This window comes from Cervus canadensis, chromosome 29, assembly GCF_019320065.1.
Source record: "Cervus canadensis isolate Bull #8, Minnesota chromosome 29, ASM1932006v1, whole genome shotgun sequence".
NCBI lineage: Eukaryota > Metazoa > Chordata > Mammalia > Artiodactyla > Cervidae > Cervus > Cervus canadensis.
Genome location: NC_057414.1, coordinates 12669226 through 12741314, shown reverse-complemented (window position 1 = coordinate 12741314; position 72089 = coordinate 12669226). Strand labels below are relative to the sequence as shown.

Sequence of the window (72089 nt, the reverse complement as noted above, 5' to 3'; positions counted from 1 at the left end):
TTTGTGTAACAAAATGCATTCCCTCCAGATATTACTTCTGCTTTACTGACACTAAAATCTATCAAAAGGTCTCTAGAGTCCAATTTTTATATCTCCAGTAGGATTGCTAGATTTTGATCCTTAAAATATCAAGCTAACAGAGTTTTGTTATACCAAATATTTATTTAATTTCAATATAAAAGCTTTTAATATTATTATTAAAGTCTCCTTTATATATATGAGATGGATGACAAACCCTAAGAGTCATAGAGGTGGAAGATGTGTGTTTCAGGTGACAAAATTAACCCTATGTATTCTTTTTTATTTTAAAGATTTTTTTAATGTGTTGTTGTTCAGTCACTCAGTTTTGTCTGACTCTTTGGGACCCCATGGACTGCAGCATTCCAGGCTTCCCTGTCTTTCATTGTCTCCCAGAGTTTGCTCAAACTTATGTCCATTGAGTTGATGATGTCATCCAATCATCCCATCCTCTGTTGCCCCTTTCTCCTCCCGCCCTCAATCTTTCCAAGAGTCTGGGTCTTTTCCAATGAATTGACTCTTTGCATCAGGTGGCCAAAGTATTGGAGCTTCAGCTGCAGTGTCAGTCCTTCCAATGAATTTTCATGCTTTATATTCTTTAGGATTGTTTGGTTTGATCTCCTTGCTGTCCAAGGGACTCTCAAGAGTCTTCTCCAACACCACAGTTCAAAAGAGTCAACTCTTCAGCAACAATATCTACAGACAGTGCTTTCTTTTTTTTTTTTCATTTATTTTTATTAGTTGGAGACTAATTACTTTACAATATTGTAGTGGGTTTTGTCATACATTGACATGAATCAGCCATGGATTTACATGTATTCCCCATCCCGATCCCCACTCCCACCTCCCTCTCTACCCGATCCCTCTGGGTCTTCCCAGTGCACCAGGTCTGAGCACTTGTCTCATGCATCCAACCTAGGCTGGTGATCTGTTTCACCCTTGATAATATACATGTTTCGATGCTGTTCTCTCGAAACATCCAGTGCTTTTTTTCACTCTGTGATTCTGTTGCCTTTAGTTGCCATGGATGACTGACTCTTCATGGTAAGCTCTCTTGATAGTTTCAAGAAAGACACAGTATTCACCTTGTAAGTCATTCGTGTTGTTGAAATTTGGGGGTTGATACACCAAGTGGACCATCTCAAATCAGATATCCTGGGCTTTAAATCACCTGTAGAACATACTAGCCATGTGATTTAGGGCAAGTCTCACTTTTCTAATCTTTGTATTTTAAATTATAACAATAAAAGTTTTAATGATATCTTTAATAATTTTGTGTACCAAATGAGAATTTTAAAAAATGGCTAGACTGTACTAAGCATTAACTATTAATTAATGTCAATTGTTTGCATATCTTTGCACAAATACATAATGCATTGTTTTGGTTTTACTCTCATAGGGTAGCAATTTCATTTTTTCCTACGTTTTGGAGAATGTCTCACACTAGATTCCAAGTTTTAACAGCAGTATTTTGTGACCTTATTGATAACTAATGGTTTGTTTGTATGTCAGTTTCTCCCAGGGGGCATAGAGGAAAGAATCTGCCTACCAGTGCAGGAGATGCAAGGGGCTCGGATTTGATCCTGGGTTGTTAAGATTTCCCTGGAGTAAGAAAGGGTTACCCCCTCCAGTATTCTTCCCTGAAAAGTTCCAGGGACAGAGGAGCCTGCTGGGTTACAGTTCATGGGGCCACAAAGAGTCAGACACAACTGAGCAACTGAGCACACAGACATTGCCTTTTATTGAATACATCTTCTGCACCTCCTTAAATTCTGTCAGTCAGATCTCTCTTTCACACCTGTGGCCACTTATCCCCCACAACTTCTGGTCTACTGATGCCAAGGCAGACCATGAGGTGTTTTTTCTGAGGCCCGCCGGGCTCAGAGCTGGAACTTCTGTCTCTTTCCAGAAATTTCAGACATATCAAGATAACACAAGACATGGATCTGACATTCTGAAATGTTGCAAAAAGGTTATGTGATCTGGAAGTGAGTGTGAGGTGTGGGATCTGATGTGGTTAGTTCCCCATCGGGCAAACTTTAAGCAAGGGAAGACAGGAGACAGATGGACCAGGAAGATGTGTTGTCTTTATCTCCTTTTTTCTTTCTGATGTGTAGTTCTGAAGAGTGTTTTCTCTGTGACTGGTCGAGTGAATGCACTTGAGGTGTTTATTGTGGCTGGTCAAGAAGGAACGGCCGACACAGCGAGTCATCGCCTTGTGTTGCTTCTGATGGCTCAGCTCTCTTTTCCTTCAGTTGCCTTGCAAGTATGTCGTTGCTATAGTTTAGTGACTAAGACATGGTTACATGCAACTCTTTGCCACCCCCGTGGACTGCAGCCCACCAGGCTCCTCTGTCTGCAGGATTTCCCAGGCAAGAATACTGGAGTGAGTTGCCATTTCCTTCTCCAGGGGATCTTCCTAACTCAGGGATCGAACTTGTGTCTCCTGCATTAGCTGGTGCATTCTTTACTGCTGAGCTACCAGGGAAGCCCTTTGAAATTATATGCCCTATAAAAATCTTTGGCTCTTCCCTGGTGGCACAGATGGTAAAGAATCTTCCTGCAACATGGGAGACTGAGATTCAATCCCTGGGTTGGGAAAATCTCCTGGAGAAGGGAGTGACTACCTACTCCAGCATTCTTGCCTGGAGAAGTCCATGGACAGAGGAGCCTGGTGGACTAAAGTCCATGGGGTCACAAAGAGTCAGACATGAATTGGTATCTTACCCTTGGTTGAGGCTTTGTTTCTAGGAATTCAAAGCTATGACACACCTCTTTATTCATAAGTCTTCAAATACAGTAGCAGTCTTCTCACTAGCTCTCATTTATGCATTCATTTATTTATTCCATCACAAAATCCATTACTTATGTTATTTAAATGCGATGTGCACAACTGGAGATACAAAGGTGACCAAAATACGTTTTCATGCTTTATGGAAATTAAAGTCTAGTAGCAGTGTCTCTACAAGTATCTGTATTAAAATTGTAGAGTAATAAATGCCTTGAAGTGAAATATATTTGAAGGGCAGAGTTTGAAGGGAACAATTTTAGCTGGGAGATTACAGAAATCAAATACTCTGCTGCTGACATTTGTTCTGGGTCTTTTTGTTCAAGTAAATGTGTCACTTTTGACTGAGTCAATGAGTCAATGTGTGGATAAATAAAGTGATAGCTTAAATACACTATAAGCTCATCTCCATCGCTGAAATGATTTACTATGTTAGAAAGTTTAAGAACTCAAAGATATTGTTACTTATAATGGGCTCAAAATGATTATATTTAGTTTAAATATTTAAATAAATAGGTTTAGACATTCCCCTACATGAGAATATGATTGTTATAGAAAAAATAAGAAAATAAAAATGAATAACATTCATAATTCCACCAGCGTTAAACCACTAAGTTAACATTTCAGATATTTTCACAGGTATCCATTTTTAAAAATTGGATTATATAGGAGATAAAATTTTTGTCATCTTAGTATTATTCTGTGAATATTTTTCCATATCAGTAATGCTAGAGAAGCTTTCAAATGATTGCATAGCTAATGTGCTTAATCATTTCATTGTACTCTTGTGCCATTGTTTATCTATCCAAAGCTTTTTTGTGGTCATTTATTTTGTCTCAACTTTTTTTCAATATCTTAAATTATTTTACATTAAGCATTCCAAGTTAGTGTAATCTTTCTGTGTAATCTTTGTTACATCCTTACATAAAATTTTATAAGTACAATAGTTATATTAAAGAACACAGGCATTGCTACAATTTTTTTCAATTGTTGTTTAGTTAGCAGCCAAAAATATTATCTTAACATATAGGCTTACCAGTACTAAGAAATACTGCCACTGTTCTAGGATATAAAATGGATTTTATAATTGAAAATACATGTCATTGATTGGGAGAAACTCATGTCTCATCTGTAACCCAGAGATGGTAATAACTATTTCATATATTTTGTCAAGATTAAAAAAATATTTTATAAGTAAATATGTGAACATTAATCTAGACAGCAAAAATAGAAAAGATTAGATGGGGGAAAAGGACACAACCACAGATAAAATAGTTAAAAATTTACAAGAGAATAGCTGTGCAATTCAAAGATATTTTATTTCAAAACTTAGAAGTGAATAATTTCTGAGCAAAATATAAAATTTTTAAAGTTGACACAAAATTAGAAATCTGCAATGGAAACATCATAATAGATGAGATTGCAAAGTGATTAAAAATCTATTGTAAAAGGACAATAGGATCAGAAGGGTTTATTAAATAGTTTCTGTTTTCCTTTAAATATTAATAGCAAGTGGTATTCATATTCAAAAAACTTTTCAGACCATAGAAACAAATGGAAAATTTTCAAGATCAGAATATTTTTAGAGGTAACATTTGATTGGGAGTTCACATAAAAAGAAGTCCATAGAATGTATTTATATATATACATAGACAAAAGATTTAAATGAAATATTAAAAGTTAAATCCCTCCATATTGTAATAAGAATAATATACTATAGCAATGTGGGTTTAGTGCCAGAAAAATGATTCAATATCAGGAAGCCTAATGACATTGTTTATTATAATAACCAATTAGAGAAGAAAATAATTAGGTCATATGAATCAATGATGAAAAAGAATTTGATAAAATTTAGCAACTCTTTCTAATAACTCTATAAGTAAAATGGAAGCAATTACTAGAATATTATAATTACCATTTATCAAATTTCCCCAGTATGCACTGTAACAAGGATGAAACATTAAATCCATTCCAATAAGGAAAATTATAAGGAGATATCACAGCACCATTTAATAATATCCCAGGAGTGTAATGAGTCAAAAACATAAAAGCCACTATAAACATTGTTAAAGGCATAGGGTGTCCATTTTTTTCAATCATATGATTACTTGTCTATAACACCAAGAAAGTTCTAGTAGCAAGCTGTTAGCATTGATTTTTTTGAATATATAAGACAGCTAGATATGAGTTCAATATTTGTACAGAAGTTCTGTTGAGGCAGGAGGGGGGATCGGGATGGGGAACACATGTAAATCCATGGCTGATTCATGTCAATGTATGGCAAAAACCACTACAATATTGTAAAGTAATTAGCCTCCAACTAATAAAAATAAATGAAAAAAAAAAAAAGAAAAGAATATACACAATTTATAAAACTTTTAGAAATGAATAAAATAAGGTTATGAATGATTTTTATGAAAAGAGACTATAAATTATTCTTGATAAAATAAAAATATATCAACTTTTGCAGACATTGGCCATCTTCTCATGTAGAGATTCTTTATATGATAAATATATCAATTGTATAGAAATAGGATATAAATTTACTGCAGGCACAGTTGGAGCATTGACTTTTATGCAGAAGAATCATTGTTGAAAAGTAGTAAAGAAAATTTTGAAGAACATTAGTGCTGCTTTAATCAAATCAGCAGAAGTAAGAGAGGAAGTTCAGAAATAGATCACAAGATATATTGCCCATTATAATTTTTATTTTCATTTTCCTTTTGAGTTGTTTATTTTCTGTTGGATCATTGAAATTTTTATTTGCTTTGCTGTGAATTGCCTCTTTAAAACTCGATCTTAATTACCTTCTTAATGATTTTCAAGAGTTTTTGTATTATATTTCTGTTTTCTATAAGCTTTATTGCAAATTTTTTTAAGTATTATTAAAAATGTATAAGAAAACAATACATTATATTATCTGAACTGAATAAAACCAAAAATTATTTCAATCCCTGCTACTAGCAAGATGTGGGCAAAAGTTACTCATATATTTGTTGCATAACTGTAAATTATTTGAATTTATTAGAAAGTAAAGTAGGAATAGCTAATAAAATTATAGATAAATATATCCTTTAACTACAAAGTCTCCTCTTTAGAATCTATTACACAAAGTAAATACTAGTAAGGATACAAACACAAGTATGTGCAATGTGCTTAAATTATTTTATTGTCATAAAATGCAAGTGAAAGGTATATTTCTAATGGATATAAATGTGCATAATTTCTGAAAAGTGTGTTTTGTATGACAACATGATCCAAGAGGAAAATATGAAAGTGTATAAATTAAGCTTTCAAGGACTTTGGAGAAGTGGGAGAAATGAAAGAGGGAAGAAACATAATTAACAGACTAATAACATGTGCATGAAAACACATGTAATGCATATATGTATGTGCTTATGTAAACATCTATATACTTATGTATACCTAAAATATTAAAATGAATCAGGGGTAAAAACTGTTCTTGAAGTTTCCAATCTCTTCTGAAACAAACAAACAAACAAAATGGACTTTTTATAGCAGTGTTAAACTCCCTTACGTTACAGTTTTGCTTATTTTACTTGCTTGCCCACACTATTTTTTCAATAAATTAAGATGAATGGTATAAGCAGAGATTGGTGCACTATGACTTGTTAGCAAAATCAAGACTATAGTCTATTTTGTTTTTTCTTTTTTAAAGACCTGGAGGTAGAGACCAGCTTTTATATTTTTAAATGATTGTATTCTCTTGGATATATATATATATATATATATATATATATGTATGTATATTATATATATATGAATTTTATTATTGGCCCACAAGGCATAAAATATTTAGTACCATTTCTTTCAGAAAATGTTTCCCAACCTGATACAAAGGTCAAAGACTAAGTCAAGGTGTTTCCAGTAGGTGTATGGTCAATTGGTGGGTGAGAGTTTATCACAAGCTGTGAATATTTAACCATACACTGTGAACTGACGTAAGAAAACTGACCTATGAAGGACAGAACCTTAATTGGCTAATCACCATGAAAGTGATTTAATCTGTCTTAAAATGATTCCTTATCTTCATTAAACTTTTTGAATTAATGTCAGTTTTGGGGAATTTCAACCATAACTTCATGAAACACTTTCCTTGCTACTTTGACCATTCCAGAGTATACAAAAATGGAAAGGCTACCACAATATTAATATTATATTGATGCCAAATGCTGATAAAAATTGCATGCAAAAACTAATGTTGGAGACTTCTGTAAGTGTAGATATTACAATCTCAAATCAACTCCCTCCCATGGAATATTTACAAGTATCTTAAGAGTCAGATATGACCGAACAACTGAACAAAAACAACTCTAAGTGGTATTTATTCCACAAATGTAAAGATGATTGAAAATGAGAAAATATATCATTCTAAATCATTGCTTTAATAATCAAAGGAGAAAAATGATAACTCAATGATGCCTAAAGGACATTTAATATTTAAAATCCATTCAGAATCTTTGTTAATTAGAAATAAAACAATGCTGTGGCAACAAGGTAAAGAAAACCAACTCAAACCTAAAACATTATTTAAAGAAGAAACATTAGATATGTTCTTATTAAAGACAGAAACTACTGACAGATGCCTGCTGTTACTTCTTTAACTTCTAAAAGAATAGCATGAAATTATCTCAATGTCACTTGGTGTTAGCAGAAGTTATGGATACATTTTATTGTGTCTGCCAGCTCATCTACTTTGTAATAAGTCCTCTGAGAATCATTTTCCCTCCCTCCCACATCTATAGAACACAAAGGTGGGTCTTTGTGGTGGACACATGCTAGGGTAACCTCCAATATGGAACACAGTTTTAAATTTTTTAAGCAATGTTTGGAACCAGTGCCTTGCTTCTAACTAATAGAATATTCTAAGTAGCATGATGGCATGTCACTCCCTTGGTTAAGCTGTATTAAACAGAACGAGCAATGAGATGCCACTCTCTGATTATCTTTTCTTAGGGTATATCTTATTGAGAGTGACAGATTCTCCTCTTTTTCTTGAAGAAGTAAACATCCACATTATGAACTTTCTAAGGAGACAGTCCCATGGCAGGGAGCTGCAGGTGGCCTCGGGGACCAGCGGGCAGGTTCTGTCAATTGCCTGTAAGACCTGGGACTTTCAGTCATACAGTCCTTTAAGGATATGAACACTTAGTGAGTTTGGAAGCAGATTCTTTCCTAGTGGTGTCTTCAGTTGGGATTAACAGATGCAACTATTATATATAAAATAGTTAACCAGTAAGGACCTATTGTATAACACAGGGAACTGTATTCAATATTTTATAATAACCTATAGGAGACAAAAATCTTAAAAAGAATATATGTGTGTAGATATAGATATAGATATAGACATAGACATAGACATAGATAAAGACATATCCCTGGAGAAGGAAATGGTAACCCACTCCAGTATTCTTGCCTGGAGAATCCCATGGACAGAGTAGCCTGGCAGGTTACAGTCCAGTGGGTCACAAGAGTCAGACATGACTTAGCAACTAAACCACCATCATATATATATATACAAACTGGATCACTTTTCTGTATGCTGGAAACAGCACTATAAATCAACTGGTCGCAGAGTCGGACACAACTGAGCACACAGAGTACAAACCTTTTGATAGTAATTTTTTACTCTGTTACCAAATTTGGGGTCCAGCTGCTTGTTGCTCAAAAGTCAATACTCAAGAGGTAAGACTGGTGGAAAGGAAAGTTTGCTTTATAAAGTTTGCTTTATTCCAGAAGCTGGCAATTGGGGAAGAGGATGAACTCATGTCCAAGGGCCAACTCTCTCCTGACAATCAGCGGCAAGAGTTTTTTAAATGGGAGTTTCAAGAGCGTATTGGTGGAGGGAAGGGGCTACATGTAGAAACAACACAGTCTGCTCTGGCAGCCATCTTGACATTGGTCATGTGGTTGTCTGATCAGCATCCTGATCACGTTAAGTGCGTTTAATCTTCAAGCCCAGGGTCAGTTTGTTTCCATTTATTTGGGGCCAGTTTTTGGAACTGTGGCGGCTTTTGTAATGGCTACAGCCTGGTCATCGTGTCATTAACTTCTTCCTGGTGGGAGAAGGTGGGGGTTTCATTATCTATAAAATAGCTCCAAGAATATTAACTAGAGCCGTTGTACGTACACATGCACTTAGTCGCGTCCAACTCTTTGCGGCCCCATAGACTGTAGCCCATCAGGCTCCTCTCTCCTTGGAATTTTCCAGGCAAGAGTAATACTGGAGTGGGTTGCCATTTCCTCCTCTAGGGCATTTCCTGGCCCCGGGATTGAACCCATGACTCTCCGGTCTCCTTCATTGGCAGGCGGATTCTTTACCACTAGCACCACCCAGGAGCACTTAGGGAAGAACTAAAAGTCCTTGATTTTGTTTAATGACAAAAATATTGTTATTTTTGCCCTGATTGATGACTTTTTTTTGTTTCTCCTTTTTCTCATTTCTCTGATTAAATTTTTTCTTTGAATAAAGTTTTTCCAGAGACAGAAAGCAGCAGGACATGGAGGGGAAGGACCCTGTGATCCTGCTTCATTTCAAGTCTACTGCATGAATCGGTAAGAAAATGAATAACTTAAAAAATGTGTTACTTACACTTGTCTCTATTGTTATTGTTGTGTGTCATTCTATGTCATTTCAAAACAATTGATGGAAATGTGACTATTAAGCTAAAACACTGCTTGCTGTTATGAAGTGAAAAATGAGTTCCCCTCAACTTAATATCAAACAATTAAATTCTGTCAAAATAATGTGTAAACTCATCCATTGCACCCAGTATTTCAAAAATTAGTTCTCGCACATGATTAAATGACTAGCCTACATACTTGTACAATTTGACACAGACCCTGAAAATCTTCCCCATGTTATTCTGAACTGATGTGTCATAAAGTTGTCTTATAAAATCGGAATTGGTTTTGGTCTAAAAACAGAAAATTAAATGATAGATGCTTTCTGCTAATATTATGCATAGCATCCCTATAGAACACATTGCCAAAATATAGCCACTCCAAAAGATATAAGATCTAGACCCTCTTTAACTGTCCAGCATCACTATAATTCAGCCAAGGTCTTCAGAAGTCAAAAGGAACCTCCTAACTGAGAGTTATAGAACCTGGAAATGACTGTTACTCTCTTGTAAGCTAGGCCTTTATCACATTTTACTGTGATCTTTAAATCCCTTCAGGATAGAAATGCAAGTTCAGTCTTTGTTTCAGAGTCACACAGTCTACCTAGAGTCAAAGCATAAGCTCCTACTTTTAAGACTGCAGAGGCTGTTAACCACTTCATTTCACTAGTGAGCAGGGGGAAACATCACTAAACTGAACCAAAGGAAAAGCCTAATGAGATACTGACATTTAGAGAGGAAAGATTTGTTTCATAAGACCAAGATCCATGCTCCATGGACCCTATTCAGATGGAGGACTGCAGCCAAGCAAAATGTGAGGGTTAGCTGCTGTGTCCTTGATACCACCGATTCCGCGGGCAAAGTGGCTGGCTGGCAAGTTTGAATTGTGCATGCTTCAGCACGTTTGCAACACCATTTACAAAATAAATGATTCCCTTGCCATCATGTGAACATTCAAGGCACGTTTGTCATTAATTCCCAGGTCAACCAAAATTAAGAGCTTAAATGGCATTGAGAAGTCTTTTGTCTTCTACCTTGTGGTCATAATACAGGGCTTTGGGGAAGTATTCTGTTAACGTTCCTTCTACCCGGTTTTATCCAGACTGCCAAGCTCTTCTTTAGTTTCCATGTCTTTCTTAAGGGGTGCTTTTCTATTTGAATCCTGAACCAGAACACACACATCACATCTGTATTTTCACATTCCCAGGAGACTGCAAGTTCTATATTCTATATGTATGTTAGACTGATTATCCCTTCAAATCCTGAACAGTTCAATGTCTTCTGTTCTCAGATTTTAATTTATATGCTTCAATATTTTTGTTATGACTAAATCTAATCAAACCCAGGAAATGCTCAATAACAAAGTTGTTTCACACACAGCTGAATCTTTTGAGAAGTCAAGTTATGAAATGTAAACTATGATTCTCATTTCCAGTGATGATTTATATGCAAAATAGTAAGAGCTGCAGTGTTAGAAGTTTGATATCATAAGAGAAAATAAAAAATATATACCAAGTTGTAAAATAGAGGCTGTTCAGAAAATAAAAATGCATGGTTTGGGGAGGAGGGCATTTGACCATTTAAATCCCCTCAAAAATCAAAACCTGCTGTCTACTTTCCTAAAGTAGATTTAAGAAGACTCTCAACATTTCTATATAGTCTGTGTATGTGAGTTGAATACAAAAATGAACAAGATTGGAATGGTAGGAACCATGTTTGTAACCCCATATGGTTTAAAAATTCACTTATTACTGTGATAATTAATGAAAACCAGGAGTGTAAATTATTTTTAAAAGCACCCTTCCTTTTCAGTTTTGTAATGATGTGCACATAAAACTAAATGTTTAGAAATTAACTGAAAAATATAATCAATTATCAAGAAATTAAAAAACATCTAGTAACAAAAATATCCAGACTTTAGGCTGATCCCCTATTGGCATTTTCAAACACATTCTTGGAATGAAAGTCAAAAAGTTTTTTTTTTTTTTTTTTAAGATAAAAGCAAAAATGAGAATGTGTCTACTTAATGATTTTTTTTTTTTAATAAGAAAATGATTTGCATTTCTCTGAAATGAATGATGTCGAGCATCTTTTCATGTGTTTGTTAGCCATCTGTATGTCTTCTTTGGAGAAATGTCTGTTTAGTTCTTTGGCCCATTTTTTGATTGGGTCATTTATTTTTCTGGAATTGAGCTGCAGGAGTTGCTTGTATATTTTTGAGATTAATTCTTTGTCCGTTTCTTCATTTGCTATTATTTTATCCCATTCTGAAGGCTGTCTTTTCACCTTGTGTATAGTTTCCTTTGTTGTGCAAAAGCTTTTAAGTTTCATTAGGTCCCATTTGTTTATTTTTGCTTTTATTTCCAATATTCTGGGAGATGGGTCATAGAGGATCTTGCTGTGGTTTATGTCGGAGAGTGTTTTGCCTATGTTCTCCTCTAGGAGTTTTATAGTTTCTGGTCTTACATTTAGATCTTTAATCCATTTTGAGTTTATTTTTGTATATGGTGTTAGAAAGTGTTCTAGTTTCATTCTTTTACAAGTGGTTGACCAGTTTTCCCAGCACCACTTGTTAAAGAGGTTGTCTTTTTTCCACTGTATATTCTTGCCTCCTTTGTCGAAGATGAGGTGTCCATAGGTGTGTGGATTTATCTCTGGGCTTTCTATTCTGTTCCATTGATCTATATTTCTGTCTTTGTGCCAGTACCATACTGTCTTGATGACTGTGGCTTTGTAGTAGAGCCTGAAGTCAGGTAGGTTGATTCCTCCAGTTCCATTCTTCTTTCTCAAGATTGCTTTGGTTATTCGAGGTTTTTTGTATTTCCATACAAATTGTGAAATTATTTGTTCCAGTTCTGTGAAGAATACTGTTGGTAGCTTGATAGGGATTGCATTGAATCTATAGATTGCTTTCAGTAGTGTACTCATTTTCACAATATTGATTCTTCCAATCCATGAACACGGTATATTTCTCCATCTATTTGTGTCCTTTTTGATTTCTATCATCAGTGTTTTCTAGTTTTCTATGTATAGGTCTTTTGTTTATTTAGGTAGATATACTCCTAAGTATTTTGTTCTTTTTGTTGCAATGGTGAATGGTATTGTTTCCTTAATTTCTCTTTCTGTTTTCTCATTGTTAGTGTATAGGAATGCAAGGGATTTCTGTGTGTTAATTTTATATCCTGCAACTTTGCTATATTCATTGATTAGCTCTAGTAATTTTCTGGTAGAGTCTTTAGCGTTTTCTATGTCGGGGACTATGTCATATGCAAACAGTGAGAGTTTCACTTCTTCTTTTCCCATCTGGATTCCTTTTATTTCTTTTTCTGCTCTGATTGCTGTGGCCAAAACTTCCAAATCTATGTTTAATAGTAGTGGTGAGAGTGGGCACCCTTGTCTTGTTCCTTATTTTAGGGGAAATGCTTTCAATTTTTCACCATTGAGGATAATGTTTGCTGAGGGTTTGTCATATATAGCTTTTATTATGTTGAGGTATGTTCCTTCTATTCCTGCTTTCTGGAGAGTTTTTATCAAAACCTCAATGAGATACCATTACACGCCAGTCAGAATGGCTGCTATCTAAAAGTCTACAAGCAATAAATGCTGGAGAGGGTGTGGAGAAAAGGGAACCCTCTTACACTGTTGGTGGGAATGCAAACTAGTACAGCCGCTATGGAAAACAGTGTGGAGATTTCTTAAAAAACTGGAAATAGAACTGCCATATGACCCAGCAATCCCACTTCTGGGCATACACACTGAGGAAACCAGAATTGAAAGAGACACGTGCACCCCAATGTTCATCACAGCACTGTTTATAATAGCTAAGACATGGAAGCAACCTAGATGCTCATCAGCAGACGAATGGATAAGGAAGCTCTGGTACATATACACTATGGAATATTACTCAGCCATTAAAAAGAATATATTTGAATCAGTTCTAATGAGATGGATAAAACTGGAGCCCATTATACAGAGTGAAGTAAGCCAGAAAGATAAAGACCAATACAGTATACTAACCCTCATATATAGAATTTAAAAAGATGGTAATGATAACCCTATATGCAAAACAGAAAAAGAGACACAGATGTATAGAACAGACTTTTGGACTCTGTGGGAGAAGGCGAGGGTGGGATGTTCTGAGAGAACAGCATTGAAACAAGTATACTATCAAGGATGAAACAGACCAGCCCAGGTTGCATGAGACAAGTGCTCAGGGCTGGTGCACTGGGAAGACCCAGAGGGATGGGATGGAGAGGGAGGCAGGAGGGGGCATCGGGATGGGAAACACATGTAAATCCATGGCTGATTCATGTCAATGTATGGCAAAAACCACTACAATATTGTAAAGTAATTAGCCTCCAACTAATAAAAATAAATGGAAAAAAAAACTATAAAAAAAAGAAAATGATTTCAACATAATCATTACTCTTGGGGCAATACAATGTTTTGTTACTGCTTCACCAGTAATTCATCACCTTATTTGAAAAAAAAAAGCAAAATGAAACTTGTCCACCGAGAGTTCAGAACATCTGTGTGGAATACAAGGCATTCTCACATCCAAATGACTATCTCCATAGTGCATCATCCAAATGTTTGTATACCCGAGCTCACCATAAGGACATCTGTGAATATGCTTTGGCCACAATAACAAAGCATAAAGCAAAACATAAAACAGCAAACCAAAGCAATCCTAAAGGAAATCAACCCTGACTATTCATTGGAAGGACTGAGGCTGAAGCTGAAGATCCAACATTTGACCACTTGACGTGAACAGCCAACTCATTGCAAAAGACCCTGATGCTGGGAAAGGTTGAGCACCAGAGGAGAAGGGGACGATAGAGGATGAGATGATTGGATGGCATCACTGACTCAATGGACAGGAGTTTGAGCAAGCTCTGGGAGACAGTGAAGCGCAGGGTGTGCTGCAGTCCATGAGGTCGCAAAGAATTAGATACAACTTAGCGACTGAACAATAGCAAAGCACTGCAGTGCCAAAACCATCAATGTTGATTTATACAATGGTTATGTCCTTTGTTGCAGGGAGGAAAAATTTTGGTAGTACATAGACAAAAAATAAAAGGTTATTTAACCAACATAGTCAGTCAGGCTGTTTTATTTTACAAATACACTGACAAAAGTATACAACTAAAAAAACTTGCCCAAAATAACAATATAAATCAGCTAATAGGTTTAGTAATCAGAAATCAGAGAAAAAAGATTCTTGGTTATTCTTTATTATGGCATAAAAGTGAAGAAACTGTTATGGAACAATTACTATAACTGACAGAAGGGTATACTAACAAGTTCATGTATATTATCTGTATTGAGTTAAAAAGGATTATCCATAATATTTCTAACGTCCAGCAGTTTTAAATGAAGATTATATATACATATATATGATTTTTTCTGACGTATATATAATTAATTTCTTAATGTAGATATATTCTGCAGTAGTAAGTAAGAAATCCTGTTTTGCCTCTCAGTTCAATATTACAAAACCCCTTTGTTTTGTCAGTAATTTAGGATGCACTAATATTTGATCTCCCTATTATTCCTATTAAACAGATGGTGATCTTTTACCTTCTTTATTATATACCCAAGATAGTTCTGTAGAGCTTTCCCTTCTTTCTGCCTGATATATTACATATTTTCACTAGTTCTCTGTCTTTTCCACAATCAAGTTTACAGAAACAACTAAACTCAGATTTTCCCATTTATGATCCTGTTTGTGGTCTAGTCAGTAGTAAACCTCACCATAACCAACTGCCTATTGACAAATGGATGAGTTTCCACAGGACCTACTCAGATAAGTCAAAGTGTAGCAACTTTTCTTGCTGAATGATAGAATTCAACATAAAATGGTAAAATTGTACTTGAGTATGTTTTATTTGGATTTACCTAATTTAGAGATTTGAAACAGTAGCATCTAAATGGCAGATAGACAATCTCTGATGCTATATCAAAAACACTTAAAAAAAATTAATGTTGGGATCATGGGCTCGTTAGCAGCAGGGACACAGTGATATTCAATTATTTAGCAAACACTTATCGGACAACTATTCTCTGTTTTAAATGCTGGAACTATGAAAGTGAACAGTAAAGGCATGAACTCTTTTCTAACAGAGTTTAAAACCTGGTTGAGGGACAGAGAAAAACAAGTTAAAAAGTAATTTTTTAAAGAGGAAGAAGTTGTGATATGTGATACAATAGAAAATAAATGTGGGTTGAGATAGATATTAACAGGAGGAGAGAGAGAGATGCTTTGAGACAGGCTTAAAGAAAAGGAGAAAACCTATTTACGCTGAGCTATAAAAATTGAGGAGACAATCCTTTGAGGATCAGGGAATAAGCATTCCAGAGAAGTTAGCATGAGTTAGTGATTTGGAAAGGCACAAAGTGGAACATTACATTGACTACAGGGCAGACATAAATGCCTATTTACTGTAACATTTCATCTCAAATTGCCCCCTCCCTTTTTTAAAGTGTACTCTGACTTACCATTTGGAACTCAAAGAGAAGGTTAGTATACTCATTGGGAAAGGGCATTCCTGGAGATGAATTATTATTTAATATATTGGCATAGGAAAACGGTTCATATTTTCTCTAAGCAAACATTTCTTAGATGTTCATGGCTCAGATAATCATGCCACAGTTTCATTTTTAATTTTCACTGTAACAGATCCTTCCTTGTGATTAACTTAAATTCTCATACCATGTATTTTTCTGCTCTATTTGTCATTTCTTGTAGAAAGAGAAAATTAAAGTTGAACATTTCTCAGTGAATTTTCATTAAAATATAATGATATGTTTTCCTTTCCCTTTATACTTTTCTTCCTATATCAGGCAATGTTAAGCCAGAGAACCAGAATCATTAGGAGATATACTCAGAGATGTATTGCAAAGGGTGGATGTACATGATTGTGAGGCTGGTTAAGAGAGTCCAGATACATAGAGCTAGTTGTCAAGAAGGGCAGGCTAGAACTTTGGAACATGGATGGAAGTAGGCAAAAGGTACTCTTTTCAGGGAGGCCTCAGTCTGCACTTATGACCCTCCAGCTGATTGAATCAGGTCCACTCACATTATCTAGAGTAATCTCCTTTATTTGAAGTACACTGAATATGAACTTTAGTTGCATAACAAATGTGTTCATAATGACTCCTAGATTTGTGTTTGATTGAATAGCTAGGAACTGTAGAATCACCAAGTGGACCAATACAATTGACCACCACACTGCCATTTCCTACTCTTCCTTTTCATTTCTTTCCTTAGTAAAATACTGAGTTCAGGATGTATTGGTTGGATCTCGGTAAGAAAATCCTCATGTAAAGGTAGAGCTGAACAGCTACAGTAGACTGGCTTGAGGAATCAGAGTCCAGTTAGAGAAAGAAAACAATGCTTGTGAGGGGCGGCAATAGCAGCGATTCAGAGGATTATCAGAGTCAAAGCTGAGCAAAGAGACATTTGGTTTGGGCAAGAGCATGGAAGGGGAGGTCATGACTAGCTGAGCAAGCCCAGCATGGAAGCCCAGCATGGAAGGGGAGGTCTGTGTGGGATAACAGGGAAATTCACTGTGGAGAGGAGAAAACAGTGATGGTCTAGTATGAGATAGCAAAGCCTCAGAGAAAAGGTGCGTAAGTTCATATGGTGGGAGGCCGGTGGTAGAGGTGGCCCCCTCAAAAACACAAGGGTTTTGTCTATTTATTTATTTTTTGTATATATATATATGAATGAGGTGATGTATGTATGTGTGTGTGTGTGTGTGTGTGTATATATATATATATATATGTTTCCTAGCTTCATACTCATAGTTGGACTGGGAATAGAATTATCCCAGTACCAGTAAATACACCTAGAGCCCAGATCTTGGCTTCGAGTTTCATTCTCCATCCACAGAAACCATTGTTTCTTGGGGAAATAGCTGTCTCTGGGACTGGGGAAGGAGAAGTCTGAAATAAACCCAAAATATCCTATTGTTCTAAAAAGTAAGGAAGTGCTTTAAGAATGAAAAGAAACTTCTCCAGGGTTCCCGCTGGGTAAATCTGAGAAAATCCAGGCATCAAAATAAATAATATAGTAGTGGATTATTATTTATAGAATAAAATGAGTTTCTTCCTATATAAATAAATTTAAAGTTGATAAGGAGCAGGATATTTTTCATAGCCTCAAACTATCTCCACCCAAGATAGCTATTAATAACAAAGGGGAGAAATGAGTAATTTTACACTGGAGAATTTCAGGAGATACTATCTTAATTAAATGATCAAAGTCAACATCACCAGTAAAGGGAAGAAAAGGAATCATACATCACCTGAGATAATGCAATAAGAGCAGCATCAATTCTTTCATATTTCCCCTGTATTTAGTCATGAGAACACATCAGACAAGCACAAACTAGAAGACATTCCACAAAATAGGTGATCTATAAGTCAGGTCCATATTCATCTAACTCTTCTAGGGAATTTGAGAAGAATGTGTGTGTGTGCACGTGTGTGTGCATGTGTGTGCATGTGTGTGTGCATGTGTGTGCATGTGTGTGTGTGTCTCTGTATGCGTGTGTGCATGTGTGTGTGTGCATGTGTGTGTGTTGTGCTCAGTCATGTCCGACTCTTTCTGATGGCCTGGACTGTAGCCCACCAGGCCCCTTTGTCCAACAAATTTCCCAGGTTAGAATACTGAAGTGGGTCTCTATTTTTTACTCTAGGGTATCTTCAGGACCCAAGGACTGAAACTGTGTCTCTTGCATCTCCTGCATTGGCGGGCGATTTCCTTACCACTGTGCCACCTGGGAAGCCCCTTGAATACAGGGAGAATATTTTTTATCCCGATTAGATAAAGAGAGACTTGATGATTATAGAAATAAGATTTGCAAGTACTTCTAGTTAAGGAAGAGTTGGGCAATTGCACATCTATTCAGTTCTTTGAAAATGTAGGTAACCAATGACTGCTATTCTTAAGTTTTATTTTTGGTGTATCCTATGAAACAGTGCTTTTCAAACATTACTGGGCATATGAATCACCCAAAGATTTCAGTGAAACATTATTTCTGATTCTGCGGATTTAAGGTGTAGCCTGGGGTTTTGAATTTTAATAAGCTTCCAGGTAATGCTAATGCCTCTGACCCATAGAGCATACTTTGAATCATGAGGTTCTCCTCTAGCATAAGGCATGGGTAGGGTAGGATCATAATATAAATGGTACTGGTCTTGTATAAATGTTACTATTAGAATTTGCTTAAATATATCATAAATGGAATAAGGATTTGCTTTTAATTCCTTAAGAAAATTACAGGTTCTTGATATACTTAAGTTGCATGCAGACGCTCAACGTTGCTATGACAGGTGCACACATGCATTTAAATGTCTGTAAAATGAATCTCTTTTAGTGGCTGATCAAAGTTCTCAATCCACTCTTCCTTTCTCAGCAAATTTAATCTGGTGATCTCCAGTTGGCTAGATGCATTATGGGTTATGTTTTGTCTGCCCCTGAAACAGCAGAAATAGGCCTCTGCCAGAGAGGGCTGTTACATTAAATGGACAATTAATGTGATTCTCTGTGCCAGCTCATGTGGAGTTTAGCCAAAAGGCTGAATAAAGTGACCCAGACTAAACATTTAATGCAAAATGGAAGTGACGTGGAGACAAAGTCCTAGGAAATTTGTTATCTGAAAAAGAACTGTACTGCGTTCAAGGAATAGCTTCTCCCTATAATCTTTGCAACTAACAATTATAAGCAGATGGCAACAGACGGGCCTTCTAAGAGGCCAAAGTGCTTTGATCTAAAGAAATAAATCTTTGAATCTGAGCTCTCCATAAGAATCTTATTCTCCAGAGGTATTGTTTTACATGCCATGCACCTGTTTTCCCAGAATCTTCCTTAAGAAATAAATTCCCTGCTCTTATTATAGACAATCTCTGCCCCAGATATGTCATAATTTATTGGGTATCCAAGTTATTAAATAAATTTAAGTCACTAAAGACTATTTATAAGCAATACACACACACATGCACGTGCTCACATGCACGCATGTGCGCACACACACACACACACACACACACCCAAGTGGGGATAAATGCAAAGCAACATAGTAAGTTTCTAGTCAAAGTGAAGGCAAATGCAATTATCAAATCAAAGTTATTTTAAAAATCCAGGCTTTCCACCAAGCCAGACATAGTTCTTAGACTAACCATTTGGAAAAACATCGCATAGGCCTCCTAATAGTTTAACCAAAAAGGTTTTATTAGAAAGTATATTATCCACAAGGAGAATAAAACAGGTGAGAAAATATATCTAGAAAAAAAGGAAGTAGGAGAAAAAAAGGCAACAAATCTATGCAATTAGCAGGGATAAGAGCAATTTTATTAAGCAAAACACAGCCAGGGGTAAGACAGAGTAATAACATGTTTCCTGTAAAAATTTAGTACTTCATGCATCATTTTATTTTTAATCCCATTCTTTAGGTCTAGTATTATTCTAGTTTTTGCTTTAATAAGACTCTTCTTGTTAGAAATAAATACATTTATTCTAAAAAAATCTAGAATTTAGGAAAAAGACTGTTTTGAATATATGAAGTTATTAATGTAACTAGTTCAATTTATCTCTAAAGACCACAAAGATGTGTGTCTAAGAAGCACACACAAATATAGAATAATCTGTGTTTATAATATAGAAATCATTGGTGTTTCTCTGACGTCAAAGTCCGTAACACAGAATAGTGAGGAGATAGCAGTATACATGTATGCATGCCTGGATCCCTTCGCTGTCCACCTGAAACTATGACAACATTGTTAATCACCTGTGAAAGCAAAGGTGTCAGTCACTCATTCGTGTCCAACTCTGTGACCCCATGGACTGTAGCCCACAAGGCTCCTCTGTCCACGGAATTCTCCTGGCAAGAATACTGGAGGGGGTTGCCATTCCCTTCTCCAGGGGATCTTCCTCACCCAGGGATCAAACCTGGATCTCCCACATTGCAAGCAGATTCTTTACCATTTGAGCCATCAGGGAAGCCCCAATGCTTATAGTTAATCAGCTACACCTCGATTCAAAAAAAAAAAAAAAAAAATGTAAAGATAGCTGGATATCTCAGTCAGCTGACACTGTCTCAACTCTTTGCTCTGAGTTGTCCAGTAGCATATGACCGAGAGCAATAAATATCTAAAAAAAAAAAAAAAAAAAAAAAGATACTAGTTCTTGGAACAAGGGAGTTAAATGGTCATAGAGTCCCATGCTGTCAAGTAATTCTTTCTTTCACCACCAAGGTCTTCTTGAGGGAACTTCCAACTCTGTGCAGACCCAGAAATTCCAAATCTGAAATTTGGAGGTGTCCAGTCCTGGATCACTCAGGCTGGTACTTGATGAAATTGGTGGAGCTTTACAGGCAAGGGTTTAATTTGGGAAATCTCAAATTAACTATTTCCTTTTGCAACTATTTCCTGGGTATCTGGCCCCCAACAGGGAGGTGTGTGAATGACACCATCTTCTCTTGTAAGCCAATTATAAAACTGGGGTTATCACCTTCCCCTTTCTTCACCTCTTCTCAGTCATGTAATTCCACCATGGATCAATTTTCTACCCTAAGGGAGTGCTCTTAAATATTTTCCCAATGGAAAAAAATGTATATATATGAATATATACAAATATATTGCAAATGTTACTGATATACATATGTCACAGATAATTTATAAATAATCATTACATCTACACCACTTTACTGAAATTCCATATAGCCAATCAGATCTAATAGATGTATTAGTTGATTTTCGCCCAAGTTTTGTGTACAGAGCCAATCAATAGTTGAAGGTGAAGAAAATGGATGACTTATTGTGGTTCCTACAGAGATGTCAGTTCATGATTTTATTTGTATCAATGAGTAAGACAAAAGCGAAGCAACGATGAGGGACATGGTAACTTAACTCAGTATATACTGCAGGTGGTATATTTGATGAATTAGATAACAGTTTTTGAATACAGGCAGAATATTTATTTAATATTTGCACTATTTAAAATGTAATAGTACAGATATGATACACTCTTATGTTGAGCCTGAATCGTTCTCTTTTCTTAGCACTTTCTTTAGTCTAAAAAATAACAAAACAGTGTATCAGGGTGGATTTCTAGCATTTTCAGATTTCTGTGTGACAAATACTACTGCCACACCTGGTGCCTAGCTACTGATGTGATATCACTGAATGCAACTTTGGAAAGATATGAACAGAGTCACACAGCACTTCTGCCATATAGATACAGTAGATGTAAGTAGTCTAGAGAACATAAACATAATAAAATGAAATAGAATACTAAATAATGGGATTTGGTATTTATTACCTTTGTTTCTAATATAGAATAGTTTATATAACTTTATAATCTGGGCTTTATTAAAAGTGGTATGTAACCACCATTTTGTACAATTCTTGAAAATTTAATAATAAGTTCTATGAGCCAGTGGGAGTTGTGTCCAGCACTCTGGTGCATTATCTACCCTCCACCAAACCCTAGTTACCCCTATATTACCTAGTCTATGCCCAACACTTCCTTTCCTGGGCTTTTACGGCAACATATGTACTGACTTAATTGTGACCTACTCTTGACTCCCTTTGAAGTTGGAGGGAGCTTGTGCAAGGTATTGTATGACACTTTCCTGCTTCCAGTTCAGTTCAGTCACTCAGTCGTGTCCAACTCTTTGTGACCCCATGAAACACAGCACACCAGGTCTCCACATCCATCACCAACTCCCAGAATCATTCCAAACCCATGTTCATTGTGTCGGTGGCGCCATCCAACCATCTCATCTGTCATCCCCTTCTCCTGCCCTCAATCTTTCCCAGCATCAGAGTCTTTTCCAATGAGTCAGCTCTTCAGATGAAGGGGCCAAATTATTGGAGTTTCAGCTTCAACATCAGTCCTTCCAATGAACACCCAGGACTGATCTCCTTTAGGATGGACTGGTTGGATCTCCTTGTAGTCCAAAGGACTCTCAAGAGTCTTCTCCAACACCACAGTTCAAAAGCATCAAATCTTCCATGCTCAGCTTTCTTTATAGTCCAACTCTCACATCCATACATGACTCCTGGGAAAACCATAGCCTTGACTAGACAGACCTTTGATGGCAAAGTAATGTCTCTGCTTTTTAATATGCTGTCTAGGTTGGTCATAACTTTCCTTCCAAGGAACAAGCATCTTTTAATTTCATGGCTGCAATCACCATCTGCAGTGATTTTGCAGCCCAGAAAAATAAAGTCAGCCACTGTTTCCACTGGTTCCCCATCTATTTGCCATGAAGTGATGTGACCGGATACCATGATCTTAGTTTTCTGAATGTTGAGCTTTAAGCCAACTTTTTCACTCTCTTCTTTCACTTTCTTCAAGAGACTCTTTAGTTCTTGTTCACTTTCTTTGTTCATAGTGATGCTTCCTAAGGCCCACCTGACTTCACATCCCAGGATGTCCAGCTCTAGGTGAGTGGGAGTGATCACACCTTCATGATTATCTGAGTCATGAAGATCTTTTTTGTACAGTTCTGTGTATTTTTGCCACCTCTTCTTAATATCTTCTGCTTCTGTTAGGTCCATACCATTTCTGTCCTTTATTGAGCCCATCTTTGCATGAAATGTTCCCTTGGTATCTCTAATTTTCTTGACGAGGTCTCTAGTCTTTCCCATTCTATTGTTTTCCTCTATTTCTTTGCATTGATTGCTGAGGAAGGCTTTCTTATCTCTCCTTGCTATTCTTTGGAACTCTGCATTCAAACGGGTATATCTTTCCTTTTCTCCTTTGCTTTTCACTTCTCTTCTTTTCACAGCTATTTGTAAGGCCTCCTCAGACAGCCATTTTGCTTTTTTGCATTTCTTTTTCGTGGGGATGATCTTGCACCCTGTCTCCTGTATAATGTCACGAACCTCTGTCCCTAGTTCATCAAGCACTCTGTCTATCAGGTCTAGTCCCTTAAATCTAGGAAGCATCACTACAAACAAAGCTAGTGGAGGCAATGGAATTCCAGTTGAGCTACTTCAAATTCTAAAAGATGAAGCTGTGAAAATGCTGCACTCAATATGTCAGCAAATTTGGAAAACTCAGCAGTGGCCACAGGACTGGAACAGGTCAGTTTTCATTCCAACCCCAAAGAAAGGTAATGCCAAAGAATGCTCAAACTACCACACAATTGCACTCATCTCACACGCTAGTAAAGTAATGCTCAAAATTCTCCAAGCCAGTCTTCAGCAATATGTGAACCATGAACTCCCAGATGTTCAAGCTGGTTTTAGAAAAGGCAGAGGAAGTAGAGATCAAATTGCCAACATCTGCTGGACCATCAAAAAGCAAGAGAGTTCCAGAAAAACATCTATTTCTTCTTTATTGATTTTGCCAAAGCCTTTTACAGTGTGGATCACAATAAACTGTGGAAAATTCTGAGAGATGGGAGTACCAGGCCACCTGACCTGCCTCTTGAAAAACCTGTATATAGGTCAGGAAGCAACAGTTAGAACTGGACATGGAACAACAGACTGGTTCCAAACAGGAAAAGGAGTACATCAAGACTGTATATTGTCACCCTGCTTTCCTGCTTAAATTCTTTTAATAGTTCCGTTTGGCTCAGACAGTAAAGAGTCTGCCTGCAATGCAGAAGGCACAGGTTCTACCCCTAGGTGGGGAAGATCCCCTGGAGAAGAGAATGACAACCCACTCCAGTATTCTTGCCTGGAGAATCCCATGGATGGGAGCCTGGTGGGCTACAGTCCATGGTGTTGCAGAGTCAGACACAACTGAGCGACTAACACTTTCACTTCACTTTACTTTTTATTTTGAAAATGAAATTAAATTTTGTTATTAGGTATACCTTTAAGTTCTGAAAAGTATATATTTCTCAATTTCACCTCCAAAACACTACCAGATGGATTGTAATGTTCTAGACAAAATAAAGCAAATAAACACAAAACACCCACATGCTTACTATCCTGGATGCTTCACCCTTCTTTACAAATTCCTACATTTGATTTCATTACCTTTTGTCTGCCTACAACTCTATTCCTCTAAAATGTGCTAAAATACTTAATACTTGTCTTTGAACCCTCTTGACCTACCTTGACTGAGCCAGGTAGACTTTCCTTGTGTAGTATCCATGAACAGCCTATTCACATCTGCAGTCAAAATTTTAATAGAGAATTTATTTGACTACACCCTTAAATAGTTTGAGAGTGACTGTGTAGAAGCAAATTGACATTAGTTTCCTTCAGCGTGCAGGACACTGCTCTAAGCACTTTCCATATTTATCTCATTTGCCTAAAGGGACAATTAATATTTTACACATTAGGAAGCAGAAGCTCATAGAGCATATATACACAGTCCAAGGTCACAAGACTCACAAATGGTGAGCTCAGGATAAAATGCAGAGAAGCATAAAGACAGAGTTGCTTCCTGCAACATAACCTGCTTCCTTATTCATCTCCAGATTCCAGGAGCCTGGCACGGTACCCACAATGCTCAGTAACAGTGAAGAATTTCATCCAGAAATTCAGTGGTTCTCAAGTGTGTTCCCTACAGATGAGAGTTACTGGAAGAATTGATTAAACTGAAGATTCATATGCCTCTTGCCACACCTGCAGAATAAGATTCTACACGCACCAAAAATATTGAGAAACTCTGGCCTAATTGTGTGTGTGTTTGTGTACGACTAACTTTAGAAATTATCTGATATCCTTTTATACTCTGATTCACTGCAGCATGGTACACAGTGGCAGAGAATCACACAGTGTTTCTGCCATGCAGATACAAGGGACGGAAGCAGCCTCAGGAACAGCATGAAGCTCCTCCTTCCTCTCCGTGAAGAGTCAGCGAATCACAGGATTTCTAACACAAGACCTAACAGCTTTATTGGTATCCCTCCTGTGCACACACACTGCCCCCCACCCAACCATGGGATGCCCTGTAATGAAGCCAGTTGGAGTTGACTGTGTTCATCACTTCCCGACTCCAAGTTCATTGTCTCTACATTATTAGCTTGAAATGAGTTTTGATGGGATAAATACACCAAATACACCATGGAACCTGGCAAAGGCTACAGATCAGTCCACCCTCCCGTCTCCCCAAGAGCCAGTCTCAACATTTTTACCAGCATGCTATTGAATCACAAACCAAGTACCCATGGTCACTGTGAAGCAATCTTGTATCAGAGGTTGGTGACCGTGTCTCTCTTAGATTTCCTCTGTCTTACATCCTCCAAGTCAGTTGCCAGAAACCTCTTTTTCAAAAACATTACCTTTACGATTTTCCTAGCTCAGTCAGTATTCACTTCCTTGTGCTACATGCTTTTTTTCAACATCTTTAAATTCTCAGTAGCAGTTTGGTGCTGTTTTGGGATTCATGATGGCTATTTATATTACCTTCCCATTTAGAAGCATGTATTTGTCTAAATCAATGTCATTTTTTTTTCTCTTTGAAGTTGACCTTGCTAATATCATCCCATAATCTGAATATTGTTTCCTATCTTATTATTCACTGATTTTAAGACTTCACTGAACAACTAATCCATGTGATATTATTTCTTGCCACTTTATTTTAGTCAAATTTAAAAGAAAGATTGTAGGAGACAGAAACATTAACTTCACACAGTGTTTACTCATCTCTCCATTATCAAATTTTGTTTTAACTTCATTTCAAGTCAAAATTATAGTGAAGTAAATAGCTTGTTTTAAAGTCATAAAATGTATTTCCCCCTTTGGACACAAATATTTTAGCTCATTAAAAATGGAATTGTGAATTTGAGTTCTTTAGCCTAGAAAAGAGAAGTCACACTTTACAAAGTAAACTGGGTATAAATTCAACCTATAGAGCTAAAAACAATATTTCAGGAGATATTCTTGCCAAATATTCCACTGGTTACAAAGAGTGGTTTAAATTTCCTTTCTTTGTGTGTTACTTGAATGGTTTAGATTCTTTGATTGCATAAAGCAGATATTAACTTGAGACAACTGTATTTAAAAGGATAGATTATTATAAGGATACAGAGATTTGTCACAGCAGATAAGTCAAGAAATTTTAGAAAGTGTAGTTGTTATGCCCGATGTCCAAATCCCTGAGCGGGAAGAGAGAAGGCTTCCAAGACAATGCAACTTGCAGGAAGGGAAGTTTATTACTGACTCGAGCCAGGACTCTCCACCCGCAACCAACGCAGTGGTGCGAGCCAGAGAACCCCGAGCCCAAGCTGTTACACAAATTTATAGGGTGAGAAGCGGATTGGCTATACGTTTGCAAAGCAATTTCATTGGTCAATACTTTCGTGCGTGCCAGCCTTTCCTGGGGGTTTCTGCCCCGTTCCTAATTTCCTAATTGGCAACCAGCGGTCAGTATTAAGTGAAAGCTAATTGGTCCTAATTGGCTAATTGGTTGTATCCAGGTGGCCTGATAATCTTACCAAGTAGGAAGGCCTACTCCTAATCTAAGCTGCGTTACCTCTGCTCGCCTCACATTCCCCCCTGTCTGTTGTTCAAGTAGAGGAATCTTCCTCTTTTCCATCCTGGGCCACTGACACTATAAGTGGACCCAGGAGGGTGAAAATTAAGGTAGTCAGCCAGGGGGAGTGTTGAAAACAAGAACCAAACCATCTCTGCTGGGCTTCCCGTTCTCTCTTTCTAATCAAGACCACCTCAGACAAGGAAGTCAAAGACTTCTCTAAATGACTGATTGATTCTCTTCATCTACAGCAGCTCATAGGGAGGAAAGCCCTTGGCCTTGTAGAGATAGTAAAGCTTGGTTCACCCATATCTGAGGTACTTGGCCCTGCGGGTTGCGCCACACTTGGGGCTACCAAATCTCTGTTTCCTATGTCCCATTCCCGGGGCCCATCACAAGAGGTTACACAGCTTCAGCTCCTGCCATAATCAGCAGGAGAATTAGGAGACCTCCCAGCGGACAAGTTTCAGTTTCAAAGGATTTGATGGGTGAGGACTCGCCTTCCATTCTTCTTGCGCTTTTTCCTGTTCTTCCGGTGTGGCTTGCCGCACGTGATTGCAGTGAACCCAGGGTCCAATCCCGTCGACTTTGACAGCAGTAGGAGTGGTAAGGAGAACAACATAAGGGCCTTTCCATCTAGGTTCTAATGCTTTAGATTGGTGCTGTTTTACCCAAACCCAATCACCTGGGCCAATATCATGTGAGGGGATGGCCCCCTTATTTTGACCCTCGTGTATCTCTTGAATCAATTTCCAAACATGGTTATGTACTTTACTTAATGCCATCAGAGTTTGCTGGAATTGTCCCAAAGTAGGGGGTGGCAGGCATTTTCCTTTAAAAATAGGACACACAGGAGGGGGTCTTCCATACAGAATCTCAAAAGGGGTAAAATTCAGCTTATAAGGGGTGTTACGCGCCCGAAAGAGTGCAAAGGGAAGGAGGGTCACCCAGTCCCCGCCAGTCTCTATTGCCAACTTCGTCAAAGTTTCTTTTAGAGTCTGATTCATTCTCTCAACCTGTCCTGAGCTCTGGGGATTATATTCACAATGTAACTTCTATTTCTTCCCCAGAGCTCGGGCCAGCCCTTGTACAATCTGGCTCACAAAGGCAGGTCTGTTATCAGAGCCCATAGTCATCGGCAGCCCATACCTAGGCACTATTTCCTCTAAGATCTTTTTAGCAATCACTGTTGCTGTCTCTCCCTTAGTGGGGAGGGCTTCTACCCACCCTGAGAAGGTATCTACCAGAACCAACAGATAGCGATACCCGTACTTACCTGGCCTTACCTCAGTGAAATCTATCTCCCAGTGTTGCCCTGGCTTTTCCCCTCGGTACCTTGTTCCTGTGTGCTGCTTCTTCTCTGCCCTCATCAGCTGGCATGCTTTGCAAGCCTGAATTATCTCTCGTACAGTTGCATTTTGTTTAGGGAACCTCAGGCAGGCCGTCTGGAGAAGTGTTAGGGTCTTTTTTTCTCCCAAGTTTGTAGTTATGTGCAGGTGTTCACACAGGTGACGACCCAGGGTGGCAGGCAATATCAGGTTGTTGTTTTGGTCTCAGTACCATCCATCTTTGTCATCCTTCTGAAGGGTGGTATCCTCATTGATCCAGGCGAGATCAGGGAGGGAATATTCGGGAACTGGTGGCAAAGTCCCCATACCAGGAGGTGGAAGTCCCACGGCTAATATGGGGACGGTGTAGTCCCGGCTAGCCGCTTCTCGAGCGGCCGCATCAGTGGCACAATTGTCCCGTGCCTTAGGGTCTTCTCCTTTCTGGTGACCGGGGACATGCACTATTGCTACTGCCCAGGGCAGTTGGACGGCTTCCAGGAGCCTGTGAATCTCTGGCAAATTTTTTACCTCCTTTCCCTCAGCTGTCTGAAATCCCCTTTCTTGGTATATAGGACCTTGAATATGCGCAGTGCCGAAAGCATATCAGCTGTCAATAAAAATGGTAACTCTCTTCTCTTTGGCTTGCTCCAGAGCCTGCATTAGGGCAATCAATTCTGCTCTTTGTGCAGAAGTGTTTGGGGGAAGTGTCTCAGCCCATATTGTCTGTCCTGAGTCATCAACTATAGCGGCTCCCGCTTTCCTTTGCCCGTCTTTTACATAGCTACTCCCATCCATGAACCATACTAGCTCACTGTTGTCTAGGGGTACATCAGTTAAGTCTTTTCGTGCTGCCAGGGCCTCAGCCAGTATCTCGCTGCAATCATGGAGAGGGCGGTCTTTCTCTGGGTTGGGTAAGAGCGTGGCCGGATTCAGGAAGCAAGGGGTCTGAAAATGCACCCGTGGGGCATTGAGCAGCAAAGCCTGGTAATGTATCAAGCAGGCATTGGAGATCCACTTACCCGGTGGCTGCTTCAAAACCCCTTCAATGGCGTGGTTGGTGTGAACCAGGAGTTGCTGTCCATACGTCAACTTGTCAGTGTCGCGGACGAGGAGGGCAGTGGCTGCGATGATGCGAAGGCAAGGGGGCCACCCAGTGGCCAACGGGTCTAATCGCTTCGAAAGGTATGCCACCGGCCGTTTCCATGGTCCCCATTGTTGGGTCAAGACCCCCTTTCCTATTCCTTGCTTTTCATCTACAAACAGCTGGAATGGCTTATTTGGGTTAGGCAGGGCAAGGGCTGGGGCTTCTAGTAGGGCCTGTCTGAGTGTCTGGAAAGCCTGTTTCATTGGCTCAGTCCAAGTCCAGTTTGGGGTCTCTTTACTTCCCTCATACAAGGGCCGGGCCTTCTCAGCAAACCCCATGATCCACAGTCTGCAATATCCAACAGTCCCCAGAAACTCTCTCACCTGGCGGGGGGTCTTGGGCTCTGGTATCTGCAATATCATTTCCTTCATGGCCTGAGTTAGCCACCTTTTCCCCTGCCTGATCTTATACCCCAAATAGGTGACCTCTTGCCGGGCTATTTGTGCCTTCTTTGGGCTAGCGCGATACCCCAAGATGCCTAGGGTCTGTAAGAGGTCCCTAGTGGCATGGTTGCATGCCTCCTCGGTGGTTCCAGCCAACATAAGGTTGTCTACATATTGTAGCAGGATGACCTCTGGGTGGCAAGTCTGATATTCGTAGAGGTCCTCACTCAGAGCCTCATTAAACAAGGTAGGGGAGTTCTTGAATCCCTGTGGGAGGCGGGTCCAAGTTAATTGTATTACCGGTTGGCCTTCCCCCTCGGTCCACTCAAAAGCAAATATCTCCTGGCTCTGGGCCGCCAGGGGTAGGCTGAAAAAGGCATCTTTCAAGTCCAACACAGTATACCAAGTGTACTCAGGTAGCAAATTGCTCAAGAGGGTATAAGGGTTAGGGACATAACCCTTATATGGGATGTATGTCACTCACCCGTTTGTTGACTTCTTGCAGGTCTTGGACAGGTCTGTAATCTGTCCCCCCTGGCTTCTTCACCGGCAGTAAGGGTGTGTTCCAAGGGGATTGGCACCGCTTGAGAATTCCGGCATCCATGAGACGTCGAGTGTGGGAAGTGATCCGCCACCGAACTTCCTGGCTCATGGGGTACTGTCTCACCCTCACAGGAGTTGCCCCAGCCTTTAGCCCGATGACGACCAGATGTCTCTGTTTGGCTAGTCCCATTCCTGCCGTTTCTGCCCAGGCCAATGGGTATTTATGGACCCACGGTTGTACATCTAGTGCTATAGTCTCTGAAGGCTTTGGTGCAAAAAGTCTGTATTCATCTCTTAAGGCTAGGGATAAGACATGTATCGGCTGTCCAAGTCCATTCGTGGCCGTCATTCTCCCAGGGTCAAAATGAATCTGAGCATTAACTTTAGTCAACAAGTCTCTTCCAAGTAGAGGGGCTGGGCATTCTGGTATCACCAAAAACGAATGGGACACCTGGTGGGTCCCCAGATCTACTTTTCGTTCTGTGGTCCAATAATATCTTTTTGTCCCTGTGGCTCCTTGCACCAAGCTGGTTTTCTTAGACATTGGTCCCAGTTTTTTATTTAAAACAGAGTGTTGGGCACTAGTATCTACCATGAAGCCAACAGGTTTCCCCTCCACATGTATGGTTACCCAGGACTCGGGGAGGGGTGCCGAGTCTTGACTCCCCCAGTCACTGTCTTCCCCCACATATAGAACTCGAGTTCTAGGGGAGATTTTCTTTCTCTGGGTCATTCCTCTCCTCAGGTCCCTCTTAGGGCACTTGTTTTTCCAGTGCTCCTGTTCTTTGCAGTAGATGCACTGATCTTTCTTTAGGGCCTGCCTTTTTGGTTTCTGTTTTTCTCCCGTCCAGGGGTCTCGAGGTTCCCTCAATTCTGTTCCGGCTTTTATCCACGCAAAAAGAATCTGGGCTAGCTCCCTCTAGTTCTTCCAGTTTTCCCTCGTTTTATATTCTCTATCTTCCTTCCTGATATTCTCAGCTAATTCTCTTTCCTCCCGTCGAATTCGTTCTTCCCTTTCTTCTGGAGTCTCCCTATTATTAAATACCTTTTCAGCTGCTTTCAATAAATCCTGTATCATCTGTTCTCCCAATCTCTCTATCTTTTGTAATTTCTTCCTAATATCTGGGGCTGTCTGATTTACAAACGCTAACAGAACTGCAGCACGTGACTCCTCAGCCTGGGGATCCATAGGTGTATATTGCCTGAAAGCTTCCATTAGCCTTTCTAGGAAGGCTGCCGGGCTCTCAGTGGGCTCTTGCCTTACTAAATTTACCTTTGCCAAATTTGTCGGCTTTCTTGCTGCGGCCCACAGGCCAGCCATCAGAGTCTGGCGGTACACTCAGAGATGTTCCCTACCTTCCCCTCCCTCAAAATCCCAGTTAGGCCGCAACAGAGGAAACCCCTCGTCCACTAGATGAGGCTGGGCGGTTGGCCTCCCGTTGGCCCCTGGGACCCGTTTCCGCACTTCTGCCAGAATTCGCTCCCACAACAGCTGCTGACAATCGTAGTGAAAGGAGAGTTTCACCTGGTTGGGCTCTAGTTACTGAGGCTCACTTATTGTAGGGCCTTCAGAGTCCGCCAGAGTGTAGCCCTGGCCGGGACTCATCAATTGCCCCCACAACCGCTCGCCTGTTCACTGAAACTCCTGAAAAGAGTAGGACAATGCCGGCACACACACAAACACGGACTAACACGGAGAGCCGAAGACAAACACATGGACAGACAAACATTGGCCGACAACACAGTGCTGGGTTTTCGGGCCCCCTGACCAGACTCAGGATCAGGAGAGGAACTCTCCTTCCCACAGAGCCGGCTGCCTTCCAGCGCGCTCACTGCCCTCGGCCTTACGCCAGCTGGAGAAAGCTTTCTCCTGTGCCAGATACCTTCCTGCTTCACAGCAGGGCCCCGGAATTACTCTGGACTTCCTGTGCCAGATACCTTCCTGCTTTACAGCAGGGCCCCAGAATTACTCTGGACTTCCTGTCCTGCCTGAGACAATGCCGGCACACACACAAACATGGAGAGCCAAAGACAAACACACGGACAGAGACAACACAGTGCTGGGTTTTCGGGCCCCCTGAGTTTTCCTGAGCACCGGTGCTATTATCTATCCTTCCCCTCTGTCCTGGAAGTGTTCTCTTCCCCCGGTAAAGAGATCCCAGACGAGCCCCCAAATGTTATGCCCGATGTCCGAATCCCTGAGCGGGAAGAGAGAAGGCTTCCAAGACAATGCAACTTGCAGGAAGGGAAGTTTATTACTGACTCGAGCCAGGACTCTCCACCCGCAACCAACGCAGTGGTGCGAGTCAGAGAGCCCCGAGCCCAAGCTGTTACACAAATTTATAGGGTGAGAAGCGGATTGGTGACACGTTTGCAAAGCAATTTCATTGGTCAATACTTTCGTGCGTGCCAGCCTTTCCTGGGGGTTTCTGCCCCGTTCCTAATTTCCTAATTGGCAACCAGCGGTCAGTATTAAGTGAAAGCTAATTGGTCCTAATTGGCTAATTGGTTGTATCCAGGTGGCCTGATAATCTTACCAAGTAGGAAGGCCTACTCCTAATCTAAGCTGCGTTACTTCTGCTCGCCTCACATAGTTAGCTTGCATTATTGTTTGCTTTTTAGTTGCTCAGTAGAGTTAGACTCTTTGGGGGCCCCATAAACTGTAGCTCTCCAGGTTCCTCTGTCCATGTGATTTCCCAGGCAAGAATACTAGAGAGGGTTGTCATTTCCTTCTCCAGGGAATATTCCCAATTCAGGGATTGAACACACGTCTGATGAATTGTCAGACAGATTCTTCACCACTGAGTCACCCAGAAAGCCACTCATCTACATTAAACAGATTAAACTCAGAAATGGGATGCTAAATGAAAATCCGGAAGAATTCTTTTTCTACTTCTCATTTCTCTTCTTCTCAGATACTCTTACTGTCTCTCTGTAGACCAGTTTTCCTGCTCCTTAGCTCCAACTGTCAGTGATTACTTCTTTTTTTTTTTTTTCATTTATTTTTATTAATTGCAGGCTAATTACTTTACACTATTGTAGTGGGTTTTGTCATACATTGACATGAATCAGCCATGGATTTACATGTATTCCCCATCCCTATCTCCCCTCCCACCTCCCTCTCTACCCACTCCCTCTGGGTCTTCCCAGTGCACCAGCCCTGAGCACTTGTCTCATGCATCCAACCTGGGCTGGTGATCTGTTTCACCCTAGATAATATACATGTTTCAATGCTGTTCTCTCAAAACATCCCACCCTCGCCTTCTCCCACAGAGTCCAAAAGTCTGTTCTATACATCTGTGTCTCTTTTTCTGTCTTGAATATAGGGTTATCATTACCATCTTTCTAAATTCCATATATATGTGTTAGTATGCTGTAATGTTCTTTATCTTTCTGGCTTACTTCACTCTGTATAATGGGCTCCAGTTTCATCCATCTCATTAGAAGTGATTCAAATGAATTCTTTTTAATGGCTGAGTAATATTCCATGGTGTATATGTACCACAGCTTCCTTATCCATTCGTCTGCTGATGGGCACCTAGGTTGCTTCCATGTCCTGGCTATTATAAACAGTGCTGCGATGAACATTGGGGTGCATGTGTCTCTTTCAGATCTGGTTTCCTTGGTGTGTATGCCCCTCATATGGCAGTTCTATTTCCAGTTTTTTTAAGAAATCTCCACACTGTTTTCCGTAGCAGCTGTACTAATTTGCATTCCCACCAACAATGTAACACCATACACAAAAATAAACTCAAAATGGATTAAAGATCTAAATGTAAGACCAGAAACTATAAAACTCCTAGAGGAGAACAGAGGCAAAACACTCTCCAACATAAATCACAGCAGGATCCTCTATGACCCACCTCCCAGAATATTGGAAATAAAAGCAAAACTAAACAAATGGGACCTAATGCAACTTAAAAGCTTTTGCACAACAAAGGAAACTATAAGCAAGGTGAAAAGACAGCCCTCAGATTGGGAGAAAATAATAGCAAACGAAGAAACAGACAAAGGATTAATCTCAAAAATATACAAGCAACTCTTGCAGCTCAATTCCAGAAAAATAAATGACCCAATCAAAAAATGGGCCAAAGAACTAAACAGACATTTCTCCAAAGAAGACATAGGGATGGCTAACAAGCACATGAAAAGATGCTCAACATCACTCATCATCAGAGAAATGCAAATCAAAACCACAATGAGGTACCATTACACGCCAGTCAGGATGGCTGCTATCCAAAAGTCTACAAGCAATAAATGCTGGAGAGGGTGTGGAGAAAAGGGAACCCTCTTACAGTGATTACTTCTTCACAACTCCTGCTAAATTTCCTCTGCTCAAGACACAAGCCCAGCCTGAGACTGAAAACTTTAGTCTCATTTCCAAATTTTCTATGAAAGGACCCTGACTCCATTTATACCTCGTATCTAATTCTATAATACAAACATAACCAATAGGGACAGTATTTACTTTCTGTACTGCATGATGGATTACTACAAACTTAGAGGCTTATTAATACAGTAATGAGTATTTATTATCTAATAGTTTCTGTGGGTTGGGATTTAAAGCATAGCTTAATTGGGTTCTCACAAGGCTGTAATCAAGGTGTTGTCTGGACTGCATTCTTTTTTCCTTTTTTCCTTCTTTTTGTTTTTATTGAATTATAGGTGATTTATAGTGTTGTGCTAGCTTCAGGCATATAGAAAAGTGATCCAGTTTTATATATATATATATATATGTGTGTGTGTGTGTGTATAAAATGGTGGTTTAGTTGCTAAGTCATGTCTGATTCTTGTGACCCAATGGACTGTAACCTGCCAGGCTCCTCTGTCCATGTGATTCTCCAGTAAAAATATAACTACAGACAAAGAGACAAAACCTGAATTAAGGGTCAGGAAATTGCCTATGATTTCAGTCTCCATTGAGAAATAAAGTATCTGGAGTATTAAAACATCCCGGAGGATATAAGAACAAAAGTATTTCATTTACCAGTACATTGAATGAGTCACTATTAAAGGTAGTTGGGAGATGCTTTGATATAAGTCACTGAGAGTGGGAAGATAACACCTCTAAGAGGAGTGTTATTCAGGCTGAACAGCATCTGAATTAGATTTACTCTGATACTTTTGCTTTACCACACAGACATGAGTGCACACATATACGAACACACATACTAGGTGCTGAATCACAGAGGAGAGGCTGTATGCCCCACGAGCAGTCTCCATCATGCTCTCTCTCTGTACCATGCGGGTCCTCTCCTGGAAATAAAAGCTACTCCAGTATTAAACTGATGTTAGTTTCATGTTACCTTTTCTTCTCAAAACAGCCATAGCCTCACTTACATATGATGCACGTGTGTGCTCACTCAGTCGTGTCCAACTCTGTGCGACCCCATGGACTGTAGCCAGCCAGGCTCCTCTGTCCGTGGAGTTTCCCAGGCAAGAATACTGGAGTGGGCTACCATTTCCTACTTCAGGGTATCTTCCCGACCCAGGGGTCAAACTCATGTTTCTTGTGTCCCCTGCATCTCCTGCTTTGGCAGTCAGATTCTTCACCAGTGAGCCACCTGGAAACTCTCAAAAGCTTTATAACACTGCTACTATTAACATATAGTAATAGCAATTACATATTACTACTGTAATTACATATTAATAATAATTACATATTTCCTCTGTAATTGCATAGTACTGTAATATTACATAGTGCTACTGCTGGAAATAATATGACAAGAACAACAATAATTTTAAAAGAATTCTTTTCCTCATTACCTCTCATAATATCCTTCCCTCCTAGGGACTGTTCTGGTTTTAATCGCCAAATCTTGTGCCTAGAAACCTTTCAGTACCTGGCTAACCAGGAATATTCATTACCCTAACTTAAACAAAAGTACCTTCTCATGGTAGCTAGATATCTGGAATACCAGTAATACCTCAAAAGTCTTTCTATATTCACATTACCATCATTGAATTAGGTTTTATATAATTATAACCATGTAATACTATGATAGAGACAAGTAGTATTATGATGATACTCCCTTTTTCATATTGCTATTTGGTCTTCTTAAATGTAATAATTTGTATTTATTTCCATTTGTATAATTTGCTATTCACATAGGCTTATTTTGTTTAAAATGCTGTATTATTCCATTAAATCACTGTTTTTAATGAAGACCTCTTTTCCATATTCCTTTTCTTTTTTCCCAAACTGACACATTTTTGGGCTTTAAGTCACCAGACTTCACTTTCTTAAGCACATTGTTCTTTCCTCAGAAAAAGTGCGAAAAAAAGATATCGCTGATTCCTTCCATTAAAAAAAAAAAATTGAGTCATACCCTACCTTCATACTGAGTGTATATTTTTACTTGGCATAGTTTTCAAGGTTGACGAATATTTGCGTTCAGAATTTTGAAGATAATTCTCTCTTAGAATTCATAGTTGCCACTGAGAAACCTGAAATTTTGTAATTCTTACCTTATGTATATGGTATTTCCCCCCTCTCTTTAGATGTTAAGATCTTCCTTTTGTCACAGACACTAGGAAATTTTATGATAATTGACCTTGGGGTAGACTTTTTTATTTGGTTATATCAAGCAGTCTGTAGTCCTGTGAACTTTAGCTCCAGAAATTTTCTTGGCTAATTCTTTTTATTTATATTATCTGTCTATTCTTCCTGGTATTTTTTTTTTTTTTATCAGACACAGTTCTAAGATCTGATTCTGAAGTACATTTTATTTCATATTTGTTAATTTTGTGTCTTCTGTTCTACTTTCTCAAACTTATTACATTTAATTAGCCTAGTTTTTGCAATATTTTCATTTCCAAGAGTTCTTTCTTCTTTTCTGGTTTTTATTTTCATAGTACTTTTTCCATAGTATTTAAAAAATATTGCATGCATCAACCCCTCTTTATGAGGAGAGTAATTATTTATATAATTTTTTGCTTGATTATTTAAAAGATTTATCTCTTTCTTCAAGACTAAATTATCATTTTTCTACGTTTTTTCTCTGCCTTTTATTTTGAGATCTTTCTTCAACTGTCAGGTGGGCTTTAACTCTCTCTTCTTATATGAGAAGGAGTTACTAAAATATTAGTTTGAAAGCCCTTTGTTTACTGGTGGACAAAAAACTGGGAGCTGGATCCAGTAGTTAGGTGGACAGCCGGCTCTTTTGCTGTGTTACTCTTCCAAAATACGAATGTGTGCATGTTGTCTCTCTGGATCTTCACTTTATCTGGAGATGATCCTTCCAGTAGGTTTCCCAGGGAAGGATTTGTCAGCCTCTGCTGATGTTCAGGCTCCAGCCAGAGGCTCCCTGAGCAAATGCTTATTTTCCTTCCTTGTTTTAAGCTCTGTACATCTCCTGCACCTTTTCCTATTACTGCTGGTTTTGAATCTTGGACATCTGGATGGATTTTTTAAGAAGTAAGCATAAAAGTCCTGCTTGTAAAATAGACATCTGACTGCTGGTTTATTGCTTTTTTTTTTTTTTTAAAACTCATCCTCCCAACCACCTCCCCTCTGGCCACCACTTGTTTCTCTGTAATATAACTCTGTTTCTGACATTTGTTATTTGTTTTGTTTTGTTTTTTTTTTTTTTAGATTTTACACATGAGTGAAGTCATATGGCATTTGTATTTCTCTGTCTGATTTATTTCACTTAGCATAAAACTCTCCAGTTCCATCCATGTTGTTGCAAAGAACAAGATCTCATCCTTTTTATGTCTGAGTAATATATATATAGGGACCTCCCTGGTGGTTCAGTGGTAAAGAACCTGCCTGTCAGTGCAGGAGACGCAGGTTCAATCCCTGGGTCAGGAAGATCCCCTGGAGAAGGAAATGGCAACCCACTCCAGTATTCTTGCCTGGAAAATCCCATGGACTGAGGTGGCTGGCAGGCTACAGTCCATGGGGTCACAAAGAGTCAGATATGACTTAGCGACTAAACAACAGTAACAAACTATTCTATACACTTATATTCTTTGCCCCGGGTGGCAAAAGGAGTGAGTCAAACAGCCATTATAATAATTTTCAAATGATTCCTCTGTTTTCCTCCTCACTCTTTTTTCTTTCTTTCATTTTTTTTTTTTATTCCCACTTTTTGCTGTGTCTTGTAACTTTCTGGAGTTCTCCAGAGAAAATTCACTGAAAATTATTCCCATGAACCTGTGTTGTATCCTCTTCCTTACTGTAAATCTATGTCTACTTTTTGACCTGCTTTCCATTTTTCAATGTTCTTTTCTTGCAGTCAGTCTCTACATTATGCCCCATTTCTCTTGATGTACACCATTTTATTCCTTTTATATCCTATTATTTTGCAATGGACTCTGAAGGAATGGAAGACAATCAAATGGCCAACTGACCATGTCTCGATAGAGATAAAGAACACATTTATTTCAAAATGGCCTCCATGGTGGCAGAAGTAGCAACAGCATCCGTGGCGCCTTTAGTAGAGGTAGTTGCGGTCATCACAGCGGTAACGCCCGGCAGTGTGTATACTGTCCCCGCACCGTCAATACCGGTCCATGACGCCATAGACTAATAGCATCATACAGCTTACAGAAACTTTCAGGGGCTTTTGATTTTACTTCACTTCATCTTTACAGCAACTCTGTGCAAAGGAACGGGCGTATATCACTCAGCCATCCTACCTTTCCCAGTATTCATAACCCATGATCATGATTTGCAGAGTGAGTATGAAACAGTAGGTATGAATTTGATTCTAAACATCTCCCAGACTCTCTCTCTCATCTTGTGGTTCTTGCAGCAGCCATAGAACAAGAATCTTCCCTTCAAAAATTAATTTTTTAGAAAATTAGGGTAGCTCAGACATTTTGTTATTGTTATAAATTCTGAAATAGAGAGAAATTTTCTTATTAAAAGGTTTTACCATAAACTGGATATCTCTAGTAGTCCTCAGATACAACATGACTAAAAATAAAATAGCTCTTTGCTTTCTCTGGATTTCAGGCATCCTGTTTCAGAATTTTCCCAGGCATCCTTTGATCAACAAGTCAAGCATTTGTTTAAACCACTTCACGCCGACTTCCCCTCTACTTTGATAAAAATAATGACCATTCAGTAAGTTTGCTTAAAAAGTATTATAACTGTAATAGTAATTATATAATTATAATTATATATATATATATGTATATATATATACAATTATATATAATATATTCATATTTTATTTATATATAAACATAATATATTTATATATATAATTATAATTATAATCTAGGACTTTTGGTTAATAGTCTCTATGTGTCCAGTGTACAAAGTGTACCAGTCTGTCCAACGTACAAAAAAATTGTTCTTTAAAACACTACAGTTGGAATTGAAACCCAGATATTATTTATGCTTAGTTCAATATTTGCCCTACAATAGCATACACTTCATCTTTTTATTAGAAAGGAATTTACATTTAAATTCCCTGTCAGTAATAGATCTTTATCTTAAATCTAAGTTCCCGGATAGCACCTCTCCTTCCAAAAAAAAAAAAAAAACCTGAAGAACATCTTACCAAATATTGAAACCAGACCATCTGATTTTCTTTCCTTCCTGTTCTTCTTCCATGAAAAGAATACATTTGGTCTGACTTAATGTCTCAGAGATGTGTCTCACCCAAAAATTATTGGCTGTTATCCAGCAAGTTTCTTGCAACCATGTATGATTTCAGAGTTTAAATGCACTCCTTGTCTGAAGGGAAATTTCATGGTTGAGAAGCAAATGATTCTTAATTCTTTCTGGGAAGACGAGCTTCTCTCCAAGTCTGGTTCAGTTCCTACCTCCATCCTCTACCACAAACACACATGTCCATACAACTCCTGGGGCATATCATTCCTTCCCCAGGGTGTTGACAAGAGGCTTGGATTACCTAGCACAGCGAAGAGTAAAAAGATCAGGTACTAAGGTATTGCATAGCACAAAAACCATTCAACGATGATTTATTTTTGTCTCGATTTGGAATATGCTTGTCTCCACGAGTTGCTTTCAATAATAAAACGTTTATGAAATACTTTGAGAATGCCAACTCAGTTGTGTACATTTTATGCTTCTAAAAGTAGAAACTGCTTATGTGGCAATTATCATGAACTTTGTAGAGTCGTGAATTTAAAGGACATTTGAAAAAGCTGTCTAGTTTCATCCCTAATTTTGTCACTGAGCAGCGTGTCCTTCTTGCCATGTATACAACAGTGACATTGTCTTCTCACAAATGTGGAAAAGTGCTAGAAAATTACATTTCCAGATATCTTTCTTCAGACCTCAGAGCAAACAGAAAGGGTTATGGAGAATTTTGAACCCCAACTGAAGCTCTGTAAATTTTCACATTACTACCTATAGAGTTTGAATAAAAATATAGACAAATCTGTAAAGATAAAGAAGATAAGGCACCTATGCTATCATGCTGCTGCGAAGTTGCGTCAGTCCTGTCCGACTCTGTGCGACACCATAGACGGCAGCCCACCAGGCTCCCCTGTCCCTGGGATTCTCCAGGCAAGAACACTGGAGTGGGTTGCCATTTCCTTCTCCAATGCATGAAAGTGAAAAGTGAAAGTGAAGTCGCTCAGTCGTGTCCCACTCCTACCGACCCCATGGACTGCAGCTACTAGGCTCCCCCGTCCATGGGATTTTCCAGGCAAGAGCACTGGAGTGGGGTGCCATTGCCTTCTCCGGATGCTATCATAGTTCCACATAATAACTATTATCATCTCTTTCCCTTCATTTTCTTCTGGTTTGTTTTGCTTGCTTTCCCTTTTGACTCATTTTAAGAGGAGAATAGCTTCAGAGAAAGTTGTGGTTTTCCACCACAGGCTGAGGTTAGATGCCGGGACCCCGTGTAAGGGTAAATGACTGCCTGGAGAAGAGACGCACCGCTTTGCACCCAATTTTTGTCACCTGGTCATCATCAGGAAGTGTGTGAATGTCAAGGGAACATTGGACCACGTAGAGCCAAAAAATGATGTACACACTCCAAGTGCTTCTATGGTTGCTCCTCCTGTTTCTGTAGGCAACTGTGCCCAACAAGGAAGGTAGAGAATAAACTGATCTTGATTCTTAACCTATAAACCCATCAAGTTCACGGGAGAGTCTGCCCTTCTGCTAATCCCACATCCTGTCTTCCCTCCTGAATGAGATCTTCTGTTTGGCCTCAGAAGACAGTAAGTCCTCCCATGGTTGACATCTTTTCTGTCTATTTTCCATTATGAGGGTGAAAAAGTTCAAAGTTTCTGGCATAGGAAGTTATTGTCTAATGGTACATAGTTTCAACACTGCAATATGAAAAACGTTCTGGGATGGTGAGGATGGTTGCACAATAACATGAACAGTTCGCTGTATGCTATTTTAAGTGGTTAAAATGGTACGTTTTATGTTATATATACTTTACTACAATCAAGACTTTAAAACTTTCTGACCAAAGGGAACAAAGATACTCCAATATGGATTGACCTATGTGTTCCCAATATCATGTATGGGAAGTGGTCATGAATAGATTTTCTCCACCTCTCTCATGAAAGGAAACATTATTTTGCTCCTCAACCTATGAATCGGCTGCTAACCACAAAAGTGCTTGAGTCTCTCTCTCTCTCTTTTTGGGAATCATTAAATCAGAATGCATAATAAATACTTTTCCTTTCCTTTTTCAACACAATCTGTTACATGTGATTTTGAGAAAGTTATATTTAGACTATAGAGCAGTGACCTAAGTTTGAGAAAAATAACTACTTTTGACATCAATACTATCATTTAGAATGAACAAAGCTTTTCACATTACTGTTTAGATGTAATGGAGTCCACAGAAAGAGATGAGAATTTTTAAATTTACTTTTTAAAAATATACTTTATATATAATTATGTGTTGTAATTAAACAAGAGAATTTCACTAATAAAATAGTAAAAATGTACTGGGTTGGGCAAAAAGTTTGTGAGGATTCCCTGGTGGCTCAGAGGGTAGAGAGTCTGCCTGCAATGCGGGAAACTCGGGTTCAATTCCTGGGTCTGGAAGATTCCCTGGAGAAGGAACTAGCACCCACTCCAGTACCCTTGCCGGGAAAATCCCATGGACGGAGAAGCCTGGTAGGCTACAGCCCATGGCGTCTCAAAGAGTTGGATGTGACTGAGTGACTTCACTTTCATGGAAAAACCCAAATGAACATTTTTGGCCAACACAATATTTTGCAATGATAATTTTTTAGTTAAAATCAATTTTCTAAATGTTCATAACTAAATCGGCTTATAAATTCACTATTCAGTGAAAATGGAAAATAAGGCAAAAGAGAGAAGGAAGATATTCCCCACTCATGAGAAAGAAGAGGAAAATAATAAGAATTCAAGGATTCTTGAGTTTGCCTTAAGGCTAAAGAGCTGTGAGATTAGATACATAAGACGTAGGAAATAGGATTAAAAACTAATATTCTCTCATGAAACGAAATGGAGAATGTGTGGTAGCAAGGAGAGAGTATGTTGATAAAGATTGGAAAACGCATCAGAATATCCACATTCACACTACAGAATATATCCTTAACTGTACAGATATTGCATCAGAATATCCACTTTCACACTACAGAATATATCCTTAACTGTACAGATAACACATAAGAATATCCACATTTGTACTACAAAATATATTCTTAACTGCAGGTATAATGCATCAGAATATCCATATTTATACTACAAAATATATTCTTAACTACATGTATAACACGTCAGAATATCCACACTTATACTACAAAATATGTTCTTAACTATATGTATATACTCTATGTGGTTTCCACAGTGGCTTAGTCTGTAAAGAATCTGCCCGCAATGCAGGAGGCCTGGGTGTGGTTGGAAACATCCCCTGGAAAAGGAAATGGCAAACCAATCCAGTATTCTTGCCTGGGTAATCCAGTGGCCAGAGGATCCTGGTGGACACGACTTAGGGACTAAAGTCCATCCACCACATATACTATAAAGGCATAGTACATTATATATAGTTATATATGGTGTACCTAACTGTATAGTTGAGAATATATATCACGGAATATATTATACATAAGAATATATATTATAGTTAAGAATTTATTTTTGTTTGGTCTCTAAGTCATGTTCAACTCTTTTGCGACCCCATGGACTGTGGCCCAGCAGGCTCCTCTGTCCATGGGGTTTCCCAGGCCAGAATACTGGAGTGGGCTGCCATTCCCTTCTCCAGGGGGTCTTCCTGGACTGACCCCGGTCTCCTGCATTGCAGGCACGTTCTTTACGGTCTGAGCCACCAAGAAAGCCTATATGTATATATACACACACATATAAATGTGTAGACTATTCCATTGCAATAATACAGTTTTACTAAAAGAGTAAGGGTGTGCAGAGAAACAAATGCCATATAATGCAATCTCATTTTACATCATGATGCAACAAGCTTAAGAGTTCAGTGACTTGCCCAACTTCAAATGCCTTGTGAGTGGCACTCAGGGCTGATATCTGCAAACGAATTCTCATTGCACTGCACAATATGATTTCCCTATGAAAGTCCATAACTTCTACAGGAAGAAATGGTAGAATCTCCTCCCTCGCTGAGTTAACTAAAAAGAAAAAAACAACTCTCTTGGACATCTTAATATTCAAAAGAATTTTGATTAAATAGGAGATGTCAATAAACTAATCATGTGTATTAATTCAGATAGCTTTTAGTACTCTGAAATGTTTTTCATCTCATTAATATTCATTTAATTGCATAGAAATGAAGTAAATAGCAACAGAAATACCTCCAAAACTTGAGCTTACCAAGGAAAAGTAAGTTTCTGTGGAGCATAAGTTATTTTATCTTTTGTTATGGGACTTAGGGCATGCTGTGTGGCATGTGGGACCTTAGTTCCCAAACCAGGGATCGAACCCTTGCCCCTTGGATTGGAAGCACAAAGTGTTAACCCCTGGACCACCGGGAAAGTCCCAAGATATTTTAAATTAGAGCAATTAATAGCTTCTTTGAAGCAGAGGAGAATGACTTGGACCCCATTACATGACTTATTTTCACATAAGATTCGATGGTATGGTTTGGATGTTCTGCTTCATCCACCTTTACCCAGCTGAACTCCCAAACAATGCTAACCTCTTTTGAAACCAGGATGCTTATCTGGTTTACACATCCAGTAGTGAAGTGTCAGCTTCTTGTTCTTTTTGCTTCAAGTTGCTTTTCTTTCACTATTTGTCCCCAAAGACATCGCACTTGCTTTTACCCCAGTCTGAAGGGTTTTCCACGAGGTCCCTGCAAAGCTGCCATCTTTTCATGATTTAGCTTTCAGCTCAACTCTTACCGTCTCAGAAAAAGTCATTCCTTTGCCACCTTCATCTCAGTTTCTGCTTTCCAACTTTTCTGTAACTGGTTGCCTTTTGCCTCCATGTAGTAGTTTTAATTATTCCAAAATTTATGTTTTTTAATAAGAATCCCCTCTAGGCAGTCTAAACAAACATCTTCCAGCTGTTATTTGCTTGATCCCACTTCTTCCACCTTCTGTAGGACAGTCACTCTCCCAACCAAAGCACTGGCTCTAAGCTAACACTGGTTCCCAAATCTCAGTTGCTTCTGAATTACACCCCTTAACTCCTTAATGATGCCCACGAGGCTGGCTTTTGTTTTTGTTTTTGGCTGTGCTGGGTCTTCACTGTGGACTGTGGGCTTTCTCTAGTTGCAGAGCACACGTGTTGAGCAGTTGAGACACAGGCTTAGTTGGCCCTCAGCATGTGGGATCTTGGTTCTCCAACCAGGGATCGGACCCAAGTCCCACGCTTTGAAAGGCATATTCTTAACCACTAGACCATGAAGGACATCCCAAGACGCTTTACTTAAGTACATCATCTCATTGGTTCAAGAGAAGCCTATACTCCACTAAGATTTTATGTGAGCTGCTATAAAAGCTACTATCTCAAATCGTGTAGAGGTTTAATAAATTTTTAGTGAAAGTGAAGTCTCTCAGTCGTGTCCAACTCTTTGCGACTCCATGTACTGTAGTCTACCAAGCTCCTCCGTCCATGGGATTTTCCGGGCAAGAGTACTGGAATGGGTTGCTATTTCCTTCTCCAGGAGATCCTCTTGACCCGGGGATCGAACCCGGGTCTCCCGCATTGTAGGCAGATGCTTTACTGTCTGAGCCACCAGGAAAGTCACCAATAAATTTTTAAACATTTAAATAAAGGAATTTATCTGTCACAGAGTGGTAGAAAATAAACCAAATTATTTAGCCATATCCTTTGGGGAGTCATTGTAGAGCTTCTCATTTCTTGAGAGAGTAAACAAGAAATTCAACATTTAGCTTGTATTCAGCATGCATTCCTTCTTACTGAGCATACTTCATCCACTCTAACTCCCCTATGTCATTATGTTTCATGAATCTAGAAAACCTATATAAAACCAACACCAGGGATGCATTTTGAGTGGCTTGGGGAAATATTTTTAGAATCTCGTATTAAAAGGCACAAAATAGAATACTGTTACTCCGTGTGGAGTGGCAAATCACTTGTATTTTGTGCACAGAAAAATGTTGGCATAAGCTTGGTAGAATATTCTTAGCTATCTGGGAATAAGAGGGACTGTTAATACATTAGATATCGTTTGTCTCCCAACCCCACCTCATGCCTAATTACACTGTATAGAAAGTTAAGTAGGCCCTGAACTAAGAGATGTGGAATCACAGGCAGCATAATCCTACTGTGATTTTCCCCAGCACGGCATAGTTGTTCTTTTTTTTTTTTCTGATAATGCAAAGAACTTCATAATTATACAGTTTCTACCACTGAGAGAGCCAGTGTGTAATTACACAGTTCAAATGCAGTAGTTCTGGTTACTGTTCAAATACATGTAGCTACATGGGATTAAAGTGTATTTAGCGCTAATTACATAGAACTGTGATGGGACCTATTGACTGCTCTTACGGTGAATATGAAATGTGTAGGTGTCATCAACCCGATTTGTATGTGAGGGTAGTGTCTGTCCCTGTGTGCAACTTTGCACAACTATTCTGTTAGAATGATGCTCTTGATATTTTAACACCAACTTTACTAACATTATACAATGAAGTAATGAAATCCACAGTGGAAGTGATTTGGGGTAATGTATATCTGTTACCTGTGTATATTGCTGGGTGTGTGTGTGTTTTATTTTACATTATGTTTGATTACAGTGCATTTAATATAATTCCCTGTTCTATACATTGGATCTTGTTGTTTATCTATTTTACATATAATAGTTTGCTTCTGTGTTTCTTTTAACTGATTTTTTTGTTCAGCAGGAACCATCGGCAATCTCACCAAGGAACAGCAGATGGCGCTGCACTGAATAACGTGTTTTCAATTGTCAGTGAATGTTAGAAACAGTTTGGAGATGGAGTACCTCTGAGAGATACTCACGTCCAGCCTCTCATTTTGCAAATGAAACTACTCACACGCAGAGAGGTGATACCATTGCTACAAGAACGCATTAGAGAGAAATGCCTGATTTGGCATTCAAATCCCTGTGTTAAGTTTAAAACACGCTCTCCTATCTTGCCTTGTGATTATGGCTTCATTGCATCAAAGGAAGAGGAGCAGGAGGATAATGGTCAGATTTTCAATCCTAGCTGGGACACACTAGCCATGTGATGCTGGGCACATCATTTATCCACTTCACTCTTCGCTTCCTTTGTGGAAAGAAAAGGGGCAGGGACTAAAAGCAGGCCTGGGCTTCCCAGGTGGATCAGTGGTGAAGAATCCGCCTGCCAATGCAGGATACACAAGTTCGATCCCTCAGTTGGGAAGATCGCCTGGAGTAGAGAATGACAACCCACTCTAGTATTCTTGCCTGAAAAATCCCATATACAGAGGAGCCTGGCGGGCTACAGTCCACGGGGTTGCAGAGTCGGCCACAACATACATACTTAAAATCACACCTACCTTAAAGTTTTCTTTTATGCTAAGTTGTAAAAGTTCCATGTAAAACAGTTAATAAGTATCTATATAGCAGATTGTCTAGACATATTGGTCCCTTGTGAATTTAAGGGATCATACGTGTTCCATCATTTTTACAATCCTAAAGCTTTGGTTACATAGTGTACTTTGCTCTATGTTTAAGATGAGCAGCCTTTTGTTCTCAGGAATTTATGCTCGAAGACAGATATTCAAACGCAGAGCTGCAGAAAAACAGCAAAATGCAAGTACTCCAAATAATCACAGAGGCCACTGCTGTGGAAGAGGCAATATGGTTTTTCAGGGCAGGCAGGGGTACACTGCAGATATAATAGGATCTCAAGTGGGCTACTTAAACGTCTCGGGACTGGACTTTTGGCCTGTTTACTCCTTGCCTCTTACTCGTCGCGAGTCTCGCTCAGTTCCTGCGCTCTTCTCTGGTTCACCAGTATCACCTCCTGTCAGATCTTGGTGTGATGTACATTCTGAAGCTAGTCTTTGTCAGTCATTAGGTCTGTGACTTTAGTTCCTTTTCTGTTGTGGCCCTAATGCATTTTTGTGCAAAGTGAAGGACCGTAGTAGGTAGATGATTTCTCTTTGAAACTCTGTAGTTCTATTTTTCCCCCTCTAGTCTTAGGGGACAAACCCTCTCCCCCGCCCCCCACACACACAGTCTGGCATAACTGCTCCCCCAATGGGTCTCACAGCCCCCTAAAATGCCTGTATTATTTTTCGTGTCTACTAGACTTTGTAAACAAGGTTTTCTTTCACGGTGACAGTATTTCTGCCCATGACTTGCACCCAGTGAGATATCAGCAAACATAACGCAAGCAGAGGCTTAATAAGCACTCTCACAGTGGACTTGTCATTTAGCACAATTTCTCCTGCAATCACAAGATCACCGTGCAGAGAAGCTCACACTAGCCTTATGCAGAAATGCCAGGGAACCCAGGTAACAGCCAGAACTCAAGACAGCAGACATACACTTCATCCCAGCCATTTAAGCCCCCACCTGAGACCCCAGACCATGGTGTTGTCCCTCCTATGTCCAGCCAAATATCTGATCAGTAATTGTGAGCAAATAAAACGGCTGCTGTTTTCAAGCTATTAAACCTTGAGATGGTCTATTACACGTCAACAGATACCTGAAACGCCATGCAACCTGGTGGCTGGCCTTTAGCTTAGCTGCTCTAAGCCTCCATCCCCTCATGTATAAGTGGTGCATAATAATAGAACCAGTGTCCCAGGAATAGTAGTGTTACATGAAAGAATGCAAGGGTAAGAGACAGTGATAGTCACCAAAGATCTTGGTGCTAGTTATTATTAGAGGAAAACACTGTCATCATCTGATAGATTTGGCTCCAGAAGTTTCATTCAAGTAAAGTGAAGGATTGACTATTGTTAAGTGGTTAACAAAATAACTGGGATAAACCTGCACAGTGACAAATGGGAATTCCAGGGTGGCTGCAGTGATCAAAATATGCCCCATTTCCAGCTGTTGTTTAATGTACTCTGCTGGCTTTTCTCCTCTGTTGCTTAAATAATTATGAGAATAATTCTGAGACCCTCGGCTATCTGGGACTTCCAGGAACCTCATGATTACTTGAAAGTTGCTTCCCCAGCTCTGCTGGGGGAGACTAAGCCAAGAGATTGCTGATGACACAGGGACAATTTGACTCTTTGCTTCCTGAGAAGGGATCTCCTGATATTATCTCCACCCTAATTTTCCCTCTTCATCTTCCTTTTTGCTTGTCCCTGCCTTCGAATTCCTTCACTCCAACCCCACTCCCATCAATTACAAGAACTTTACACCTGCCTTCATTTGAAATCTTGGGCTGGGTGAGGGAACTCGGCTGGGCAGTTGCTAATCACATTTTGTCCAAATTTCTCTGTTTTCTGGTTATATCATCATGGTGCTTTGCTGTGCTACAATTCTTTGCTGTCATTATCATAGCAAATTATCAAGTTTCATGGACAGAGGAGCCTGGCAGACTACAGCCCACGGGGTCACAAAGAGTCGGACATGACTGAACATGCACATGCCACATCTCACATTGTTTTTTTTTTTTTACAAATTTTTATGTATTGTATGTACAGATTGTATACTATGTATACATATGCAATAAAAGGTATGCATTACTATTACACATTCTTTGCATATTAACAATTACCTCTCAAATGGAGTAAATCATATGCCCAAAATAGTACAATAAAAGCTGAACTGGGACAGATCACTATCTCTCACTGACGACATTTTCCCTGTGTGTGCAATGGGGAAATTTTACATACCTCCTATGGTCATCATGAGGATTATGAGTAATAATACAGGCAAGTAACCTATGATAGTGTTTGATATAGAACTACAATGCCTTTACCTTTTCTTATTCTGGAAAATACCCCTTATCAGAATTCCAGGACCCCATTAGTGGTACTGTAGCCACCCTTCCTGGGTGGCCCTAGTTGTTAATGAGCCTGTCTGCCAATTCAGGAGATAAAAGAGATGCAGGTTCAGTCCCTGGGTCGTGAAGATCCCCAAGAAGAGGAAATGGCAACCCACTCCACTATTCTTGCCTGAAGAATCTCATGGACAGAGGAGCCTGGTGGGCTACAGTCCATGGGTCGCACAGAGTCGGACAGGACTGAAGCGACTGAGAACACATCCACATGAGATGCTCCCATAATCAGAAACTGTGAAAGGCTCCACACTGAGCCCTTCTAACAACTCAACCCTCTGCAATACATATCCCAATTACCTAATATACACGTGGTAAAATGAACATTTGCATTTTTATTTTCTGAGTTGAATGTAAATTACTAACTTGGATGTCTCTTCTACTGCAACCACCATGCTCTAGAATTCACCAAGTCTCCTGTGCATTGTCACTGCTCTATAGATCATTCTTGAGTTACTTTTTATTCCTAGGGTAAATCAGATTGAAAGACTGTTAGCACTGCTCAGCACACCCATGAGATAGCTGCAACTTGAGCAGGGTCATACAGCCAATCACTGATGGAAGGAAGCAGAGACAGAGACCTCAGCACAGAGTATTATTAGACCAATGATAAGGTGTTACTTGGTCCTCAGGGGAAGCAAGACATCAAGCTGTATTGAGGTGAGTAACAAGATGCACTTGCCTAAATCATATCGTTGAGACTCTCTTGGGAAACCAAGCATCATGGACAAGGGTGCTGTGTAACATGGGAATGAAGCTGCATTGCTGAGCCAATAGGGATTTTTGTTTGCTTTCTTTTTTTCCTCTATCTTTTGGTAGCCATCCTTTAGTTAGCTTGGATCAAGGAAAGGAGCCAGGAAAAAGTCCTCCACAGGCTGGTCCAGAGATTTTCCTATACTACCCGTTTGCTTCCAGAGTTTTGTAGAATAAAAAACCCTGAGGGTCAGAGTTTAATACCATCTAGCACACCCGTGTCACAATATCCAAGTCACTTCTGTAATAATCCTGTTGACAGATGGTAAGCCTCCACCTGAGCATGTTTCTTATCAGAAAGCTCACTGCCGCTGTTGTTCAGTCGCTGAGTCACGTCTGACCCTGTGACCCCGCAGCCCCTCTGTCCTCCACCATCTCCTGGAGTTTGCTCAGATTCATGTCTACTGAGTCAGATGCCAGCCAATCATCTCACACTCTGCTGCCCCACTTCTCCTTTTGCCCTCAGTCTTTCCCAGCATCAGAGTCTTTTCCAATGACTTGGCTCTTTGCACCAGGTGGCCGAAGTATTGGAGCTTCAGCAAAGTCCTTCCAATGAATATATTCAGGTGTGTTTCCTTTAGGACTGACTGGTTTGATCTCCTTACTGTCCCTGGGACTAAGAGTCTTCTCCAGTACTTGTGGTGCAGGAAAATCATTACCACCTAAGTAACTCATTCATTCCTTCCAATTTTTCAAGCTCAATAGATACCTTGCCATCCTTAAACTTCATCCATTTTCTCCTCCATTATTATCTTTTGTGTTATTAATGGGTCATCAGATATTTGACTCACAGAATCATGACTTCTCCTTGTCTTCACCATGTCTTGTATTTTTCATGTCTTCTAATCCTTAGGGGAAACATCTATAGTTCTTCCAATAATTTATTTCTTCCTCATATTATTTCTTATGTATAATGGCTTTGAATTCGTTCCTTAGTGTAATTTCAAGAAAATGGAAAGAACACCCACCATTTGGGTCAGATCTGGCTCCATTTCTGCTACAGAAATGGATGTTGGATGTGTTATTTAATGGCATTTATTGGATGGTATCACCAATTCATGACGGCAATGAACTTGGCAGATGTTGAGGGACAGGGAGGCCTGGCATGTTGCAGTCCATGGGGTTGTAGAGTCAGACATGACTTGGTGACTCAACAACAACGTTATATAAATTTCACACTTTTGTTTGCTCTTCTGAAAAATGACACAAAGTTTTCAACAGATGGATGCTTCCAACAACTGTCCAACAGGCTTGCACCTGTATTCAAATCTGGGTAACCATGTCACATGATTGACTGATTAGTAAATTACTCTAAGTATAAACTTTTGCTTTCTATTTTTTGTACTTTGAACTTCCCACCTTGTATTTCTATAATTGGCAGTCAGATCTGAATACAAGTCTTTTCACTTTCCTCAAGTTTTAGCTTAGTAGATTCAGTCCATTTTTCCAGAAATAGATTCAAAAATTCTCTAGATATTCTATCCAGACAGCTATGTGATAATGGCTCATATTTTATTGGGGATTATGTGATAGGTTCTATTACATGATAGGACTTCCCAGGGCATTCTAGTTGTAAAGAGCCCACCTGCCAATGCAGGAGATGTAAGAGACATGGGTTCCACCTCTGGGTCAGGAAGAACCCCTGGAAGAGGGTATGAAAACCCATTCCAGGATTCTTGCCTGGAGAATCCCATGGACAGAGAAGCCTAACAGTTCATAGGGTCGCAAAGAGTTGGACACTACTGAAGCGACTTAGCACACACAGCACGCACGTATGACAGGTTATCTCCTGCTTGCCCACGACCATGGAGACCGGGAGCAGCCCTCGCGCAGATCCCTGACGCAGTCTCAGCACGTGCTCTGTCTCCAGCCAGTCTTAGCAATGTGCAGCCAGGGGAAAATGTGCCTGAATTCATGACCGCATCTCATAAGTAGTTCAGAATATGCTTCGTGTCTATGTGAAAAGAGCGAATAATTAGTTAACAGCAGGACTTCTGTTTGAGTTTGATCATCATGGCTCTGGCTATTAAAATGGAAATCTCATTATTGATCTCTGGATTTCTCTAGCTATTTTTTGGAACGAGTAGTGCAACCCATGCAATTTCTTCAGCTTATAACACGCCAGCTCTATTGCCACCCCTACTCCAGTATATCAACCACGTGGGAGTTATCAGACCTGCTTGAGAGAGTGAGATATGCTCATGACTTTGTTGTTTACTCTTCCATTTGGCTTTGCAAACAATTTTTCTTGAGTTTTACTGAGACATTTGAAGTGGCCAAAGCATTCCACAGTTAATTTCTAACTAAGATTCTGTATATTCATCTGACTTCTTTTAGGTCCTTTGAGGATAAGCCTAAAGATAGCTTGTTTGATTTTGGCTTTCTACATCCCCTATCAGGGTAACTATGAATACAAATATTCTCCCAAGTTCAATAAACTAAGCTTGTGATACTATGTTATGACATATTATCTGGTCTCCTGATCTTTTAAAACATAATAGCTGTTTCTCTATGATATCTTGCTTCTGGTCTGATCATATTTATAGTTTCCCTTTACTATCCCCACTGTCTTTAAAAAATGTTTTATGTGTTATTTGGTCTTTAAAACCTTGTTTTCTTTCTGTAAGCCTCAACAACTCATTTAATTCCAATATCTGGGACCCTAGCCATCCTATAAATTTTTCTTCGATCAAATTTATGGCATGCAGAAAGTGAGTTGAGTGTTGAATTCTGAATTGACTTTAAATAACTTAAGTCACTACAAGAAGAGGATTGGTTACTAGTGTAGAAGTTAACTGTGTCTGACATCCCCAACCTTCTCTCTCCTGACTGTGCCCTTGAACATTCCTGCCCTCTAGTCCTTCCAGATGTTTATGAACAGAACTATGCCGGTTGATCCCAAACTCATTTGCACAAGGATAATGATGCTTTCCAAAGTGGCCTGGGGCTTAAGGAGAGGAATTGCATGCTATACAAAAAGAAGGAACATTAAATGACATTAATTATGCTGGAGCACAAGTTTCTAGGTCTCATTATTGCTACAAAAGAATTATAGGCGACTGCCTTTCAAATATTGTCATATGAGATTCTGTGGCAGAAACCTGCTAGAAGAATCATTTCTTCAAGGAAATCTTTCTTGATAATCTATGAGCTATATACTAGGCATATTTCTGTCATATTTTCCATCACAATATTTAATATGTTAAAAGATAAAATCTGTAGAAAGCAACCAAATACAGACTGTGCTTCAATCTGAAAGAGGTGATGCTTTAAGGACTTCTTTTATAAATATAATGTCATGATTGGAATGGAAAAACCTATGGACAAGGTAGGCTGGCTTGCATAAGAAAATCTTTACCATTTTTAAAGGCTTAAGATATTTTGCTAAAAAAAAAAAAAAAAGATTTGTAATTTTCAACTGCAGTCTGTTTTTCAGTGCTTCCCAGTCTATAACTGAACCCTTTAGAATGTTAAACACGTGTAAAATGATTCTTTACAATTTTATGTGTCTCTGGTTCTCTGTGTACTTAAAAGTGTTATTCGAATATATTAGCTCATTTGATTAGCATAACAACTCTGTAAAGTGGTTATTATCACCTCCAGTTTATAGATGAACAAAGCTGGCTTAAGAGTGGTCAAGTGACTTGTCAGAGGTCATTCAGGTAATAAAGCAAAAGAGCTGAGAGTCTAACCTGTTTTCTTGCCTCTCAATCCAATGTTATTTCAATTCTACTGGCTATCTATTTAGGGAAAGGTCTTTTTAAGGTTTTTGAAGCCTGAAGGAGCGAACAAAAGAGAGGAAAAAAGACCTGTACATAGATAAGAGAATTACCAAAATATCTGAGGTAAGGAGAAAAAAAAAATAACTTTGGAAAGAAGATCAAAACAAAATACAAAGAATACATTGTTATATCTTCATTGGAAAACTTAAAAAATGTATTTAATATTGTGCTCACATTCTCAAATCTTCTGGAATCTGTCAGTTTCCTAAGTTCACAAACTACTTATTCCATCTGCACATCTGTACTTCTAGTGGCTAGCGCTGCAATTGGTACCTAGTGTACAATTCATAAATTTTGTTGCAGGAATATTGAACATGCACTATGAATGCATATAGGACTCTCCTCTTCTCCGAATTTAGGAATGACGAGAACCTTGCAGGTATAATCTGAAGCACCAAGTAAGAAATAACTCAGGCTCTGCATTTCACCCTAAATACCAACATGACCATTACACCTTGTTCCTGAAATGAACATGGAAAACACTCTTCCTCTTTAAGAACTTAGTTTCTGCATCTGTGGAGGCCAAACCTATCTCTGAGGGTTGCTAGTGTAATGAGTGTGATCTTTTAAAAGTTAAATATTTATTTTCTCTTTGAACTTTTGAATAGGCAGTCTTTGTTCTCCTTAGGTCACCAAGCTCCTGATATAAGCACAGAAGGAAGACAAGGTTACAGAATGTTACAATGTTAACAAAAGAATCTGAAGATATGATCTTTCTCAGTCAAAGGCAAGTCTTTGAGCATTCCTAAACCACAGCTCTTCCATCAAGAAGCTGGTTGTCATCTTGTAGAAAACATCAGGGGCCCATAGAAATAGTGACAATTTTTCAACCAGGTGATAATATGACCCAGATGGGCTGTTAAAAGTACTTTTGCAGAATCAGTTTACCAAATGGGACTAAATGAAATTAATGATTTTCCAATTAACTTAGAGCCATGCTAAGGAATAAAAATATTTCAATTAAAAGTTGATAAGCTAGGCCTTCCCATTTCAGGTCCAACATGTAAACAGCCAGTCATCACTCTCACTCTCACAAGAGAAATTTGAATAAACTGAAAATCAATGACTTTATTGGACTTATCATGGAACTGAAGTTTACAGGGCAAATTGCATCTTCCAAAATCCGGACAGAGAAGAACTTGCAAAGAGACACATCTAAGATCTACTTGTCTGGAGCAAAACCTGCTGGACACCAAAATCTGTTGGGAACAGTGACGTGGCGATTTTAATGAAGTGCTGAAGGCTGAGTGCAGACTAACATGAGAACAGAACGGGAGGCTGGAGGGAATGCCAAGCCTCAGGGACCCCCACACTGCCATTTGCCTCTGCTCAAGTGAAACCCATGAGCTGCGGCCAGAAAACAGAGCGGGCTGGCAGCGAACAGCAGCAGCAGCAACTTTAAAAACCACTAGCAACAACCATGACCTTGGAAGAGAGGCTAAAATACCCGTGAAGGTCTAGCCCTGAGACAGGGAAAGAGTGAGCCTTAGTCAGAAGGCTGTAGACTTTCCCTCGCAGCCACACCATATCATGGCGCAGAAAGCCTCTCCTATTAACGATAATGAGTCTTAGCCTAAAGAGGGGCACAGATCCTCTGAGCAACGGATAGAAACACAGAGCCAATAGCCAGGACATGGACGCAACCTAGAGGTCCATTGGCAGACGAATGGATAAGAAAGCTGTGGTACATATACACAATGGAATATTACTCAGCTACTAAAAAAAAAAAAATGCATTTGAATCAGTTCTAATGAGGTGGAAGAAACTGGAGCCTGTTATGCAGAGTGAAGTAAGTGAGAAAGAAAAACTCCAATACAGTATATTAACGCATATATGTGGAATTTAGAAAGATGGTAACAACGACCCTATATGTGAGACAGCAAAAGAGACACAGATATAAAGAACAGTCCTTTGGACTCTGTGGGAGAAGGCGAAGGTGGGATGATCTGAGACGATAGCATTGAAACATGTATATTATCATATGTGAAATAGATCACCAGTCCAGGTTCGATGCATGAGACAGGGTGCTCCCGGCTGGTGCACTGGGATGACCCTGAGAGACAGGATGGGGAGGGAGGTGGGGGGGGGGGTTCAGGATGGGGAACACATGTACACCCATGGCTGATTCATGTCAATGTATGGCAAAAACCACTACAATACTGTAAATTAATTAGCCTCAAATTAAAATGAACAACAACAACCAAAAAAGAAACACAGAGTCAAGCAAGAAGACAGACCATGGACAGTAGAGGGATCTGAAGCCTCTGGTAGGAATAGATACAAAAAAAAAAAAAAAAAAAAAAAAAAAACCTTAAGCAGTCAAACTCCTAGCCAGATAAACACTAAAGCCTCAGAACCTAACACTAATGCAAATCCAGCTTGCAACAAAAAAATCACAAGTCATGCCAAAACGGAAATAAAAAATCAAGTGAGCATTACAAACAGACTCAGATATGAAACAGATGTAGGAATTATCAAAACAGGGATTTAATATAATTATGATCAGCATATAAAGGATTCTAAAGGGGAAAAAGTACAACATACAAGACCTAGTGGTTACTCTCAGCAGAGTCATGGAAACTGAGAGAATCAAAAGAAAATGCCAGGGGAAAAGTAACCAAGAATGCATTCAACAGAGTCATCAATATGTTCAACGTGTCTGAGGGAGAATTAACAAGAGGTCAATAGCCACTTTCCAAACTAATATCCAAAGAAAAGTAATATGGAACAGCAGAGTAGTAATGGCAAGCAGATCAGAAAATTCAAGAACTGGGGGATAATAACCAAAGGTGAGCACATATAGTTGGAAGAAAGAGAACAGGGCAGAAGATCTAGGAAACTCAGAGAGGACCAAACAGGATAAATCTGCCCCTGACCCCCACCTCACCCCTCCATGCACAATAAAACTGAGAGCTGATTCTTTGAAAATATTCACTGTATTGATAAACTTTTTCTCAGGTTAGAAGAAAAAAAAAGATACAAATTACCAATATCAGGAGTAAAAGAGGATAATTATTAATCAGATAGGCATTCAGAGGGTAATAAATTAATACTGTAAACAATTCGATGTTCACAATTTTAGATAAAATGGATCAATCCTTGAAAGAAACAGACTACCAAAATTCTCGAATAGGGGAAACATGTATCTCCATATCTAGCAAAGGCATTAAATTAGTAGCTAAAAATCCTCCAAAAAGAAAACACATATCTCAGATGGTTTCACTGATAAATTCAACTCTACATTTAAAGTAGAAATTGTGCCAATATTATATGCTAAACAATCTCTTCCATAAAATAGAAGTTGGGGGACACATTGCATGTGATTTTATGAGGCCACCATTACCTTTTAATAAAACTACATAGAGACATTATAAGAAAAGAAAACTATAATTCAATATCTTGCATAAACATACATGCAAATATCTTTAACATAATATTAGTCAATTGAATCCAGCAAATAAAAAAGGAGTTATATGTCACAACCAACTGTAGTTCTTTCCAAGATTGAAAGACTATTTCCAAAACAAGCAAACGTAAAAGCTCCACCAAGCTAGGAATAGGATGGAATTTCATTAACCAAATAAAGAGCATATTTGAAAAACTCTAACATCTTATACATCATACTTAATAGTGAAAGATTGATTTCTTTAACATGGCAAATGAAGCAAGGACATCCTCGCTCATTGCTCCTGTTAACATCATCCTGAAAATCTTACTTAACTAGATACAACAGAGAAAAAAAAAAAAAAGATATACAAATTAGGATGAATTAAAACCATTTTTATTTTCAGATGACATGATGGATGATTTTCTCTATAAAAACCTCAACAAATCTATACATACACAGAGAGAGAGAGATTTTAGAAATAATAAGTTAGGATAACAACTTTGCATGTTTCAATGTTCATATATAAAAGTCAATTACTTTCTCATATATCAGCAATAAACAATTGGAATCAGAAATGAAAACTAAAGTCATTTACTATAGCATCAATGAGTTTAATAGCTTGGTAAAAATATAACAAAATATACATAGAATCTGTGTGTAGAAAACTATAAAACAGAAATCATAGATGATCTAAACAAGTGAAGAGCTATTTCTTGTTCATATATTAGAAGCCTCAATATTTTTATGATATCAGTTCTTCCCAACTGCATCTGTTGAAGCAACAAAATTTTAATCAAGACCTTGGCAATTTTTTTTTTTTTTGTAGACATCAGTAAGCTAATTCTAAAAATTCATCTAGGAAATAAAAAGTTTAGAATAGCCAATGCATGTGAAGGACTCACATAACCCTAATTCAAGGTGACCATAATCAAGGTAGTGTAGTATTGCATTAAAAACAGACACATCAATCAATAGTTTAAAATTAAAATGCCAAAATAAACCAAAACAATATAATCATATGATCTTTGATAAAGACACAAAAACAATTCCATGGAAAAAGGATCATCTTTTTCCAACAAATGGTGCTACAATTGGATGATGTCTGTACTTAAAAAATGATTTTAAACAAAGACATTGCATTTTTCATGAAAATCAACTAAAAATGTATTATGCACCTAAATTTAAAGCACAAAACTGTAAAATGTCAGGAAGAACAATGATCAAAATTTTACATAAGTTTTAGATGGAACAATTCATGAAAATAAAAATTTTAATCATAAAAGAAAAATATAAATTGAACTTTATTAACATTAAGCATATTTTCTTTGCAAAAGAAATGGGAAATGAAAAGTGAAAAAACAAATCATAGACTAGCAAAAAATATTTGCAAATCACATGTCTGATAAGGGACTTATGTCCAGAATATAAAATAAAAATTTAAAACCCAATAATGTAGGGAGGAGAAGGGGACGACAGAGGATGAGATGGTTGGATTGCACCACCGACTTGATGGACATGAGTTTGGGTAAACTCCGGGAGTTGGTGATGGACAGGGAGGCCTGGCGTGCTGCAGTCCATGCGGTAGCAGAGAGTCAGACATGACTGAGCGACTGAACTGAACTGAACTGAACTGAATGTAGGAAAATCCTGAATAAACATCTCAGGACAGAATATACACATATGGAAGATAAACATAGGGGAAGATGATCAACATCACTTATTACTAGGTAATTTACAAGAAAAGGAGCAAGATATAGCTACATATCTATTAGAATGTCTAAAATCTAAAACATAGACTATATTGATTGCTGGCTAAGAAGCATCAGTAATTCTCATTCATCAGGAATTTTCATTCATTAAGTAGGAGTATAAAGTGGTGCCGCCACTTTGGAAAATAGTATGACACTTTCTGAAAAAACTAAGCAAATTTTTAACAGTACTCATAACACAACATCTTGCACCTGAGCGTTTCCAAGGCTGATTAAAAACTTGTGTCCACATGGAAACTTGTATAAAATATTTATAAAGCATTGGTCAGAACTACCAGAAGTTTAAACAATCAAGATATTCTTCAAAAGGTAAATAGATATACTAACTTTGAGAAATCCATACAAAGAAATGCTATTGAGTGATTTAAAGAAAACTGAACTATCTATGCTTGCAACAATGTAGATTACTTTTTTTTTTTTTTTTTTTTTTTTTGCTGTTTACAAGAGACTCACTTTATTTTCCCAGTTTTATTGAGATGTAACTGACATAGAAGATTATATTAGTTTAAACTGTACAACATAATGACTTGGTATATTGTATACACTGCAAAATGATTACCACAACTAAGTTTATTTGGCATCCATTACCTCCCATAGATTCCTTTTTTTCCTCGTGATGAGAATTTTAAAGATCTTAAATGTGTATGGCTAAACAAAAGAAGCCAATATAAAAAGCAAACATTCTATATGTTTCCATCTACATGACATTGTGCAAGAGACAAAACTACAAAGGTGGAAAATTATTTGATGCTTGCTGAGGTTTAGATATGGAAATTGTCGAATTGATGGAGCACAGAGTAATTTTAGGGTAGTGCAATTAGTCTGTATGATATTGTAGTGGAGGATATATGACACTGTGTCAAAACCCATAGCACCTTATAGCATAGAATGGAAGCTAAGGTTTGCAAATTTTAAAAATTAATGAGGAGATCTGGGAATCCAGGCTGAGATGAAGACTCTGATAAAATAATACCTCACTGAAGCAGGAAAAGTAAAAAACATATTGACCTCAGTACCTTTGGAAACTAATGGTCAAAGGGAAACGTATATAAACACTATATTTAGTTAGGTAAAGCTTATTGCTGTGGGATTATAGGTTTGTATTTTGAAACCACTATATATGGATACTGAGGCTGAACAAGTAAGTTGATGCATCTTTAGTGGCAGGAGACAAGATTCTTACTCTTAGAGTTTGAAGTTACAGAGAAGCAAGGAGGGGAAGACTAGAATGATTCATGTGGTATTAGAGACATCAATATTTACTTGTAAGTACCTTAATATAAATTCAGATTTTGAAGCATCAGTGATTAGAGATATGTGTTATACACAGGTGATCAGACACCCATACATTCGTCAGCCCTGCCTGCTGAGATGCCCTGAGGCAAGGACATCCCAGTAGCCGTGAGCACATCCAGGGCTCAGATCTTGGTTTCTAGTATCATTCTCCAACAAAAACAGTAGCAACCCTGAGCTCTTTGGAGAAGTGACTGATTCTAGGTCTGGGGCAAAGAATATGCAAAGTTTCTCCTGAACATTTATAACACCAGAAAGTCAGACAGTGCTAAACAAAACCAAGCAAATAACCAAAAAATTATGTTAGAGAGACACAAAAGACAGCTGAAAGAGCTTCCAATGACCAAAGCTGGGACAATTCAAAGGGGATAAAACTACACAGGAGTATAACCCAACATATAAAATAAATACCCATGAGTTTGTATTAAAATAAACAAATGTTTAAATAAGCAAACAGTTAAGGGAGAATAGACAAATATTCCATAGAGAAGAATTCCAAGTGATTCATGTATAATAGATATGACCATCTCAAGGAGATGACAGGTTATTCATTACCCCTTAAGATGGTCTCCTTATGGAGTAAACACCTTAAAAATGACTCTTTCAAAGGGGGGAAAGGAGTGAATTTACAAACAAGAAATCTAATAAATACTTCCTCAGTCAGAAGAACTAGATTATCAACAATAGTCAGTGATATTGATAGTATGTGCCTTCTGTATAATGTGATGAGAATAATACTTTGCATCTGTCTTCTTCCTGTCCCAAACTGATAATCCCTGACTTAACACAAGAAAAAAATATCAGGCAGACTGAAAATGAATAAAATTTTTCAAAATAACTGATCTGTACTGCTCAAAACTGTAACATCATCAAACATAAGGAAAACTGAGAAATGATCTTAATCTAGAGGATGTAAGATGAGACATGATTAAGTGCAATATTTTTGTAGAATCTGCAAATAGAAAAATGGCATTAGTTAAAACTGAGGACTTATGAATAAAGTGTGCACTTGAGTTAATAATGAGCAAAATATCAGTTCATTAGATTTGGCGAATGTGCCACACTACTATAAGATGTTAATGATAGTGTTAACTGGGATCAGCTTACACAGAAACTCTCAATACTACACTGGAAGCCTCTCCATAAATCTAACTTTTTCTAAAATAAAGTATTTACTTAAAAATCTCATGCTGTATTATGATCACAATAAAAAAAATCTTGTTTTAAAAATTAGGAACCATGGGAGAAAATAATTGCAAACAAAACAACTGACAAAGGATGGATTTCCAAACTGAATAAGCAGCTCGTTCAGATCAATATCAATGTTTTCAAACTGTGGTGTTGGAGAAGGCTCTTGAGAGACACTTGGGTAGTATGGAGATCAAACCAGTCCATCCTAAAGGAGATCAACCCTGATTATTCATTGGATGGATTGATGCTGAAGCTGAATTTCCAACAATTTGGCCACCTGATGCAAAGAGTCAACTCACTGGGAAAGACTGTGATGCTGGGAAAGATTGAAGGCAGCCGGAGAAGGGGATGACAGAGGATGAAATCACTAACTCAGTGAACAAGAGTTTGAGTAAACTCATGGAGATAGTAAAGGACAGGGAAGCCTGGCGTGCTGCGGTTCATGAGGTCACAAAGAGTCAAACACAACTTAGTGACTGAATCACAACAATAGCTCAATATCAGAAAAACAAACAGCCCAATCAAAAAATGGCAGAAGACCTAAACAGACACTTCTCCAAATAAGACATACAAATGACCAATAAATACATGAAAAAGTGCTCAACATCACTAATTACTAGAGAAATGCAAACAAAACTACAATGAGGTATCACCTTATACAGTCAGAGTGGCCATCGTAAAAAAAAAGAAAAATCTACAAAGGATAAATGCTGGAGAGGACGTGGAGAAAAGGGAACCCTCTTGCACTGTTGGTTGAAATATAAGTTGATACAGCCTGGAAATTCCTAAAAAAAGTAGAAATGAAACTACCATATGACCCAGCAATCCTGCTACTGGGCATGTACCCCTAGAAAACCATAACTGAAAAAGACGCGTGTACCCCAATGTTCACCACAGCACTATTTACAATAGTGCCTCCACGTCCTTGTTCCTGTAAATAGTGCTACAGGAGGCAATATACGGACAATGCATTGTATGACAGAAATCAATACAACATTGTAAAGCAATTTTCCTCCAATTAAAAAATAAATTAAAAAATTGGGAACCTTTTAGCCTTCATTGTAAACTATACAGTGGTTTAAACATAACATAAAATTTGAATTTTAATGCCTGTGGTTGGTGCACACACTGTCCAGTTTACATAGTTCCTATTACTTCTTGTTCCCTTAAATATAATCTCCTTAACACATTTATGTTATGTATCTACCCTCCTTAAGTATGTGTTTACCATTGCTGATAGAAAGTATGTAACAGCCCAGAAGTAATTTTGCACTGATCATTAAATTCTCATCATAAAAATGTTTAATTTGAATCTTTAAAAGTGGAGAATTGAGCCACAGTCTCTGTTTTAAATTAGCCAATAAAAACCAGTTCCAACTAATATAGCAGATACGGTATCAGTGTCTTCACAGGACTTAACAGATATGAGCACGTGGTAAATTTTCAAACAGTGCTGACTGACTTTGAATTCTGATGGGCAGTAAGTCATAAGGATGGATTAGAGAATGTACAATTGGAAGAAGGAAGAGCAGAACTTGTGGAAGAAAAAGCAGAGGAAATCTGAAGTGTAGCGAGTAGCTGAAAGGGTGCATGCGTGTTCAGGCCTCAGTCGTGTCTGACTCCCCGACCCCATGGACTGTAGCCCACCAGGCTCCTCCATCCACGGGATTTTCCCTGCAAGAATACTGTAGCCCACCAGGCTCCTCCATCCATGGGATTTTCCCAGCAAGAATACTGTAGCCCACCAGGCTCCTCCATCCATGGGATTTTCCCAGCAAGAATACTGGAGTGGTTTGCCATTTCCTTCTCCAGGGGATCTTCCCACCCCAGGGATTGAACCGGAGTCTCCTGCATTGTCAGGAGGATTCTTTACCACTGAGCCACCTGGGAAGCCCCTCGCATAGATTTGCCAAATGTTTGCAACATAGTTGTTAAAACTTCTTGGATCACCCGGAAAACACTGAGAACAGTGAAAACAACAGAAGTTTCATCAAACACTTAGCTAGTTTCACTTTTGGGGAGAGACCTAGCTAGAATATTTTCGGCATCTCACTATAGAGTCTGGTCTCTGCCAAGAAACCGCAGGTCTCCTTCCAGGTTGCCATGGGTACTGATGCAGAATTACATAACTGTTCTATTTTGAAATGCATTTCTCTATGTATACATGCTAGTACAATGCTCTTTTTATGAAAATAGCAGACCTTTTGGAACCTCTTCTCTCCCATATCTGTTTTATTAGATTTTTTCATTAATTTATCTGAGACTATATGTAAGTGAATGACAAAATTGAATGTCTACTAATGCAGATTCAAAAAGTAACTATTTAATTTTTAATTCAGTACATATATTTCTCCTGGTAAAATAAATCTTAAAATTGTGTGTATGTGTGTGTGCTCAGTCATTCAGTCAGTCCCAACTCTTTGAGACCCCAGGGACTATAGCCCACCAGGCTCCTCTATCCATGGGAGTTTTTCCACAAGAATACTGCAGAGGGTTGCCATTTCCTCTTCCAGGGGATCTTCTGGACCAGGGATTGAATCCCCATGTCCTGCAACCCCTGCATTGGCAGGTAGACTCTTCAGCACTACCTGGGAAGCCAAAATCTTAAAATTATCCTATCAAAATGTTCACTTTTGTTCACATTCTCTTTGTAACCTACATATGCCCTTGACTTCTCTTTGTTGGAAAAGAGTTTTCTCTTATTTTCCTTTGTTGGAAAAGCACTGATTTTTTAACATATAAGTAAGAAGGGAAGGGGAAAAAAATAGCTCTCTTTATAGGCCTGAGTCCGGGATCAAACTTTATTCAAAAATTTTCTTCATAATACCTTTCTTCCTCCATGTCTTTTAAAGTGTTGAAAGGGGAAAATGTAATAGAGATCTTGTTTAGTTGTAAGGCAGCCCAAATCAACAAATGCTAAATTATTCATTTTTCCCTCTCTTCCTTTTTTTCTGGAATTTCATCAGTCAGGGCCATCTTAAAATAGATTTGATCTCCTTGAGGCCAAGGAGAAGCAAGAAAGAAAAAAAAGTGCTAGTAGACAAGACAGTGCTTCTCCAGGTGTGAATTGTGTAAACAATTAATTATACTAATCATAACCACAGTGCAATGGATTACGTTCTCTGGCATCAATCTATGAGAGCCCAGAGGAAGAAATAGTGAATAACATAGGTGAATGCAATAGATATTAAGAAAACCCCTATAGAAAAAAAAAGAAAGAAAAGAAGGAAAAAAAGAAGGCTGGAGTTGGCTTAGAATAGCAAATAAGAATGACACGTTGGAAGTAAGACAGATAACGTGTCAAGCTCAGAGAAGAACTTGAACAATATAGAGCTGAAAGCACATCTGATTATATTTGGGGAAAATAAGCCTGTTCAATATGCCTTGAATGTGGTTTGTGTGGAATAATACAAGAGGAGTCAAGTCAGGCCAGAAACAGAGTTGGTTTATAGTATGAGAGGATTGGTTGAGGAGTGTAGTCTCTTCAGGCAAAAACTAACTGGTGGAAAGTCTGAAGGTTGTGCTATAGCCTAGCCCATCAGGTATGGCAAACTAGTAATTACTCACTCTCACTCTAAGTCAAGGCATACAAAATTAAAACCTGAAGAACGTACCTATCTTGTACTAAGGTTCTTACACACTGATGGTTTATACAAAGTGACAGTTTCACTGCAATCAGAAGTCTTAGGATTGAGTTTTTATCTTCATCCTAGTTTAAAGGATGAGAAAACCACTAGAAGACATTTTTCTGAATCTGGAATTTGGGATTGCCAAGTAAGAGACATACAGTCACAGGAGTTTGATGAGTGTGAAACATGACCTGACGTGCCTGTCATCTCTCCTCCCTGGCCTCCATACCTCTGGCTGTTGATGTTGTGAAAGAATCCTTGCCTTCCACTTATTCTGGATACGTCAGAGAGGGATTCGCATCACTGGCTTCATAAGTCACTTTGGGCAAGTTTGAAGAGGAAGCTGGAGAATGTCTGTGCACAACTCAAGGCCACTGCTCTCTCCTCTCCAATATACATGCTTCACTACTTCCTTCCATCTTGGGACCAACAAAGAAAACTTCCTTCATCAATTAGCCTATCTTGCCAGTTACAACCAGGAGCCTTTGACATCAAGGTCATGTCTCATCCAGGTCTGCAAACACTCCTCTAGCACATGTATCCCTCTTTCCTGTTTTGTTTTTCTCCAAAGCTTTTTGTCATCAGCTGATGCCCTCCATATTTTATTTCTCAACTGTCTCACTCACTCAGCTGCGATATCTTCAATGATGTAAGCAGTTTGGGAGTTCGCTTTTATTTTTACTTTTTTTTTTCACTGCTGTAGCCCCCAAATAATCCTGCAACAGCATGGGACACATATTTGGAAATCAACAAGTATATTTTGAATGAAAGAACTGATTTAAGGCATAAAAAATTATGTAGAGATAATTAAAATAGCTTTCCAGGTGGCAACAGTGCTAAGGAATCTGATTGCTGATACAGGAGACTTAAGAGACACAGGTTCAATCTTTGGGTTGGGAAGATCCCCTGGAGGGGGAAATGGCACCTCACTCCAGTATTTTTGTGGAAAAAATCCCATGGACAGAGGAGACTGGTGGGCTATAGTCCATGGGGTCCCAAAGAATCAGACACAACTGAGCATCTGAGCATTCAAAGTATATAGACTGTAGCCTTTCTGAAGAATGGTGATACTATATATGAATATAGAACATGAAAACAAATTGCCAGTTTGGGACAAAATCTGATATTTAAATTTGGAACATTGATTTGTAAGATATATTGAAATTTCTCCATGTTTTAGAGAGGGGGAAAGATGAATGGGAAATCCTCGAGAAGTATTAGACCTCTGAAAATAGATCCAGGAGAAGAGGTCTTCACTTAATATATAAACAAAAGAACACTCTTGATGAGAAACATAAACAGTATTCTCAATGATCAATGTGCTAACTCCCGCCTGCTTTATAGGAACGTTAGGTATCATATGTACACAGAACAGCCTGCATTCAATTTTCTTAAACATTTTTCAAAGAAAAGTGGAAGAGTCCGTCGTTAATGTCTGACTCTTGGCAACTCCATGGGCTGTGGCCTGCTAGCCCCCTCAGTCCATGGGATTCTCCAGGCAAAAATGCTGGAGTGGGGTTCCACTTCCATCTCCAGGGGATCAAACGCGGGTCTCTTGCATTGCAGGAAGATTATTTACTGTTGCAGCCACCGCGGAGGCCCACATTTTTCAAAAATGAGATTAGTGAGTCCTCTTTGGCAAGACACTTATGTCAGTAGATTTGGTGTCTATTAGTAGTTTTAAAGGATGTGAAACGTCCCTCCCTTTCTATAGTAGAAACTATGCATTCTCTGCAGACCTCTGAAAAGAGAGCCGCTAACACTGGCCCTTGTCAACATGCCTACAAGCAATGCTGTCCAAGGTAATTGTGGTAAAAGGGGCAGGGGCCATTACTCTGTCTTGTCTCTGTCTGCACTGCTGGTGGGGCTCTAGATTTTCCCTTCATCATGTGAAGCTGTTTCAACTCTGCAGAATTTAAAATGAAATTCGGAAAGGGCATGCTACTTTTAATTGCAAATTCAATGATTTTAATTCTAGTTAACGTCCAGCCAATTTCATCCAAATGAATGTTATTAAGTTCAGTTCTCTGATCATTACATTAAAAAGCTAAATAAGAGAAAGAAAATCTCTTCAACAAGCACTAAAGTGTTTTATAAGGGAATTATAGGTATAAATTTATGTTTTCTTAATAAAAATAATGAGAGTCAAGCAGTATAAATAGAGAGATAGTGTAAAAGAGTGGTTGAAATGTCCTTTATGGTGAGAGACCCATGATTAAAATAACCAAGTCTCAGCTATTTTAGCATAATTGAGATATGGAATCTCATTTACTATAGATTTTTCTTCTGTAAAATGGGGATCATCATGCTCATGGAGGTTTTTTGAGAAATAAATGAGATAACATAGGTAGAGTTTCACATTTTCCTCACTTTGAAAGAATATATGGTAGCTATTAATGGAGACAGGCAGAGACTGCGGTGTTATGAGAAATGGAATTTCCTAATTTGCCATTATTCAAACTAAAAGCTAAGATTTCTTAGGCCAAGTAAGTCAGTGATTTTTCAAGGTCAGATTAGGAAAGAAATATATAACAAGATCCAAGTTCTTATCTTTCTTATTTATTTATAATGTGTCTTTTTAAATAGAGAGTTCCGTGGGAGCTGCAACTGAGGTCTCAGCAGCTTACAAAAATTCAGAAATATAGAAAAAAAATCAGATCAACCTAGGTCAGACAACAAAACCCTTTTGGGATTGTGGAACAGAAGATGTAGGCATAATTGATCTAGATCGTCTACGAATTCCTGGTGTAAAAAAAGAGGTCTCTGGATCTGTGCAAGTCTTTGAAGCTAGGTTTGGAGACAATTCTTACAGCACTGCATTTGTGAATGAGTCCCACAAGAAACTTAGACCTAAACATATTCTGGACTTAGAGAAAGAAGAGTGATTGGTACTAGTATAGCTCCTTTGGGATCTAGATGTTCCTGCATCTCCTTAGCATGCTTTCATTGACCTCAGACAATAGGATGGACTGGACCGGTGGCCATGGACTAAAGTGCAGCAACAAAGTTGATGGAGGCAGCAAACCATATGGTTTAACACTGGCTTTGAAGTCAGACTCTTTGAGTTCTAAACTGTGCGTCGCTTTCCATCTGTGTTATGATATTCAGGTTACATGATCGTTCAAAGTCTCATGCTTTTCATTTGGATAATGGGGATAATATTTCACAGGTGGCTCAGGGCTGAATAATCCACCTGCCAATGCAGGAGTTACGGGTTCAATTCCTGTCTTGGGAAGATCTCCTGGAGAAGGAAATGGCAACCCACTCCAGTATTCTTGCCTGGGAAATCCCATGCATGGTGGAGACTAGAGGGCTATAGTCTCTGGGGTCACAAAGAGTGAGACATGACTTAGTGACTGAACAACAACAAAGGAGGGGGGGAGGTAATATTGCTTTATCTCATAGGATCTCTGAGAAAATTGCATGAGATACCTAATTTAAAGCATCATGCACTATCTAGCACATACTAGCAGATCATTAAATATTAGTGGCTATTACAATGCAAATAAACAACATTTAATACTTTTACTTATAAAAAATAAATCCAGAGATGAACATCAAATACACATTTTCAGATTCCTAACTACATTTAAAGAAGGGTTGCTTTAATACTTTTCTAGTTTCTTTTTAATCTTTTCTTCTGAATCAAAGATTTTTCTCTTAAGGACAAAATTTCAGGGAGAAGCATTTACAATGGGAGATTATATAAAGCAATATTTAGTGAAACCACTGCAATGTCTTTCATATTTCTTGCAGTGAGAATGGCATAGAAATACAACATTTAATGTAACCAACTCATTCATCCCACGAGCCCTGCCAGCCTAAGGGAATATGCAGCAGAGAAATGGTGCTAAGAAGGGGACTGGGAATGCCGGCAGACTTTACCGGAAGATAGCATCTTCCTGAATCTTTGATTAATTTAAAGGATCATTTCAGGTCACCAGCCTCGAATTTTACAAATGTGAATTTACTTTAATTTCCTCAATCCCTTAAAAACACTTTCTGCGGCTGATTTTAAAAATAAGTGTTGCCAGCACAGTTATTTACAGACCAAATTCCAATGGAAAATAAACACATCTTTTGATATTACTGAGTTCTTTTGACTCCGAGTGATTTTTTTTCCCCTCTCTTTAAATATCTTTGAAGACACGGTATATCCTTCGTTCTCTCTCCCTCTCCCACTGATTGATTGATCAATTGATCGATAGGTCCATTTTGTAACAAAAAAGAAAAGATGTACTATGCCATGCACTGTTTGTGGTATTTTTCAAATTTAACTTTCCTTTTATTGAGAAAAGTTATTATAGAAATATGTTTCTGAGTTTGCCATTTCTGAATCAAGGTAAGAAAAAATGTCATTGAATATAAAAGTAAGAATGCATCCTTCAAAAGTATTTTGAACATACACTTTTCAACAAGAAGCTTCTTTTCAACAAGAGGCAAATGATATGTGAATAACCTAGTTTTTGTTATTATCTGGCAAGGCTACTGTGACAGCAAAACAGCTTGATACCAACTAAGGAAAAGAAATAGAATTAATTTTTTTAATGAATTTTATTGCAGATTTCTTGCTTAGACTTATTTTGTCATGCTAAATGGGAGACACAGAGCCCCAGTCCATCCCTGAAACATTATGGTACTCAGGTAAAAATATCTACATAACAATCTTGTAAATATTAGAGTGTATATAGGGTCCCAGGTTATCATGGACACATTTTTTTTTACTCATCAATCTCCTCCTTCCTCTTTTTTTGATATTTTTACTCACTCTAATCCTTCATTTTATTTTTTAATCCAGAAAACATTATTTGATGTTTGAACGGTAATTTGAATAGCCCTCTCACATAAGTTTTACTTTAAAAATAAGTATAACCACTTTAAAAGGACATGTGAAAGGGATTCTATCTTTTTCCCTGTTTTGTAGCTGTAGAAATGGGGAAATCGTCACCTGCCAAAAGTCAACCAAATAATAAATGGGAGAATTAACTACTAGTTCCCTGCTGTTTCTGCACTCAGACCTAGCTGCAACCCTCAGACAGCATCAGCTTGCCGATAGAGCCCAGTGACACAGCAGAGAGAGCCAGTCTACAAGCACCATTCAATCTAGAGGCCGGGAACTTCCCAGGTGCGCTACTGTCTTCTCCCACGTGGCTTATGTTTGCCTCCACCTTACCGGACTGACTGATCCTCACTTCTCCTGGACCACACAGAGGCGATGCCCCTTTCTTCTCTGACCCCTCCGTTTCTATGGGAGATCTAGCTCTGATACCATGATGGAGTTACCTCATTTATGGATTCAGAAATTATAAAGCATTGTAGTCTTAGGAATTAGAAGGGAATGACACTTTAATCATCTTCTTTGCTCAAATACCCGCTCTGTCCTGAAACATTCTGGGAGACGCCCCATCCCTGGACAGGCGTGGCTCTGCCTGTAGGTGACTGAGCAAACACATACATACATCACTGTAGTTGTTCACATGTGTGCACACATCCCCCAACACTGCCATGATATTGAAAGTTCAGACTTGAATATGGCATGTCTTTGTATCCCCAGGGACGAAATATCTTCTGGATTTATCAAAGGAATAAATAAAGGAAGGAAGGAACAGTTAAATGAATGAATTCTTTGAAGTGCTGACCAAGTATATGCTTAATAATCTTTCAGGCTCTGTGATGAGAACAACTCTTCACATATCATTATTTGCTAGAATCATCTTGCTGTTGGAACATCTCCGTAAAAACCAGACTATTATTAGGAACAATAATATATTTTCTTAATGATATTAGGTTGATTTTTAATAATTTTGTCCGCTAAACCATATTATCTATGATTAAATATATATTTAGTATATAAACATATATTAAAAATCCATTCCCCAGTAGTTATTATTTCTGTAAGTTTTCCTGGCTCCAGACAGTCTAGAATTGATTCAATTCTTTTTTTCTCTGAAAGAAAAACAAGACATATTTAGAAAAGGAATGATTAAAAATAAACTCATATCATTCCACCTGGAGTTTATTTGTAAGAAGCCATCTGGTCATACTTGGATCAATAGTATCAGGAAGCTTCTGAAAAACTAAAGCTGCTATGGCAGCTTCCCACATGTGTACATGCATGCTTAGTCGCCTCAGTCAGGTCTGAATCTTTGGGATCCCATGGACTGTAGCCCACAAGGCTCCTCTGTCCATGTGTTTTTCCCAGCAAGAGTACCAGAGTGGGTTGCCATTCCCTTCTCCAGGGCATCTCCAGGGGATCTTCCTGACCCAGGAATGGAACCCACCTCGCCTGTATCTCCTGCTTTGCAGGTGGGTTCTTATATCGCTGAGCGACAGGGGGAGCCCTAAATTTCCCTGCTGATTGGTTATTAAATATAAAGAAGCACTTATTTCAAGGGAGCTCCTTTATTAACAGTAGCTTATACTTCAGTGAACCTCACAAGTGAAATGTTGATTTATATTAGAGAACCTGAGATTTTAGACATGATTCAAGCCATATATTAGATAATGCTACAGAATTATGTCATGTATTAGGGAACAGCACAGAATATTGAAATGCAATAGAGATTGTTTTATTAAACATTGGAGAAGCCATTTATGAGTAGAGATGAGAAATATGAGAATATGT

General features: G+C 38.6%; 1 protein-coding gene across 1 annotated transcript; it reads right to left on the bottom strand.

Moving 5' to 3' along the window:
• Nucleotides 1-27198: 27198 nt before the first annotated feature.
• LOC122431443 lies at nt 27199-35538 on the bottom strand. Its single transcript, XM_043452747.1, is given in 4 exon segments — nt 27199-27265; nt 28457-30213; nt 30215-31786; nt 35467-35538. Coding segments are annotated over 4 exon segments (3468 nt in total).
• Between the last annotated feature and the right edge of the window lie 36551 nt (nt 35539-72089).